Source organism: Drosophila takahashii, chromosome 3R (genome assembly GCF_030179915.1).
Source record: "Drosophila takahashii strain IR98-3 E-12201 chromosome 3R, DtakHiC1v2, whole genome shotgun sequence".
Classification (NCBI taxonomy): domain Eukaryota; kingdom Metazoa; phylum Arthropoda; class Insecta; order Diptera; family Drosophilidae; genus Drosophila; species Drosophila takahashii.
Genome location: NC_091681.1, coordinates 7,779,193 through 7,851,281, shown reverse-complemented (window position 1 = coordinate 7,851,281; position 72,089 = coordinate 7,779,193). Strand labels below are relative to the sequence as shown.

The following is a 72,089-nucleotide window of genomic DNA, read 5'->3' as shown; positions in this document are numbered from 1 at the left end:
ATTAAGTTATTATATTCGAAGATATTTAAGAAAAACAGTTTTTACCGTTATTTTCCATGATCCCGTTATTTGCGCCAACTTTGACTATTTTTCCAATAATCAGGACCCAAAAACACGTCGATATGGAAAGTTTGAACAAAATTGGGGGTAGGAGCTAAACGGAAGTTCACCCATCCCCTTGAATTGAAAACATTCAATGTTTTTTTTTTATCGGCCCTGTTCTAGTTTTCACTTCCGAAAAATTCACACGGATTCGAATTTCCCAGACCTGTTCCAGGACTCACTTCCGAAAGAACTGCATGAAATCGAATTTCCCTCTGTTGTTACTCTGTTAACTTCCGAAAAATTCACACGGAAACTTTCCGCCAAGCATATGACAGGCGGATTAAAATTCGGCAGTATAAAAATTAATTATTTAATTAAACTCTGCGATAGCTTTATAAATCAATAATATTTTTATGCTGTTCCTTGATGTTTTATGTTCCTAATTGCATCATCGAAATCGAAATTATTTGCATATATGACTTATTAATAATTATTTTGTGGTTGCACCTTAAAACCCGGTAAATTCTAGCTATGACAATTAATGCAAATCCGCCGCCCTTGTTCTAAATTCCGCTCGGATTTGGTAAAAATGGCCTAGAGTTGTCACGCTATGGATATAAGTTAGTATTTTCTTGGGACTTATTCTAAACTTATCCGATAAGGTTAATGGTTTTTTTATAAGGAAGATAATTTATCCTAATTAACGAAATAAGTGTTTTGGCTCGGAATACCACATTATTTCATGTGAAATTTAAACGGGGACATTTGATAGGGACTTTGTTTTTCGACTTTGGCATCTCTGTATGCTCTTGCAGTTTGCAAAACTATGATTCCCACACTGATTTTTAATACTATTCTGTCGGGAGCCTTTCAAAACTGCAAAGGGACCAAAGGGAAATATTATAAAATGTCCCTAACAAGTAAGGGAAATTTAGTACTGTTAACGGGAAATCCGATAATGTTAACAAATTCACTTCCGAGTGAAAACTGGAACAGGCCTGACTATATATTAGCGGGCTCACCCCTGAAATTCGCAAAAAAATTATCCTCGATGGACCGTGCAAAAAGAACTTGGCGGTCGGCCATGGTTCGCTTGTAATTGAATTTCAAAGTTCCCGGGTTTGCTATAAAAAACAAGGGTGCTTTTCTCACATTTTCAATCAAAGTAATTACGTTTTAATGAGTTCCTATAAAATTAATATATTGTTTAAATGAGTTCCTATAAAATTATTTAATTGTTTAAATGAGTTCCTATAAAAAAAATGTCGAATTTTTTAATTTAAATAGTTTTAATGAACACTTTTCCGCACCACCATTGAGGTAAAGTTCCAGGTATTTTCTTTAAGAACCTTTTATGGCCTAGAAATCTCTCTGCTGAAGTATTCCCGAATAGGAAGTATAGTAAACGAGGACGGAAGCTAACTTCGGCAAGCCGAAGTTTTAATACCCTTGCAGATTTTACGAATTAAAACTTGACTAGACTAGCAACATGAATTAATAAACAACAAAATATTTTATAATTGAAAAAATAAAATTTTACAATTTTTCACCCTATTGTTCCTATGGGAGCTATGAAGGTACGCACAAAAAAATACGATTTGGAAAGTTTCATGGGAATAGCTAATATTTTGCGCGAAATATCCTGAAAAACGTCAAATTTTGACCGATTTCACCCTATTGTTCCTATGGGAGCTATAAGATATAGACGTCCGATCGGCACGCGCTTTTACCCTGATCAAGGTACGCACAAAAAAATACGATTTAGAAAGATTCATGCCAATAGCTCTTACACTGAGCGAAATATCTTCATTTTTGTGAAAGCTATATCCGATTGTTCCTATGGGAGCTATAGGATATAGACGTCCGATCGGGTCGGCTTTCAAACTTGATCTGCGTACACATGTTTTAGGACGACTGTGAAAGTTTCAAGGCGCTAGCTTTTAAACTGAGCTCGCAAACGGTATTGAAACAGACATACAGACGGACAGACGGACAGACGGACAGACGGTCAGACGGACAGACGGTCAGACGGACAGACGGACATGGCTATATCGACTCCCCTATTGATCCTGATCAAGAATATATATACTTTATGGGGTCGGAAACGTCTCCTTCACTGCGTTACAAACTTCTGACCAAAATTATAATACCCTCTGCAAGGGTATAAAAATCGCGCGATTTTTTCTTAAATTTTTTTCGCTTGCGGCAGTTTTTTCTTGTGCAGTATTAAACAAGTAGTTTTAGCTGAATAAGGGTTGTTGTGTCGCTCAGAAAAACAAATTCAATCTTTATGTTTGGTATTGGGTGGAAAAGACTAAAAGGAAGGTTAAAATATATAATCCTCCTTGGACCGCGATTTCTCCTGATTATCATAATAAAAATACACATGTGGTCATCCATGGTTATGAGAGTTCTTCAGAAATCGCTGTCCATCGAGGATCATTTTTACGCCGTTGCACTATGGGGCATTTGACCACTTTTCTTGGCCGAAATTAATAACTCGGTCAATTCAAAAGATATTGACTTGAAACTTAACCAGTCGAAATTTTTTGTCCCTACGCATATTATATATGAGAATCATCCGGATCGGACAACTATATTAGAGCCCTGCATGGGTATACAAAATGGGTTATTTGGGTACCCAAACGAAATTTCAGGTCAAGTAGGTCAGGCTTTCTTTTAAAAATGTACCTACCCAACCCGACCCCAAAATTTTCGGGTCGTTTGGGTTTGGGTAAAATTTTACCCATTTACCCAAATACCCAAACCCAAACGACCCAAGTCAAATGGGTTTCAAGTAGATCAGTTCAGGTTTAAGGTTACCCAAAGAAAAAAAATTGATTTTTAAATAAGACGATGATGACAATTTTCACAGCTCATCGACCCGTCGCGAATTCTAAAGGTTAAGATTTGTTTCCACTTCTTTTGCCCATGCGAATTCTTTGATCTTCAAATATTACAGATGTATGATCCACAGAAACATATTCTTTTGCTCTAAAGAATTCGCGGTTTTAGAAAAATAAATATGGAATATACATATGGGTTTCTTAGTTAAGTTATGTATGATCCAAACAAATAAATCCTCTTGTTCCTAAGAATTCGCGGTTTTTGAAAAATCGATATAGAATATACCATTAGATTTCTTAGTTAAGTTATGTATAATCCACACAAATATATCCTCTTAATCCTAAGAATTCGCGGTTTTTGAAAAAATCGATTAATTTAAGAACTTCCATAGATTTTATATTAATTCTTCCAACCCGCGAATTCTTAAGAACAGGAGGATCTTCAGATTGGTTGGACCGTGTTCTTCTATGCTAAGGCACTAATGCTTATACTTGGCTCTATAATTATTAATTCTTCACAAACCGCGAATTCTTAGGAACAAGAGGATTTATTTGTGTGGATCATACATAACTTACCTAAGAAACCTAATAATATGTTCTATATTGATTTTTCAAAAACCGCGAATTCTTTAGAGCAAGAGAATTTGTTTTTGTGGATCATACATCTGTAATATTTGAAGACCAAAAGAATTCGCATGGGCGGAGGATGTGGAAACAAATGTCGATATATCGTATCCTTTAATTTTAAATATTATACACAGAGAACCATCTTGACCTTAAGAATTCGCGACGGGTCGATGAACTGTGAAAATTGTGATCATCGTCTTATTTAAAAATCAATTTTTTTTCTTTGGGTAACCTTAAACCTGAACTGTTCTACTTGAAACCCATTTGACTTGGGTCGTTTGGGTTTGGGTCGTTTGGGTTTGGGTAAAAATTGACTCACTTACCCAAATACCCAAACCCAAACGACCCAAGTCAAATGGGTTTCAAGTAGGTCGGTTGGGTTTAAGGTTTGACAAACAAGTCAGGTTACTTGTGCAGGGCTCTAAACTATATCATATAGCTGCCAAAGAAACGATCAAATTTACTTTGCTGTTTTTAGAGATAAATGCACATAACTTTAAAAATAGCAATTATGTCAGTTTTTAAAACAATATTAAAAGTTTCGTACAAATCGGAAGACTATATCCTAAAGGAAAGTATTTAATCTACATTTGTACGACTTTTTTGTTCAAAATTTTTTTTAAAGCCGCTAAAGTCCACTTAAGTTAATCAATTACAAAGCTAAGTATTTCTACTCTATTTTGATAATAATTTAAAGCCAGAAAAGTACTTACTTCCTTAGCGACCAGTGCAAACGATAGGAGTGTGTGAAATTTGAGGTTAAGGTCTTAAAAATTAAATTACAGAAAAAGTGGCAATAAGTGGCGATTCTGACCATATACATTTTAACAGCAATTAAATAATCTACAAATCCCAATAGGTTCCAGAAGTGGACTCCGCTGGACTCACTTAGTTGCTCCATTTGAAATTTAGTTTTCTTCCGAAAATGTACTTGCTAGACCACTTCCTTTAACACTCATTTATAAGAAAAAGCCGTCTGATTTTTGTCGTCTAACCACACAACTACTTAGTACATAGCATAATCCTTTAAATCCAATCCAAAAAGTTTACTTGGATTGCTTAAAAACTCAAATTTACAGCATTTTAAAACTGCAAGCAAAAAGTCGAAATACAACAGCCCGATAATTGAATTACGAACAGCTGATTTAACAGCTTCTAACTTCACAGAGGCGACCTCTATCGGATTTCTGTAAACGTAACATTGTTAAATGGTCTTCTGTTAACACATCCCCAAACAACATTTTTTGTTTTAACGACTTTTAAAAAATGGGTTTTGGCCAACCAAGGTGGTCAAATGCCCATAGTGCGTTGTGAGGACTTTGTGAGATGTTTGGAATTTTAAATTAGTCTTATTCTGACAAAAAAGGAAAAGGGTACATATATACATATATGATTTTTATAGCAAACGTTAGAAAAGCATACTTGTTTTTTATAGCAAACCCGGGAACTTTGAAATTCAATTACAACAGAACCCTGGCCGACCGCCAAGTTCTTTTTGCACGTAAATTCTTAAGAAATCGCGGTCCATCGAGGATAATTTTTTTGCGAATTTCGGGGGTGAGCCCGCTAATATATAGTATTACCAAAAAATTTTTTTTCTTAGGGAAAACTGAAAAATTATTTTTTTTTGAAAAGTCCCAAAAAACGACATTTTGAAAAAGAGGTCTGTAAGTTGAGACACTTTTTAAAGTCAATAATACTCACACAAAAAGTACTCCAAACTATAAGGAACTATTTATTTATGTTAATTTAATCAATTTTAGTTCGTCCTAAATCATTTCCCATCCATTTTTTAAGAACTTAGACCAAATAACAATTAAAATAAAAAGGCTCATTGAACATTCACTTTTCCCTTAATATCAAAGAAAGTTACTAGGTAGAAAGCGACCTCTGTTGGCCTAAGGCCTTTTTTGTATGAAAAACGGGTGTCTCAACTTACACGCTCAAAGTGTCTCAACTTACACAAAATGGGATGTTTCGGGAAAAAACAAGAGAGAACGCTATAGTCGGGTTGTTGTCCCGACTATCTAATACCCGTCACTCAGCTAAAGGGAGTGCGAACGCTGTGTCGGGTTGGTGTCCCGACTAATAATCGTAACTCAGCTAAAGGGAGTGCGAGGGAGATAGATATATAATTTTTGATTGCGTATAACTTTTTAATGAATGGTCCGATTTGAAAAATGTCTTCTACATTTCGATAGGTATAAATATACACAACAAAATTGCATTTATACTTCTCGGAAATCTTTAAAGATGTGGGCGCAGGACCCATTTTAAAATCGTTAGTGGGCGATTGTGGGCGTTAGAGGGGGCGTGGCGCTCGGCTAAAATAAACTTGCGCTGCGTAGGAAGCCAAAGAATATGTGTGGGAAATTTCAACCTTCTAGCTTTTGTAGTTCATACAGACGGACAGACAGACAGACGGACAGACGGACATGGCTGATCAAGAATATATATATTTTATGGGGTCGGAAACGCTTCCTTCTAGCTGTTACATACTTTTGCACGAATCTAGTATACCCTTTTACTCTACGAGTAACGGGTATAATTAATAACTTGAGTTCTGACTGTCACATTAAGCTGATTCTTTTTTTAATTAGTTAACAGTTAATATACTAATGTTTTAAATCTCTTACCAAGTTAATTTAAGGACGTTATTAATTTTAAATGAAATTTTGAAAAAAGTAGACAAAAACTTTTTTGGTGAAAAATGGTACACGACTCTCACAGCTTTAATCTGGCTAGAGCCTGGCTTATAATGTTTTCCCCAAAAGTTTTGTCACTAAAAAGGACTACAAAAAAAAAATAAAAACAATTTTTTTAGTGGATAAATTTTGAGAAAATTGAGTGTCTCAACTTACAGACCGTCTCAACCTACAGACCTCTCCCCTATACTCAAAATTAAAATTCATTCAATTCGTTTAAACTCAAAAGTCAAAATAATTTATCTATATCAATATTTGTCTTGATTAAAAAACGGTCAGTAGCAAATTCCACCCAGAACGGATTGACCTAAAAATTTTAGAAAAATCACAGTAATTACTAAAATAATTAGGAGCCGCGTAAGGGGTACTTTTTAGAACAAAAAAAGACCCCAAAGTGCCCCAAAATTCGTATTGTTTTTGTTTTTAATTCTTTCTTTTGCCATTTCTCTGTTATAAATGTTGTTAAAATCATAATCTTATGGCATACCCGCAAATAACTGCATTTAAATTTCTTGGAGATTCAGCATCCTTAACCAAGTCCCCAATATTTTCAAATTTGGCTAACCTAATGTGACGTCACGCGTCTCCATATGTTTGTATGTATATTCTGCTGGCGCATGTATGTATGTGCATATGTATGTCCTGCTGTCGCAATTTAAGTGTGACCGCGCAAGGGGAAAATGAAAATACCACAGCCCAAAAAAATCGATTATATCGCAAATCTTAAGTAAACGTTAAATTTTTAAGGGGATTCCCTAAACTGTTGAATTGCTGAATTGTTGAATTTTGATCAGCTGTTATTCAGCTCTTCCATACAAAGTCAACTTTCAGAAATTTCAGCAATTCATTAGCCTCGGGGCTGTTGAAAATTTTATGTACGTCAAAATAGCGTCGACCAGTTAGCAACGAAAGTGGAACGGTGGAATGTGGAACACTGGGGCCATTTTTAATTTTTAATTTTCTCGCTATTTGGGGGCTGAATTGAAAAATGTTTGATGCAAAATTGTTTAGAATTAAAATATCTATCGATCTATATAGGTTGGGGCCAAATCCGAGGTCTGCAAGTTTTTCAAAAATGCATTTAAAAAATTGGGTATCCACCATTTGGTTAACTGCTTCCCTCACAGAGGTTGTGCCAATATGCACGCTAAACCAGGTTATTAGGCGTTAATTCAAGCTTCTTGTCTGAAAGTTTCATCAAAATCAAACCCACAGATTTTGAGTAAAACGCCTAACAGTGAACCAACCTCGGATTTTTCCCATACAAAAAAGGGGGCCAAAAATTAATTTGTCTGGGGCTCCACTCATAGAGGTTGTGCCAACATGCACGGTAAATGGGCAGATTGGGGATCCTCCTAAGAACGTTTTGTGAAAATTTCATTAAAATTAAACCCACAGTTTTCGAGAAAATTGATTTACAGTGTGCGGGTTAAATGGTCAAATTTTGAAATTGGCCGCTTCCCGCTGACTGCGCCAGCGAGACCACCTTACAGCCATGACATCAACTATGTTAATATTCATACATTTTCTATGCAAACTTTAAGTAATTAATACAGCTCTCACAGAGGTTGTGCCAACTTGCACGGTATATCAATAGAAGGGGCATCATTATAAGTAATTTCTTTCTTAATTTCAGCGAAATCAAACCCACAGATTTCGAGAAATTCAAGTCATTTCAATTATGGTTTTTTTCCACGCGGTCACACTGAGACAGCGTGCGGAGCCATGACATAAACCATCAATCTATGCAAACTTTAAATAATTAATACAGCTCTCACAGAGGTTGTGCCAACTTGCACGGTATATCAATAGAAGGGGCATCATTATAAGTAATTTCTTTCTTAATTTCAGCGAAATCAAACCCACAGATTTCGAGAAATTCAAGTCATTTCAATTATAGTTTTTTTCCACGCGGTCACACTGAGACAGCGTGCGGAGCCATGACATAAACCATAAATCTATGCAAACTTTAAATAATTAATACAGCTCTCACAGAGGTTGTGCCAACTTGCACGGTATATCAGTAGAAGGGGCATCATTATAAGTAATTTCTTTCTTAATTTCAGCGAAATCAAACCCACAGATTTCGAGAAATTCAAGTAATTCAAACTAGGGTTTTCACACTATCCAGCCAGCGAGCAAGTTTTTTTTCCAGAGTTAAACGCTAATCGATTTGGAATTGAATTACATACTTAACGCGGCGTGATAATTCATATTTTTGCAGTTTTTTGCTTTGTTTTCGATAAAGTACTGCTTTGAAATTCATATTTTTGCACTCTTAATTCATACAAAAAAATGCATAAATTTAGCTGGGTAAGAGCGGGACAGCAATAGTCAAAACTCTCCGAAATTGAAAAAGAGTTTAATATTTTTAACATGTAAATTTAATCAAATTCGTATCCTATCTATTTTTTTCTTAAAGAAATTTTTTTTCAAATAATGTTTCTAGGCTTTAATGGCAATGGATTGGGAATTTAATTACATGCTCAACGCAGTATGACATTCTATATTTAAATAATATGCTTTGTACAAAATACTAATGTTTTGAATGAAATTAGTGTAAGGATTTGTGTCGAAAAAGGAATCTGTTTGTTTCTGTTATGTCCATCTGTTAACTTATGCAAACAATCCATAATTATTTCAAAAAAAGATTTAAAAAAGACACATGTTTTTTTAAGTAGTTTTCAAAGGACAAAATATTTTTGATTTTACGGATATCAAGGGAAAAAGTTCTGATAAAATCTTTTCTCGGTTTATAGAATAAAAATTAGGAATTTTTAAATTTAAAATAAGTACCAAAGATAAAGCAATGCTTAATTTTCCATTTTAATTTCCGCAGGCGAAGCTGCGGGCTACAGACCCTGCTAGTTCACAATAAACATGATAACACAGGCCGTCAAAATGTGACATGGGTCGGTGTCCAGGCATGCCACCATTTTATTTCGATAAACGAGGCTTTTCTAAGCATAAGTTGCCACTACACCTATAGGCCATCAGCTCTGGTATTTGCGGTATCAAAATCACAAATTTTCTTCGTCTTTTGGGATATATCTTCAAGAGTGGTCAACCAATTTGGGTCATGTCTCTTTTATACAGTCGTTTTGGAAAATTCAATCTAACTCAACCACACGAGGAGGTGGGTGGATTCAAAATTTTAAAGTCACAGCAAAGTTTAAAAATCTTCATTTGTGAACAGCGTTTAAAAATTAAATAAAAATATTTTCGGTAATAGTCTAGAAGAGCGGCCTGAGCACCAAAAACCGCGAAAAAATTGCCCTCGATGGACCGCGATTTCTTAGGAATTTACGTGCAGAAGATTATTTGCGGAAATGCATTGTTCTCTTGTAATTGCATTTCAAAGTTGCGTGTTTTGCTATAAAAACAAAGTAGGATTTTCTAGGATTTTGAGGTGTTTTGTGTCATTTTGCTATAAAAAACATATGGGCTTTCCGTTTGTTGTCAAAATAATAAGCGTTCGAAAAAATTCGACAAAAATGTGAAATTGTTTTTATAGCAGGCCAGACCCCACAACCGCGAATTAATATCCTCGATGGACCGTGATTCCTAAGAGCTTGTGCGACCATGGATGACCAACATATACATTTTTAAGATGAATCTTAAGAAATCGCAATCCGAGGAGGATCAACCTTTTAAATACTAACAATTAACTATCTTAAATTTCAGGAAACCACCGATACGGACAATGAAAAGGAATAGGCTTAATCTGTACCACTAACCAGCATTTTTTATAAATAAATATTTACTGTCCAATCATTAACCATAGTTTAATATAGCATTTTATTTACTATTACAAATGAGTTACAAGTATAAGGAGGTACTGAACTAAAAACTCTCGTAATTGGCTTTGATAACATATACATTTTTAAGATGAATCTTAAGAAATCGCAATCCGAGGAGGATCAACCTTTAAAAAGAGATGGGAAATGCTAAAAAAGCGCCGGAGGCAAAAAAATTAAAAAAAAAAATCGCGCGATTTTTTGTTTTTAATTTTTTTGCCTCCGGCGCTTTTTTAGCATTTCCCATCTCTTTTTAAATACTAACAATTAACTATCTTAAATTTCAGGAAACCACCGATACGGACAATGAAAAGGAATAGGCTTAATCTGTACCACTAACCAGCATTTTTTATAAATAAATATTTACTGTCCAATCATTAACCATAGTTTAATATAGCATTTTATTTACTATTACAAATGAGTTACAAGTATAAGGAGGTACTGAACTAAAAACTCTCGTAATTGGCTTTGATAACATATACATTTTTAAGATGAATCTTAAGAAATCGCAATCCGAGGAGGATCAACCTTTAAAAAGAGATGGGAAATGCTAAAAAAGCGCCGGAGGCAAAAAAATTAAAAAAAAAAATCGCGCGATTTTTTGTTTTTAATTTTTTTGCCTCCGGCGCTTTTTTAGCATTTCCCATCTCTTTTTAAATACTAACAATTAACTATCTTAAATTTCAGGAAACCACCGATACGGACAATGAAAAGGAATAGGCTTAATCTGTACCACTAACCAGCATTTTTTATAAATAAATATTTACTGTCCAATCATTAACCATAGTTTAATATAGCATTTTATTTACTATTACAAATGAGTTACAAGTATAAGGAGGTACTGAACTAAAAACTCTCGTAATTGGCTTTGATAAAGACTACGGTTGATCCTCCTCGGATTGCGATTTCTTAAGATTCATCTTAAAAATTTATATGTTGGTCATCCTTGGTCGCACAAGCTCTTAGGAATCACGGTCCATCGAGGATATTAATTCGCGGTTGTGGGGTCTGGCCTGCTATAAAAACAATTTCACATTTTTGTCGAATTTTTTCGAACGCTTATTATTTTGACAACAAACGGAAAGCTCATATGTTTTTTATAGCAAAATGACACAAAACACCTCAAAATCCTAGAAAATCCTACTTTGTTTTTATAGCAAAACACGCAACTTTGAAATGCAATTACAAGAGAACAATGCATTTCCGCAAATAATCTTCTGCACGTAAATTCCTAAGAAATCGCGGTCCATCGAGGGTAATTTTTTCGCGGTTTTTGGTGCTCAGGCCGCTCTTCTAGACTATTACCATATTTTCTTCTGCAATGCATTTTTGATCCAAAGATACCTTATGTCCTTAATTTTTAGGACACTCATCAGGCTTTTGTGAATTGTTTTGGAATTTTTAAAATTGTTTTTCTTACTTTCTTCAAAGTGACGATTCACAAACAGTGCCCAAACCTGTCACAATTTTAAATATCATAATTCTAAACGATCTAAGTAGTTTTGCTTTGAGTATAAGCACATGAGCGTAGCCTACTAGCATGCGTAGCCCTACAGCATTTAACTTACGCCCTTGTATAAATATTTTAAAAGCAAGGGTCTCTTGTGCTCAAAAATAGTTATGAGTTATGTAATACGCTTATATTTTAAAAATTTCAATATTTCGGAAAAGTAAAAATTCAGTTTTTTTGTGTTTATGAATATCCCTCGCACTCCCATTAGCTGAGTAACGGGTATCTGATAGTCGGGGCACCCGACTATAGCGTTCTCTCTTGTTTTATTTAATTTTAAAACGCTTTTCGCAAATGAAGATTTTTAAACTTTGCTGTGACTTTAAAATTTTGAATGCGCCCACCTCCTCGTGTGGTTGAGTTAGATTGAATTTTCCAAAACGACCGTATAAAAGAGACATGTAACTATTTAATTCCGAAAAGATTACCAAAATTGGTTGACCACTCTTGAAGATATATCCCAAAAGACGAAGAAAATTTGTGATTTTCTTAAATTAAAGATACCGCAAGTACCAGAGCTGATGGACTATAGGTGTAGTGGCAACTTATGCTTAGAAAAGCCTCATTTATCGAAATAAAATGATGGCAGGCCTGGACACCGACCCATGTCACATTTTGTCGGCCTGTGTAATTTATTGAAAAATTGCATGCAGGGGTCTACTGAGAATTAAATAAAAGCTGTGACTTACTCTTAACTTACAAGTAAATAGCTTGCCAGATTCGACCAAGAATTGCAAGAATACGAACTAGGTAGACATCTAAGCCCAGCCCTATTCTATTCTCTTCGGTGTTTACCCGAAATGTCAGTATAAAAGGACCTCACCGCTGACATTTCAAGTGGCGAGCGCACGTCCAATCACAGAGCAAAACAATAATTGTTTACAAATTGTTAACACGTTCCGGAATAGTAGATGATTGTCACTTTTGACGCGCCACGCCCCCTGCTAGAACGTCTCGGGCAAACAAAAATCCTCGAATCACGCTTTGGCACAAAGCACTCATACACTGGTAATAGTAATCTTCTGATAACTAGAAGCAAATTCGTACGAAGATTACTATTAGTAATTAGTATTTATAAATGATTAAAAGTTTGATAAAACATTTCCTTTACTTTGATATTGCCATAGCATCAATTCCGAAGCTAATTGCACCCAAGAATGTTAAAATAAAACGTGTTATATGCAAAGTACAAATGCTTGTTATTTAAGTCCTGACGAATTTATTTCACAAACTAGGAAACTTTTTGTTTTTGTGTATCAGGTTTGCATATCATTTGTGGGTATCGTACGTCCAGGTAGCATATAAAACCGCCAATGTCCAGAAGGACCTGATTCAGTCAGTCGCAACTCTCTCTGGCAGCGGTGACCATGTCGAACCTAAGTGCCTGCGCAGTGTGTGGCGATCAGAGTTCCGGGAAGCACTACGGCGTGGCCTGCTGCGATGGGTGCTCGTGCTTTTTCAAGCGGAGCGTAAGGCGTGGAAGTAGCTACGCCTGCATCGCCCTCGCCGGAAACTGTGTAGTGGACAAGGCGCGAAGGAACTGGTGCCCCTCCTGCCGCTTTCAGCGATGTCTGGCTGTGGGAATGAACGCCGCCGCCGTTCAGGAGGAGCGAGGTCCGCGCAACCAGCAGGTGACCCCCTACCGGAACGCCCCAAGACATCCTGGGCAATCTGTGCCAGCGCCATGTCCAACGGCCCGTTCCCAGGCGCTGCACTTCCAGATCCTCGCCCAGATCCTCGTAACATGCTTGCGACAGGCGAAGGCCAATGAACAGTTCGCTCTTCTGGATCGCTGCCAGCAGGACGCCATCCTGCAGGTGGTGTGGAGCGAGATCTTCGTCCTGCGAGCCTCTCATTGGTCCCTGGACATCAGCGCCATGATCGAGGGATGCGGCGATGACCAGCTAAAGCTGCTCATCTTCGAGGCCCATCAGCTGAAGGCCGACGTGCTGGAACTAAATTTCCTGGAATCGCTAATTTTGTGCAGAAAGGGTAAGATTTGCCTACTCTATCCAAAAACCGAAGTCCCGAATTTTTGACTATAGCAGTGTATAGCTAGTGGACTATTGCGGAAAAGAAACCCCACACACAAAAAAATTTGCTTCACCCAAAAAAAAAATGATCATAGAAACTAAACTAATTCTACATTAAAAGTAAACTATTGAGTGTCAAAAATTTCTCGATACTCTGAGTATTAAACTAATGGACTTCGAAAGTATAAAAATGAAACTTTCGAAGTTGTCAAGTTTAAACTAACGAGTGTACAGTTTATACTCACTCAGTGTACTGAAATTTAGGGTGCTAGTTTATTTTGTATACTATTTAGTATAATGCCAGTATAAATATTATACCCCGTATAAAAGAGACAAAATTCAAAAAATGTTGTTCTGTACTTTTCATATATTATTAAAAATATTTTTTACATTTTTATAAATTACTGAAGGTAATTTTTAATTTAACAAATAAACATAAATACAATACATGTACAAAATATGTACGTGTGTATGCATATTTGGGCAAATGCAGTTTTACCGCTTATGTCGCTGATCATCTCCAGAGTGGTCGCCGTCCAGATGAACACCGGAGTTTGGTCGGGGACGCTGATATTGAAGTAAACATTGCGCTGGCCGCGGTCAGAAAAAATGCAAGCCAATAGCAAGATCCTTAGTTTCCCGGCATCTGGAGCGCAATTCAAGGTGGTGTCAGTAAAAAGAAAAGAATTTACTCATTAGTTATGGACTAAGACACAATTTAAATGTACTTACATTTCAAATAAGCAAATATTAAAATTTTCACAAGTAATTTTCACAAACAAACCTTAAACAGACCGCAGCGTTGTTTACAAAATACACTAATGTAAAACCCTTAAAATACTAACGCGTCCGAATAGCATTAAAAAGCGGTAACACTTTTTCTGTTCGAAATGTCCAGGTTCCAAACCAGAGCATCCTGGCTTCACACCAGGAACGAAAACCGAAAACTTCGGTATAGAAATTAAACTCAGGACATAAACTTAAAACTATTTAGTCTTAACTTAACACTATTGAGACTGCTCCTTACATTATTTAGTTTTAAATTAATACTGACAGTTTGATACTAGCTGTAGTATACTTTTAATACAACGCGTATTAACTGTAAACTTTCGGTTTTTTTTTTGGTTGTTGGTAAAATTGACCAATGAAGTTCAATAACTATACAAAATATTACTTTAACAATAAAAATAGTCGTCCGTGTATTTGTTTTTGCTTTGCGTACTATTAAATAGTTAAACTACTATTAAAATAGTTACGCTTAATGGTGTGTGTATTTTATTTTTGTACCTTGAAACTATTTTAAATAGTTGTCTAACTAAGAACAATAGTTACTCAACGTAACTTTTTTAGTATTAAAGTATGCACATACAAATCTTCTGCGATGCCTAATTTATAATTCCGAACTGGGTCTAGCCAAAGACCAATATAATCTCTAAGATGAGTACCGGCCATACATTCGTTTTGCAATATGCAGATGTGCATAAAGTTAGCAATGCAACTTTTGAAAATGCAAATTTTTTTCTATCGACAATTTGCCGTTATTTATCCGTAAATTATTCGTGAAAGAAAAAAACTTGCCGCTCAATTATTTTTAAAATTATGAGATGTTCTGCTAAGTTGATATCAACTTAGCAAAACACCCACACTGAAGTTCAAAATTTTAAAAATCTTTTTTAATGGGAATTTGCCGTTATTTTGCCGTAAATTATTCGTGAAAGAAAAAATTTAGTTGCTCTTGTTTTAACATTAAAAAAAAAACCTAATTGTTCTGCCGTTATTTTGCCGTAAATTATTCGTGAAAGAAAATATTTAGTTGCTCTTGTTTTAACATTTTTATACCCGTTACTCGTAGAGTAAAAGGGTATACTGTATTCGTGCAAAAGTATGTAACAGCTAGAAGGAAGCATTTCCGAAGTATTTATAATCTTGATCAGGGTCACTAGCCAAGTCGATATAGCCATGTCCGTCTGTCCGTCTGTCTGTCTGTCCGTCCGTATGAACGCTGAGATCTCGGAAACTATAAAAGCTAGAAGATTGACGTTTTGCATGCAGATTCTAGGAGTTCCTACGCAGCGCAAGTTTGTTTCAAAAGGGTGCCACGCCCCCTTTAACGCCCACAATCGCTTATAAACGATTTCAAAAATTTCAATATTTCGGAAAAGTAAAAATGCAGTTTTATTGTGTTTATCAATACCTTTAGAAATGTAGAAATAGCAGTATTTTTCATTCGCGTTTGGGGGCGGTCAAACGTCATTTTAGACCATAAGTATGTTCGCCGATATGGCTTAGAATACACTTTAAAGATTACGTTCCCCCTATACGATTTTTGGGGTCCCAAATCGACCCACCCAAGTGCACATGCTTGTGTGAGTAAACACAACTCGTAAGCAAGTGCGTATGTGTTCGTACTTAAGGGGGGAGATACATATAGAACTGCAAATTTGTCAAGTTTTTCATGATTTTTTTTAAACAATAAGGTTTTGTGCTGGAAGTTTGCAACTTGGCATGTTGATTACATAGTTCTTATATAATTTAAACCAATTTTATTTTTTCTTGTATCTTTTAAAATGGCGGCCGTGGGAATTTTTTTGTCAGGCCTTTTTAAAAAAAGTAGGCCAGCTGCGGATCGTCTACAGTTCGCTGTGTAGATCCGATTTTTGTGAAACGAAATTAATTTTGTTGAGAAATAATGTAGAAACTGTCTGAACCTAACTTACATAGAATATCTCAAAAACTCTGGTTGGGGCACTCTTTTAAAGTCAAAAATAAATTTTTTTCTTATTTTTCTTGTTGTTTTTGCTTTAGAAAAAATACTTTAACGTACAAATTTCTACATAAAGTAGGTTCAGATAGTGGGCAATTTCATTGCAAACATTTCCGCAAAAGCACCATGATGATCAAAGCATTACTTTTTGAGATACACGATCCGCAGCTGAGAAAAACATGCTTTCGAGAAAAACGCATTAAAAGTAATGAAACATATCTACTGAACAAGGAATATGGGTGCCGTCATAATGGAATAAGTTCCAAAATAGTTCGAATTTCTTCGTGAAACTTTTATGACACATTCTTAAAGAGTTATATTACCAATTTAAATATTAATAAAAAAATTGAATTTTTTTTGTTGTCTATATCAAATAAAAACACCTCTTAACGAGGTAAAAAACTAGTCACGATCGCACCTTCAACATACAAAAGTTCTGATATCAACATTTGTGACGAAAAATTATTACACTCGTCATTAAATACACTTTCTAATATTTTCTCATTCGGCCCGCCCTAGCATACTATTTTAGCCTTTTTACCTTCATAGGCATTTTCTATTGCAGCGTGCCGAATGAGAAAATCTTAGAAAGTGTATTTAATGACGAGTGTAATAATTTTTCGTCACAAATGTTGATATCAGAACTTTTGTATGTTGAAGGTGCGATCGTCACTACACCCAAAAAAAAATACGAAAGTTTACAGTTAATGAGCGTTGTATTAAAAGTATACTACAGCTAGTCAGTATTAATTTAAAACTAAATAATGTAGGGAGCAGAGTCAATAGTGTTAAGTTAAGACTAAATAGTGTTAAGTTTATGCCCTGAGTTTAATTTCTATACCGAAGTTTCTATTTTCGTTCCTGGTGTGAGGCCAGGATGCTCTGGTTTGGAACCTGGAAATTTCGAACAGAAAAAGTGTTACCGCTTTTTAATTTTTTTCGACGCGTTAGTATTTTAATGGTTTGGCATTAGTGTATTTTGTAAACGACGCTGCGGTCTGTTTAAGGTTTGTTTGTGAAAATTACTTGTGAAAATTTTAATATTTGCTTATTTTAGGCTTATTTGAAATGTAAGTACATTAAAATTGTGTCTTAGTGCATAACTAATGAGTGAATTCTTTTCTTTTTACTGACACCACCTTGAATTGCGCTCCAGATGCCGGGAAACTAAGGATCTTGCAATTGGCTTGCATTTTTTCTGACCGCGGCCAGCGCAATGTTAACTTTAATATCAGCGTCCTCGACCAAGCTTCGGTATTCATCTGGACGGCGTTCATTCTGGAGATGATCAGCGACATGAGCGGAAAAACGGCTGCATTTGCCTAAATATGCATACATACGTAAATATTTTGTACATGTATTGTATTTATGTTTATTTGTTAAATTAAAAATTACCTTCAGTAAATTATAAAAATGTAAAAAATATTTTTAATAATATATGAAAAGTACAAAACAATATTTTTTGAATTTTGTCTTTTTAATACGTGGTATAATATTTATACTGGCATTATACTAAATAGTATACAAAATAAACTAGCAGCCTAAATTTCAGTACACTGAGTGAGTATAAACTGTATACTCGTTAGTTTAAACTTGGCAACTTCGAAAGTTTCATTTTTATACTTTCGAAGTCCATTAGCTTAATACTCAGAGTATCGAGAAATTTTTGACACTCAATAGTTTACTTTTAATGTAGAAATAGTTTACTTTCTATGATCATATTTTTTTGGGTGTAGTTTTTTACCTCGTTAAGAGGTGTTTTTATTTGATATCAGAAGTTTTTGTTTGTTTATATTTGCTCTCATAGGAGCTAGTATATACATTTAAATTTAAATTGGTCAATCATAATTTGTAAACCATCGTATTTAAACAAATTAAGTTAAAAAGGCGTTTAAGTATTTCAAAATACCTTTTAAACGAGGTATAGCACATGTCTGTAGCTTCAGTAGTGTAGAACTTACAAACTAACGAAATTTAGCTATTTCTAGCTTTTTTTTCCGCTAAAGCAGCGGGTTTTTCCAAAAGTCGTAAAACAAAAGTTTCCCATTTGGAACTCCTTAAAACAATTGAAATGATTCTATGAGCCTAAAATACAGTTTGGATACCCACGCACAAAATTAAACACTCAGGAAGCGTTAGTTGTTCTGAGCTGGCAAAAGTGGCTATTTTCGTTTCTAAATAACTTTTAAACGCGATTTTTTACATAAACATGATATATACCAAAATTTAAGGAATCTTAAGGGCTATACAGTTAAAAGTTGTAAGGAAAATCGTTAGACCCGTTTTTGAGAAAATTAAAAAAAAGCTAAAAAAAAAGTTTAAACAAATTTTCTCTTGTTCATATCTATTTAACTATTTTATTTACACAAATTGCATATAGAAGGCGTTTATAGCTTTTAAAAATACCTTTCAAACGAGATGCAGCACAAGTCTGTAGCTTTAGTAGTATAGAAGTTACGGCTTTCCGAATTTTAGCTTTTTATAGCTGTTTTCCCGCTAAACTAGCGGGTTTTTCCAAAAGTGGTACAACAAAAGTTTTTTATATTGATGTGATGAACGTCATATCAAATTTTCAGAACTTAAAAACATATTTTGGACAAACTGACAAACAGAATTAAATTTTCATTTTGGGAAAAAGAAGAAAATCTTATTTTGGCTATAACTTTTAAACGGATCGTCGGATTCAATAGGAATACAAGTAAAACATTGCGAGGGGGCATTTATCCCCACCGGCCCCAACAGCTCCAAATTTCCAGATTTTCACTTTTTCACTTTCACCACTCTCTCTCCCAAACCAATTGATTTCTTGGTATGCAATCCTTTAAGTTTTTGCAATACCTTTCGATTGGTGTATTACTCATTACGATCGGACTATTACAGCAGATTTTCAATTTTGCGGCTATATAATAGTAGTCGCCTTCGCACACTCTCCTGTTGCGCTTCATCACTACATGGACTGCCGTCCATAGTGATGTATCTCCCCCCTTAATTGCCGAGACGATTTTCGGCCAGAAATCATTTCTCGACTAAGAAACTAATTGTGCGTCAAAAGAACTTCTATGATTGAAAAGGATATTTATTAAAATTGAATTTATGTATATACATACACACAAAAAAAAAAACTTGGTAAAATCAACTGTAATAATTGTCAAACAGGCCCCAACCAGCAAAATTGTCAATTCTACTAAGTAAATAGTTATTTCACAACAACAAAATACACACAATTAGCAAAGACACACACCCAAAGCAAAAACAAAATACACGTAACTATTTTAATAGTTGCGTAACTATCTTTGTTGGTCAATTTTATCAAGCAAATTTTTTTGTGTGTATGTGTGGAATGAAGCTTGATGTAAAACCAGGGACCGTAACAGTTATAATTTTTAAAATAAAAATCACATCTTAGGGCTAGTACTCAACCCAACAAAAAGTCGTCCAAAACAAAAACTTCATATGAAACAAAATTTTTTGACGTTGTTTTTCATATGAAGTTTTTTGTTTTTGACGACTTTTTGTTGGGTTGAGTACTAAGCCTTAACAGTTATACTCTGATTTTTATTTTAAAAATCAAAATATAACAGCTCTTCCCAATTTTAATTAAATAAATCAAATGTTACTTTGATTTTTATTTAAAAGTCAAAGCATAACAGTTATTCTGTGATTATACCCGTTACTCGTAGAGTAAAAGGGTATACTAGATTCGTGCAAAAGTAGCTAGAAGGCTAGCTAGCTAGAAGGAAGCGTTTCCGAGCCCATAAAGTATATATATTCTTGATTAGGGTCACTAGCCGAGTCGATCTAGCCATGTCCGTCTGTCCGTCTGTATGAACGCTGAGATCTCAGAAACTACAAAAGTTAGAAGGTTGAGATTTCCCACACATATTCTTTGGCTTCCTACGCAGCGCAAGTTTATTTCAACCGAGCGCCACGCCCCCTTTAACGCCCACAATCGCCCACTAACGATTTTAACATGGGTCCAGCGCCCACATCTTTAAAGATTTCCGAGAAGTATAAATGCAATTTTGTTGTGTATATTTATACCTATCGAAATGTAGAAGACATTTTTCAAATCGGACCATTCATTAAAAAGTTATACGCAATCAAAAATTATATATCTATCTCCCTCGCACTCCCTTTAGCTGAGTTACGATTATTAGTCGGGACACCAACCCGACACAGCGTTCGCACTCCCTTTAGCTGAGTGACGGGTATAAGATAGTCGGGACAACAACCCGACTATAGCGTTCTCTCTTGTTTTTATTTTGGCATAACAGTTATTCAATGATTTTTTTTATAAAAATCAAAACCAAAAACCAAATATCTTTAAAACCACGCGGAATACAAAAAAAACCGAAAACGCAGTTTTATTTTTCGGAGGAATGTGATATATCACATGTCCGTTAAAAGCAAATGTTCAGGCTGTGGGGCTGCCACCTAGTCTCAAATTAGTGCGCCTTTTATTTGTAGTTTTAAATGACGGACCAGAAAACGAAAACCGATTTGCCACCTGGATAAATTTACCCTTCCATTAGCTAAATTTTACTTTGCAGGACGAACGAGAATTTAAATAATGGGCTTTTCTTTTCACTCTTCCCAAACTATATTTTGTGTAAAAACTTGATTCGGTACCACTTTTAGTTCTTAAGACAAAAATTGAAGTAGATTTCGGAGAAGTTCATTCAACACCAGAATTTAGCGAATTCTGATGCAATATTTAAATGCGATTTTTTTAGAATGTTGTCCAAACATTTCGCTGTGAAATGGTTTTGGTTTTACTAAAAAATAGTTTGCCGTTTTTTTTATGCAGTTTCAAACACATGTGAACATGTCGCTCGGGACATTTTTTCTCACCGTTTTGTAAAGTGGATTTCTTTACCTCTATCCCTTAATTGCTGGCTATTTTGCCTTTATCTTAATAGTTAAACGTGTAAATTAAGCATTCAGAACAGAAAAATTGCGTATATCAGCATTAAGGATAACTAACAACATAAAACAGGTCCAAAAAATAACGAAAAAAATGGCTAACTAACTTTTGCGTATATTAATGGGGTTTGTCATATAAATAACCAAACTATACTCCACATTTTTAGTTTAGCTCAGGATCCAAATAATTAGAAACTAATATGGCTGCAAAATCATGTGAAATTTGTATACCCTTGTAGAGGGTATTATAATTTCAGTCACCACATATAGTATATATATTCTTGATCAGCACCAATAGCTGAGTCTATCTAGCCATGTCCGTCTGTCCGTTTCTATGCGTCTAGTCTCTCAGTTTTAAAACTATCGCGATGAAACTTTCCCGAAAGTCTTCTTTCTATTGCAGGTAGTACATATGTCGGAGCGACCGGATCGGACCACTATATCTTAAGGCTCCCATAGGAATATTCAAACAAATATAAGAAAATTCATTGTAACTTTGTAGGGAGTAGGCGTTTTGATTCTTGACTACTTAAAAACAAAATTTAAATAAATAGAAACGCTGAATCTGGAATCCCTGGAACTGCACCGAGTGAGCATTCTTTTATCTGCAAGGGTATATAAGCTTCGGCTGGCCGAAGAAAGCTTCCTTTCTTGTTTTTTTTTAAGTTTAAAGGTTTTTGGCTTGGTGGACTTTTTGGTGGAAGTGCCCATATATAATCCTAGTCTGGATCTCTAGCCGAGTCGATCTTGCCATGTCCGTCCGTCTGTCTTTATAAACGCAGAGATCTCGGGAAAAGCTAGAAAGTTGGGATTAACCACATATGTTTTTTGTCCTTATTAATACTTATCGAAAAGCTATGATCAAATAATGAAATTCTAGCACTGCAAGCAGTCGGTTTACTGCATGCTTGTTTCCATCTCTGTTGAACTTCCTTTGGCTGAGTATCTGAAAGTCGAGGTATTCGACTGTAACGCTCGCTCTAGTTTTACTATTAAATAGTACCCAAAGCAAAAACATAACACACGTTACTATTTTAGTTATTTAACTATCCGTATAGGTACATTTTCCCAATAACCTTTTTGTGTAAACCAGTGGCGGATCTAGGATGATATCAGAAAAAAAATGTTGTTGCATATTTTTTAAATTCCAAAATTCCTCTAATTTTTCACCCGAATGGGGGGTGATATATCACCCATATAACCCTCCGTGGATCCGCGCATGAACTAAACAAATTTTTGGTGGCTACTTTTTTATACCCTTGCAGAGCTCAGAGAAGCTGGGTTGGGTAAAATGAAATTTTTGAAATTTGAATACGGGAATCGTTTGTCCATCATGTGTCCACCCTTTTGTTTTTTTGTCCACGTCCAGTTTCAAAAATATAGAATTTCAAAAATTTTCGAAAATCCAAAATTTTGTTTGGTGGGCTGATATGTTCTTGATGTGTCTACTTGTGTCCACTTTCCAGAATTTTTAAAATGCCAAAACTTTGGAAGATATACTTTTAAGTTTTCACTGAATTTCGAAAAAATTAAACTCGAATTTTTCAAAATTTTTTTGTTGGTGTACCCATATGTCTTAAATGTGTCCAGTGGACACTGTCCACCTTTCAGAATTTTGAAAAAGTCAATACTTTGGAAGATATACCACTTTTTAGTTTTCACTAAATTAAAAAAAAAAAAAACTCAAATTTTTCAAACAAATTTTTTGGTGGACTGATATGTCCTTAATGTGTCCACTTGTGTGCACCTTTCAGAATTTTGAAAAAGTCAAAACTTTGGAAGGTATACGCATTTTTTTTATTCGGAAGATTTGAAACGCGATTCCCAGTCTGCGCCCCCTCAATAAAATCCCATGAAGAAAACACTGGAAAATACTTAAAAGAAATGTTCCAATTGTAAATGTGGAAAGTTTATTAAGGTTTTGAGGAACAAATTTTTTCATTTTGACAAAATGTATAGCCCAAAATCAAATATTTTTTAAATAAAACAGTTTTAATATGCTACATATATACGGAAACTTCTTTGTTATGTTCCAGTAATATTAAAGTAAACAAGAAGGGAAGTTACCTTCGGCCAGCCGAAGCTTACACTCATAAAAAAAAATCGAAGAATTTCCTTAAAATCTAGAAAATTCTTTCTTGAATTTTTGCCAAAGGCGACCTCACCTTTGTTTCAAGAAATGGTTTTTTTGAAAGGCACCATTAAAACAAGAAAAAATATTTCTTGTTTTAAGAAATTAAATTTCTTAAAACAAGAAAGGGTTTTTTAGAAAGCCACCATAAAAACAAGAAAAAATATTTCTTAAAACAAGAAAGGCGATTCTTGTTTCAAAGGTGGTTTGTTTCTTGTTTCAAGAAATTAAAATTCTTAAAACAAGAAAGGGTTTTTTAGAAAGGGACCTTTTAAACAAGAAAAATTCTTTCTTGATTAAATTTCCTTTCAAGAAATTTTATTTCTTGATTTAAGAAATAATATTTCTTGAAAGGAAGTTTTATATTAACACTGAAACCCTAAAAATAAAATGTAACTTGGTTTTTTCTTTTGCATATTATATTTGTTTACATTTAAAACATTTAACACTTAACATTTAAACAATTTTAAATAACACATTTTTGACCTAAGAAAACATTATTATTACCCAAGGTCTGTTGAACTTCATATGACCTAAGGTGATCCATTTTCTTCGCCTTTCCTCATCTATAAAAAAAGAGTTATTGGGATATCAATGATTTGTTTTTAGATAAACAACTTTTTTGAAATAATGTAATGTTAATAATAGCCAAAATACAAACACGTTGGACAGACGACCGAGTGAGAGGAGCAAGACAGGTAGAAAATGAAGGGTTGAAAATCGAATTTCAGAGAGAGAGAGGCACGGGAGAGACACGTACATACATACATATATATTTACATACAGTCCTTTGCGCGAAGGGAGATCGAATGTAAGCAGGGCAGATCGTGTCAGTTTTAAGAAGGAGAAGAGAGAAACGTCGCGACGCGTAGGTCAAGCGAGCGAGAGAGAGGAGCAGAATATGAAAGGGTTGAAAATCGGGTTTCAGATCGGGTGAGCCGCGTACATGCATAGATATTTACATGCATACATAAGTATGTCAAACAAATACAACATATTTTTTAGCTAAACTTAAGTTCGCCTGTAAATTTTACATTATAGTCGAACACTTAATAATAATAATAATAACAACATATTTTTCTTACCTTAGAAGGTTTTAAAACAAAATTACAGCTTCGACAAACAAATTATTTGGCTGATGCAACTGCAGGTATTTTCACTCTGAAAAATAAATAAAATGCGAGTAATAAGATAAAGTTATTATAGAACTGTACACCCACAAATTTATGTACAAATGTATGTATGTACGTAGCTCTTAGCTAAAAAACAATTCAACTTAATTGATATAAGCTTGGTAAAGAGATTTGGAATTTATCCTTTAATTACATACATACAATTGTACGCGCGCTATACAAAAAATTATATACATATTTACATACCTTTGAATATTCGGAAAAAGGCTTCACCTCTTATCCGCTTGAAAATCACGTCCATCACTCACGAATTTTTTTCACAACTGACGCTTGGGGGATCAGAGAAGTCGGGCCGAGTAGGCCCTTCGTTTTTCTTGTCGTTAACATTCGGCAGCCGAAGGAAGTCAATGGCTACTTTCCTATATTCTAGGGTCATTTCATTCATATATTCAAAGGTGATTTTGTCCTTAAATACGTACAAAAATGTTTTGGCTGCGACGGCAAAACAAACATATGAGATTTTCATTTTTCTATTTTTAAGAAAAATTCTTTCTTGAATTTTTTCCATCAAGAAAGGTTTTCTGTATTCAAAGGCCAATTTTCTAATAACAAGAAATTTTTTTTCTATTTTCAAAGGTAGGCCGATTCAATGGCGAGATTTCCAAAATTTAGAAATTAATTTTTATGAGTGTATATACCCTTGTAGATTAAAGAATGCTTACTCGGTGCAGTTCCAGGGATTCCAGATTCAGCGTTTCTATTTATTTAAATTTAGTTTTTAAGTAGTCAAGAATCAAAACGCCTACTTCCTACAAAGTTACAATGAATTTTCTTATATTTGTTTGATCTGATGGTCTGATCCGGCTCGCTCCGACATATGTACTACCTGCAATAGAAAGAAGACTTTCGGGAAAGTTTCATTGCGATAGCTTTAAAACTGAGAGACTAGAAACGGACAGACGGACAGACGGACATGGCTAGATGGACTCGGCTATTGGTGCTGATCAAGAATATATATACTTTATGTGGTCGGAAACGTCTCCTTCACTGCGTTGCAAACATCTGACTGAAATTATAATACCCTCTACAAGGGTATAAAAATCCATTAAGTGGTAGAGTACAAAAAAAATCAGATTGTTAGGAACAGCACAGTCAAAATGCACCTGTTTCTCTGTATCTTTCTGCCTGAAATTAACAACAAATTAAGGCGTCGAATCGGTTATTTCTAACTAAAAAACAAGAGAGAACGCTATAGTCGGGTGCCCCGAATATCAGATACCCGTTACTCAGCTAAAGGGAGTGCGAAAGAGATGGAGAAAAACTTTGATCCGCCGTAACTTTTTAACGAATGGTCCGATTTAAAAAATTTCTTCTACATTTCGATAGGTATTGATAAACACAATAAAACTGCATTTTTACTTTTCCAAAATATTGAAGTTTTTAAAATCGTATATAAGCGATTGTGGGCGTTAGAGGGGGCGTGGCACCCTTTTGAAACAAACTTGCGCTGCGTAGGAACTCCTAGAATCTGCATGCAAAATGTCAATCTTCTAGCTTTTATAGTTTCCGAGATCTCAGCGTTCATACAGACAGACAGACAGACAGACAGACAGACAGACGGACAGACAGACGGACGGACGGACATGGCTAGATCGACTCGGCTAGTGATCCCGATCAAGAATATATATAGTTTATAGGGTCGGAAACGCTTCCTTCTACCTGTTACATACTTTTGCACGAATCTAATATACCCTTTTACTCTACGAGTAACGGGTATAATAATACCTTCTGCAAAATGTCTGTAACCAAATACAACGATTTTTTTCAGGAGTGGTACATTTAAATCCGAATTAAAAACCATTCCAAAAATAAATTAAAAACTTTTGGGCTCTCAAGAAAAAAATAGCACAAATCGACATTAAAAATTAAACACTAGTGAGTGCCAGTGTGTTTAAATGCTAAACATGTGTTATTTATAACCAACTGTAACCTAGAGTTCTCAAAAACCCTTCTATTTATGTTAACAGGTCGACCAAATCACTAATATAAACTTTTAAATATTTTACTATTTATTTATTATTAATTAAAACCTATAAAAATTTTGACTAATTATAAATGAAGTATAAGATGTTTTTTAGGTCAACAATTTATTTAATTATTTAGATTCAAAAATAGCATCTTCTTGATGGCTCCTTCTGATAAGTTGCATCTCAAGTCAGATAGTAGCAATTTTAGTGCGGAAAATGCACGTTCCACGCTGACTTGTGTCGCTGGTACCGAGTGGACTACCTTTGCCAACTGGTACAAATGCGGATAATTGAATCTCTTATCTTCCCAGTACTTCATAATGTCCTCGCACGCTTTGCAACATATTGTATGTTGAGTTCCATCTGGTCGGTACGTCAAAGTATGGTTGCGATAGCCCGCAATTCCAAATTAAAATCCTGAAATATTGAATTAATTATATTAACAAAAAGAAAAAAGGTACAAAATAGAACAGTGGTAAGTTATTTAAGTAACCTGTACGTGGGGGTCCTTAAAGTCTTAATCATAGCTCGTACTTGTCGGATAATTTGGTCCTTATAGCCAACTGTAAGGAATGGGCGGCACATTTAATTGACTCGATGGAATGAATGCGAAGATCGTGATATTACTTTTCATTGCAGATAGGTTCAAGATCATTTTGTTCTTCATTAAGACACTCAACAGCCTTAATCATGTTTTTTCCATTATCAGTGGTTACTGTATAGACTTGATTGGTTGATATTTTGGATTCCTCTAAAATGGATTCAATTTCATCACTAATATATTTTCCGGTATGGCTTTCATGCAGTTCAATTATACCCAAGGTTTATATAATTATGTGATTTTCCCTTTAAAATTGAATATTCAATCCAAGAACTCCGCGGTTATGCCTTGATGCAATATCTACCTTTAAGGATGGTAATTTTTTGTCCAGCATACCCATCAAGTTTTTTTTAACTTGGTCATATTTCTCGGAGACATAAGTAATTACGTTCCTTAACGTAATTGGATTCATATCTAGGCCGGAGAAAATTTGATCAGTTAATATTTTTAATGCCTTTTAGTCCAGAGTGGCAAATAGCATATTTTCTCCAGAAGAAAGACTTATGGAAAGACTTATGTTAAATTTTTTCTTCTTATCCACTGGCGCATCATTTTGGCGTTCGTCCATTTCGGAGACAAAATGTTCGTCATGTTCATCCTTTAGGTGTCTTTTCAGATTGGTGATGTACACGCCTCTAAATTCCTTATTGCAAAATTTGCATTTTGATCCATCGTTAATTGATTGGAAATCAAAAAAGGTTCTAACCAAGGAATTGCGTTTTCTTCCCATATGGACTTTTTAACTGAGGAAAGGTACTATAATATTATAAATGTACACAAGACTTTATTACTTACCGCTTATGATGAAATAGTAAGAAATAGTAAGCAAAGCTTACTATCAACAACAAGGAATTTTCTCGTCAATTTTTTGAAAATTATCTTATCAGTTATAATATAAAATTTTATACCACTTACCTATGCATTGATTCACTAAACATTCTTCTTTCGCAAAACAAAGATTATATGTTATTATACCCGTTACTCGTAGAGTAAAAGGGTATATTGTATTCGTGCAAAAGTATGTAACAGGGAGAAGGAAGCTTTTCCGACCCTATAAAGTAAATATATTCTTGATCAGAGTCACTAGCCGAGTCGATATAGCCATGTCCGTCTGTCTGTCCGTATGAACGCTGAGATCTCACAAACTACAAAAGCTAGAAAGTTGAGATTTTCCACACATATTCTTGGGCTTCCTACGCAGCGCAAGTTTACTTCAGCCGAGCGCCACGACCCCTCTAACGCCCACAATCGCCCACTAACAATTTTAAAATGTATCTGGCGCCCACACCTTTAACGATTTCTGAGAAGTATAAATGCAATTTATTTGTGTATATTTATACATTTCGAAATGTAGAAGAAATTTTTCAAATCGGACCATCAATCAAACAAATTTTATATATCTATCTCCCTCGCACTCCCTTTAGCCGAGTGACGGGTATTAGATAGTCGGGACACCAACCCGACTATAGCGATCTCTCTTGTTTTTTATTTAATAATGTTCAAATGAACACACTAAAAAAGGTTTTTAATATTTATGTAAATAGGCATGTAATATATCATATGAAAGGTATTCATCCGAAAAATAAAACTGCGTTTTCCGTTTTTGTATTCCGCGTAGTTTTAAAGATATTTGGTTTTGATTTTTGATTTTTTTAATAAAAATCATTGAATAACTGTTATCTATATCAATATTTGTATTGATTAAAAAACGGTCAGTAGCAAATTCCACCCAGAACGGATTGACCTAAAAATCTAGAAAAATCACAGTAATTACTAAAATAATTAGGAGCCGCGTAAGGGGTACTTTTTAGAACAAAAAAAGACCCCAAAGTGCCCCAAAATTCGATTTGTTTTTTTTTTTTAAATTCTTTCTTTTGCCATTTCTCTGTTATAAATGTTGTTAAAATGGTTTAAAAATGTGATGTTCATAATCTTATGGCATACCCGCAAATAACTGCATTTAAATTTCTTGGAGATTCAGCATCCTTAATCAAGTCCCCAATATTTTCAAATTTGGCTAACCTAATGTGACGTCACGCGTCCCCATATGTTTGTATGTATATTCTGCTGGCGCATGTATGTATGTGCATACATATGTATGTCCTGCTGTCGCAATTTAAGTGACCGCGCAAGGGGAAAATGAAAATACCACAGCCAAAAAAAATCGATTATATCGCAAATCTTAAGTAAACGTTAAATTTTAATATATCGGAAGACCTTACAGAAATCCCATTAAGCTGAATTTTACAGTCGAAATTTTCCTTAAAATTGCTTTTGTTTTTTAAAATGCAAAAGCCCGATAAGCAAACTATTTATTAGTTTTCAAATGTTGAGTTATCGACAAACTTTGGATTTGTAAAAAACAAAAACAAACAATGATTTGCTCTGCTATGTACACTAGGGCGGTCCAAAAAATGAAATTCTTTTCTCACCCCTTAACATGGTATATTAAAGTATGCAAAACAAGTATGTGAAAACAAAGTAATTTTTTTTCTGAATTTAAACCTTGCGAAACGTCTTTAAAGTTTGCTTTAAAATTACTCATACGACATGTATAACAGCTCGAATTTGGTCGAAAAAAATCGCTCTCCCATTTCTTGTCTTGTCAAATTATGAATTTCGTTGGAATAATTGGTAAAAAAAAGGAGAGCAAAACATCAACTGAATTGTTGATATCTATGCCACCTTGATCAGAAAAACTTTTTGATCGAAGGCAACAGTGCGTATGGGTGATAAACTTTGAAACCAATTCGCAGACCCTAAAACACGATTTTTTAAAAAATTTTCTTTTGCTATACCTTGAATACCACAATGCGCACCGTATAAGCGGGTGAGAGTAGGACCTTAAAAATTTCCATACATATGTGGACCGCCCTAATGTACACACACACGCACAAAATAAATATATAAAAAAAATGCGTATTTTACACACACAGCCATTAGATAGGGGAGTGTATGGTAAGGTGACGAACGATTCGTTTTTTGAATGTAACTTTTGTAAAAATCAATATTTTTCAAAAGTGTAAACGCAGAAAGTTGCTTACATCTACTGAGCATATCACTGTAAAATTCGAAATTCGAAATTCCAATGCAGCTAAATCCCACAGCGTTTGGCGTGAACCCTACTTTTTTTGCACTTTCAAAAGTTGTAGGGTAATGTGAAGAACGATTTGTTCTTTAATGTAACTTCTCCAAAAATCAAAATTTTATAATAGTGTAAAAGCAGAAAGTTGCTCACATTTACTGAGCATATTTCTAAAAAAATTTGGATTCGAAATTTCAACGTAGCCAAATCCCACAGCGTTTGGTGTAAACCATCCTTTTTACAAACAAAAAAATACATTTTTTTATATATTATTTACGGAAAGGTTATTTTCGATACGGAAAAGAAAAAAGTAATAAGATAATACCCAAACTTACAAAAAAAAAATGGTCAAAGTGCAAATTTTTTTTAAAATTAAATTAAATTGACGTCACTATTAAAAACAACGATAAAACTGCAGCAGTAAATGTTATCTGGTATTATTATATTTTTTTTTACAAATAATCAACGATAACAGTTAAAATTCTTGAATAAAAAAAGTTCGTCACAATACCCTACAAAAAGTTCGTCACGATACCCTACAAGGTAGACTTGGAGCAAAAACGGTGTCACTCTCAAACGGCGCAAAAGAAAAAAACGCGATGTACCAAAAACTGTTGATAAAGATCTCATGTATACGTGCATATATTTGCCTGATTTTATTTTCCACTCATCTTTGCTCTGGCACTGCTGAAACACATGTAAATTGAATGGGTTTGCTAGTTTGCGCACCACATTTTTAGCGAAAATTACCTCACGAACAAATTACGGGACTTCTTATTAATATTACTGTAAATACATTGTCGACACGATAAGGGGAGACGACTACATTTATTTGGAATTTTTGTCGTGACGTCATATATGAGATTCGACGAGTTCGTCACATTACCCTACTCGTCAAATTACCCTACACTCCCCTACATAATTGCAGCTGACTGAGGAATTGAGATTCGCTCAAATTTAAATTCAAGGTAATACTGATATCCTTTTGCTTAAAGAATATTTCATTTACATTTCCACAACATACTTACATAAGACATTTTGTAACCGATTTTTGTGAACTAAAATTCAAATCGCATTCTCTTGCTCTTTATTACACGTGCTCATATTGTTTAAACAAATTCAAATGTTTAAACAATTTGATTCACGGCTTCCCCGCCCACCTGCCTTCCCTATTATTAATATAATTCTAATCAAGGTGAAAAATTAATGTGAAAACAAAAATACTGAAACAAAATATCAACGATAAAATGCAGTAATTTGGAATTGCCTTTCTTGATGTCTTTTCTTAAATTAGTCAAATACATAAAGCAAAACATTGCTCCCGCATATTTGTTTCCCTTATTATAGTTGTTGGAGCCCAGTTCCTAACATAATTGAATTTATCGTCTCCAATGTTATTTCTTGGAATGTTAACAGATTTAGTATATTTTTATAATTTTGTACGGTCACTTTGTAAGACCCGCCTGGAAGGAGGCTTTTTCGGTAATTTTTAGTGTGTGTATAAGAGAGAGAAAAAAAGAACGTGAAAATATAACTGAAGCGCAAAAACGTGGACGAAAACGGCTTTTACTTTACAACAACCGGTCACTGTCGGTGTAATCAATTCCAGCCCCGTACCCGAAGAAATTCGGCTGATTTACTCAGAGAAAGGTCTGAACAATAGTTGTCTACTGTGGATACCTTCCAAAAACCCCCCGGTAGCAAATTCGCCAAGAGTATTTGGTTTGTAATAGTTTAAATAAATAGTTTAAAAATTGCATCTTTAAAAAACAAAAAATAGAAAATATATATAGAAAATGTAGAACGAGGAAGCGAGGCCAATATCAACAGGATTTGTTTTAAGGGACCGATGAAATAAAAATAAGCCTAAAATTATCCTATCTCTGGCATTCATTTTTTTTAAATAAGAATTGGAGACATGTAACGAATAACGTTAATTTAGGCAGCTGGAAAACTTTCCGATGCAACGCACGCTTTTAGTCATCGGCTGTGCTCGTCGGCTTGAGGGGTGGTTTAATGGTGTTGCACCGAAAAATGCCTACGCGTTGTCAGCCTATCTTAAAATTAGCGTGCTGCGACAAAATTCATTTCCCAGATACACATAGACATGCACTGTAAAACGTAACTACAACCGGAGATAACAAAACTACGAACTTGACCCCTGACGTTCTCGGACATACACATTTTACATACAACCACTGATCTTGTTGTGGTCGATAGCCCACCCTACCTTGGCCGTTTCTTCCTTTGAAATACTTCCTTCAACGGCCCCTTCACATCTTACCGGCGCTGCCCCAGCTCGAGTTCAACTACTAAATTTCTTTAGAAATACATTATAATTTATTTACTAAAACTACCATTGAACATTAAACATAGAAACATAAAAAAATATAAATTCGAGAGTTTAAAAAAATGGGGACGTAATAATAAAAAAAATACCAACTAACATTTAAACATTAAATTAAAATAAATTCTTAATTGGTTGTGCCCTAGATTGCATTTGCAAATCGTAATCCTCTAATTTCGCTTATGCGACTGCAGGCCGAGCTGCCAAACATATAAAACCAATTAAATCGAAACCAAAACAAAAACATATGTGCATCCGCTAGAACGCAAACTTCGTCAGCAGGCCGAGACAAAACCACCAGGCGCGCATGCGCGATTGCTAGCGAGCGCTGATGCCGCTGCTCATGCGCCCGAGTGGCGGCGAGGGGAAAGGGAGGGATGTTAGCGCGCTATGTTCTTGTCTCTTCTTTGCTTCGCTTTTAGTTGTCGCGATGCATTGCGCCTGTGCGCTTTGCCTAATATTTGACTCGCAAAATTTCTCTGTTTCGCGCTCGCTTATTTAGAGTTAAATTGTTTAGATTTTATAAGTTTGACTCACTTCATTACCAGTGCCGCATCCTACGTTGAAAGCGCTTCCATACGAGGCTACCGCATCTGTGGAGTAAAATATATTTAAAAGCAAATTTCGCCTGCCTCGCTAACAAGCCTCGCGCATATTATGTAATGTTTTTTTTCTTTTACTTTGTTTGTTTTGCTCGCGCTACGTTCGACTTTTGTTCTAGTTTGGTTTTAAGGCTGTTTGTTTATCGATTTGGTTTTGTTTTAAATAAAAGTAATAAAAAAAAGAAAAGTAACTTAATTATTAAAATCTAATGTTATTTTAAAAGGGTTTGGGCGGGAATAAATTCCGCTGGATTGGGAGCTCCGATTCAGGAAGAAAACGAATGGTCGGAAAAAAAATTTGTGTGTTACGCCGAAGAAGCGGCGTCCGGTGGAAAATCCGGAAGCTGCGGCCTTTCCTCTGCGTCTGGCCGATGGATGGCTCGTCTGGCTTCGACGACGCTTTTATACGATTCTCTTTGGGTGGCGCTTAAAAGCGCCGTTGTCCAATAGTGGCGACTCGCGCCTCAGATGCCACGAGTTGAGACGCCCTGTGGTTGTACCGCCTCTCAGTGGATTCTGCCTCGAAGCGCTCGTTGGTCCTGTGCCACAAAGCCTAAATTAGCGGTCTAGCCACCCTCAATTCGCAATCTTTCACTCACCCTTCGCGAGCCACTGCAGTTGCAAGTGGCCAGAAAAACACACAAAAGGTATTTAAGGTGCACGCTAAAGCTATGTTGAAGCTGCAACAAGAGCTCATTAGCATTAGCATTAACATGACAAACTTTTCCTTTACCCACTTTTAATTTCACACACTTGAAAATTCTCTTTGCTTATGGCTTACTGCCGCCAGTGGGCCGCCTTATATACCCCCGCAAGACGCCACCAAGCCGCTATTCCACCACTCCGCCATTCAGCAACGGAGAGGCGCGAAAATCTTTGCAACTCCTTGCTCTCGATCAACCTACACAGCCACAGTTTTCCCGGATCTATTAGGAGCGCAGCATGTTGCTCTACCTCTCCCAAATGTTCCTAAGCCCAAATGTTGCTAAGCACCCGCAAAGAAAATGTTGCTAAGCCTCGCCGGTGCAGGTCTAAGCTAAGTCTATTTCTATTTCCAGATACATTCCTGGTACACGCGCCCTTACAGACATTAATTTTGTTTTTAACTGTCGAAGGATAAACATCCCATCACATTTTGAAGCGGTTGTAACATTTCAAGGCGAACTTAAATTAAAAATATTTCCTCAAATTTTTTAAATCCTAATCAAAATTATTATATTGGTTGTTGGAGAGCTATGTAAAACTTTTAGCAATACAAGTTTTTTTTCCAGAGTTAAACGCTAATCGATTTGGAATTGAATTACATACTTAACGCGGCGTGATAATCCATATTTTGGCAGTTTTTTGCTTTGTTTTCGATAAAGTACTGCTTTGAAATTCATATTTTTGCACTCTTAATTCATACAAAAATTTATCTGGGTAAGAGCGGGACAGCAATAGTCAAAATCTCCGAAATTGAAAAAGAGTTTAATATTTTTAACATGTAAATTTAATCAAATTCGTATCCTATCTATTTTTTTTCTTAAAGACAATTTTTTTCAAATAATGTTTCTAGGCTTTAATGGCAATGGATTGGGAATTTAATTACATGCTCAACGCAGTATGACATTCTATATTTAAATAATATGTTTTGGACAAAATACTAATGTTTTGAATGAAATTAGTGTAAGGATTTGTGTCGAAAAAGGAATCTGTTTGTTTCTGTTTTGTCCATCTGTTAACTTATGCAAACAATCCATAATTATTTCAAAAAAAGATTTAAAAATGACACATGTTTTTTTAAGTAGTTTTCAAAGGACAAAATATTTTTGATTTTACGGATATCAAGGGAAAAAGTTCTGATAAAATATTTTCTCGGTTTATAGAATAAAAACTAGGAATTTTTTAAATTTAAAATAAGTACCAATAAAGCAATGCTTAATTTTCAATTTTAATTTCCGCAGGCGAAGCTGCGGGCTACAGACCCTGCTAGTGCCAAAATAAAAATAACTTTTGAATACAAGTCATCGAATAACTGTTATTTATAAATAAAAATCACACAATAACACTTATTCAACAATTTTATTGAAAAAATTGAAAATAAACGTTTTAGCGTATTTTAGGTTGCTGAACCAAAAAAAAATATTTCCATGTCTACCACTTTTATGTAGATCACGTTTAAGCCCATGATTTTTTTCAACCCCAGAAATGTTATTTGCAGTCCCTGTGTAAAACCTTAAACACCTTAAACACCCCCATATTTCATTTATTGTTTCGTTTTACATATTTAAATTAAAGTTAAAAACATACCTTTTAATAAAAGAAAATATAAAACTGCTTGATAAAAATTACAAATATTTTAATAAAGTTTAATATATTTGAATATATTATGATTGTTAAACAAGAACAAAGCGAACTATATTTAAATTGAATATATTTAAAGGCGATTTCAATTAAATATATTTCGCTTTATTTTTTATCCATGGCTGTTTTTATTAACTTAAAAATGAAAATATTTAATTTAATTTTAAATTTAAATGAAATGTATTAAACGTTTAAATATTTTCATATTTAATCACGCACTTTTATATGTATTGTGATAAAATGTATGTAATTATTTATTTTGTTTTGTAAATTTAATAAATATTTAAAGGTTTTATTCAGTGAATAAAACCAGAACCAGAACCGATAACCGAAATACACCGATTCCTAATAAAGAACCGGAACCGGTACCGAGACCAAAATAAAAATTTAATTTTGAACCGATTATCGTATTGCTGATACCGGTACGGTTTTGGTACTCATTTATTAAATTCGTTAAAAATGCTGAATAAAAAAATATCCATAAGTATTTATCAGCTCCCAATTTCTGGTAATCGACTTCTTCCCGTCCCTTTTTAGCAGATGTACTGCTCATGTAAGAAAATATCGCTGTAGCAGAAACATAAAGAAGTTGAAAATGTCGCATTTTTGGCGCCAATAACCCTAATTCTTCTTAAAAATAAAAAAGTTAAAAATATAATTAAAATCTTGATTTGTATATTTTGTATAAAAAAAAAACAAAAATACAGAACCGGAACCAAAATATCAATACAGAAATATAACCGTTTACCGAATAAGGGCCGCTTTCTCGAGTCCCTGTCAAAGTCCCTGATAGCTATCTGTTCGAAAAACTTTAAGACCAGATAAACTGTTCGTAAAAGCAAATCCGCTTTCTCGACTGCTTCAATTTATCTGAACGAGAAACAATTACAGAGTGCTGTCAACGCACTGTAAAGTGCAAAAAATGGCTTGCTTCGATTATTTCATCAGCTGTTTGGGTATAATTTAAAGGAAAAGTCAGCTGTGATTTCGTTTCTTCTTCATAGTTGGCTTTGGGAAATCAGCTGTCATTCTATCGAGCCGAAAACGCTTAACAGGGACTCCGAGTCCCTGTCAAAGTTAGCTCTCACATTTATGCTCGAGAAAGCCAAAATGCCTTAGCAGGGACTTTATCTGTTCGAGAAATGTTAGCCGGCACTCGAGAAACCGGCCCTTAGCCGAACTGAGTACTAGGCTTCAGATGCAAAAGCCCGATAAGCAAACTATTTATTAGTTTTCAAATGTTGAGTTAACATCAACTAAGAAAGCATATTTGTGGTTTTTTTTACCTTGGTAGCACTTTTAGACAGTAACTAGCAATAATAAATCAAATTTTACATGCTTTAATTTCCGTGAAAATTTTCAACAAATAACAGCTGTTTGAAAATTAAACAGGAACCATTTTGGGTCGTTCCCTTAATTGCTGAAATTTTTTGTTGAATTTTCAACAATTCAGCAATTCAACAGTTTAGGGAATCCCCCTATTATATATCGGAAGACCTTACAGAAATCACATTAAGCTGAATTTTACAGTCGAAATTTTCATTAAAAAAACTTTTGTTTTTTAAAATGCAAAAGCCCGATAAGCAAACTATTTATTAGTTTTCAAATGTTGAGTTATCGACAAACTTTGGATTTGTAAAAACAAAAACAAACAATGATTTGCTCTGCTATGTACACACACACGCACAAAATAAATACATAAAAAAAATGCGTATTTTACACACGCAGCCATTAGATACATATGTATATGCGTGTGTACGTTTGTGTGTGTGCATTGCAGCTGACTGAGGAATTGAGATTCGCTCAAATTTAAATTGCTTAAAGAATATTTCATTTACATTTCCACAACATACTTACATAAGACATTTTGTAACCGATTTTTGTGAACTAAAATTCAAATCGCATTGATAATATTAAAAGAACATTAAATATTCAAACCAATTGATTCTCTTGCTCTTTATTACACGTGCTCATATTGTTTAAACAAATTCAAATGTTTAAACAATTTGATTCACGGCTTCCCCGCCCACCTGCCTTCCCTATTATTAATATAATTCTAATCAAGGTGAAAAATTAATGTGAAAACAAAAATACTGAAACAAAATATCAACGATAAAATGCAGTAATTTGGAATTGCCTTTCTTGATGTCTTTTCTTAAATTAGTCAAATACATAAAGCAAAACATTGCTCCCGCATACTTGTTTCCCTTATAATAGTTGTCTACTATGGATACCTTCCAAAAACCCCCCGATAGCAAATTCGCCAAGAGTATCTGGTTTGTAATAGTTTAAATAAATAGTTTAAAAATTGCATCTTTAAAAAGCAAAAAATAGACTGAAAATCGAACTAGAAAATGTAGAACGAGGTAGCAAGGCCAATATCAACAGGATTTGTTTTAAGGGACCGATGAAATAAAAATAAGCCTAAAATAATCCTATCTCTGGCATTCATTTTTTTTTTAACTGTCGAAGGATAAACATCCCATCACATTTTGAAGCGGTTCTAACATTTCAAGGCGAACTTAAATTAAAAATATTCCCTCAAATTTTTTAAATCTTAATATAAATTATTATATTGGTTGTTGGAGAGCTACGTAAAACTAATGTTTTGAATGAAATTAGTGTAAGGATTTGTGTCGAAAAAGGAATCTGTTTGTTTCTGTTTTGTCCATCTGTTAACTTATACAAACAATCCATAATCATTTTAAAAAGATTTAAAAAAGACATGTTTTTTTAAATAGTTTTCAAAGGACAAAATACACTAGTTTACAAAATAATATTCTTGGTGTGCTCCCCAGCAATTGATGGCAAATTCTGTTAGTGTTGGACCCCTATATTACGAAAATAGCACTAATTTTTTTTTTCGATGGCACAGTTTTTTTTTAAAGATTTTTTAAAGTTCGAAATGTTAAATTTCGGACTTTTTTTGAATTTCTTCTTATATCTCGGCAGATATCCGCTTGATTGGGCCAGTTTTAGTTTTATTTTAAAGTCAATAGATCAGAGCTTAACTTTGCCATACAGATCAATACGATTGGATGAGTAATGGCAGAGCAGAAGCTCGACAAAGATGAAAAATGTGTTTTTTGGTCGTCTGTAAGTCGGCTGTATATATCGTAAAAACTCGAAATAAATCCGTTGAAAAATCATAATGGGTACTAACTTAAAGTTTACATCCTACCGAATAAAACAAGCCGGATTTGGCCCAAATCGATGGAAAATTGGATTTATGGTGGATTTTTAAAGTTCGGATTTTTCCACTTTTTTCGGATGACAGAGTCCAAATTTAAGATTTATCATAGGCGGCGACATGTAAACAAAAATAATTGGTGTTGGCAGCCGGGTCACTAAATAGCTAAATCAGATATTTAAAAGCTAGAAAATTATTAAAGTGAATTTAATTTTTATACCCTTGTAGAGGGTTTTATAATTTCAGTCAGATGTTTGCAACGCAGTGAAGGAGACGTTTCCGACCACATAAAGTATATATATTCTTGATCAGCACCAATAGCCGAGTCTATCTAGCCATGTCCGTCTGTCCGTTTCTATGCGAACTAGCCTCTCAGTTTTAAAGCTATCGCGATGAAACTTTCCCGAAAGTCTTCTTTCTATTGCAGGTAGTACATATGTCGGAGCGAGCCGGATCGGACCACTATATCTTAAGGCTTCCATAGGAATATTCAAACAAATATAAGAAAATTCATTGTAACTTAGGAAGTAGGAAGTAGGCGTTTTGATTCTTGACTACTTAAAAACAAAATTTAAATAGAAACGCTGAATCTGGAATCCCTGAAACTGCACCGAGTGAGCATTACTTTATCTGCAAGGGTATATAAGCTTCGGCTGGCCGAAGGTAGCTTCCTTTCTTGTTATACCCTTGCAGAGGGTATTATGATTTCAGTCAGAAGTTTGCAACGCAGTGAAGGAGACATTTCCGAACCCATAAAGTATATATATTCTTGATCAGCATCACTAGACAAGTCGATCTAGCCATGTCCGTCTGTCCGTCCGTCTGTCCGTCTGTCTGTCCGTTTCTACGCAAACTAGTCTCTCAGTTTTGAAGCTATCGCGATGAAACTTTCCCAAAAGTCTTCTTTCTATTGCAGGTAGTATATAAGTCGGAACCAACTGGATCGGACAACTATATCTTATAGCTCCCATAGGAAAAAAACGTTAAAAAAAATCTAGCTTCGGTGTTTTTTGAAATAAAACCTTCTACTCTTGGAAATATTATTTTTTAAATAATTCCGAATTTTGAATAAAATATTTAAAAAATCGGACGACTATATCATATAGCTGCCATAGGAACGATCGGAAAATGAATGGGAAAGTAATAGGAAATAAATTTTAGCTTTTTTGGTTTTTATTGTATTCTCTTCTACTTTAGGACATGACTCTTTTTAAATATTTCCGAATTTCAATTTTAATTTTATCAAAATTGGACGACTATATCATATAGCTGCCATAGGAACGATTGAAAAATAATGGGAAATTAATTGGAAACAAATTATAGCTCCGTTGGTTTTTATTGTATTCTCTTATACTCTAGGATATGATTTTTTTTTATATTTCAGAGTTTTGAATTAAATTTAACAAAAATCGGACGACTATATTATATAGCTGCAATAGGGAAGGATGGAAAAAATAATATTAAAATAATACGAAATTTAAAATTTTTGCGATTTGTAAGTTAATAGGAATGATCTGGAAGGGTATATAAGCTTCGGCTGCCCGAAGCTAGCTTTCTTTCTTGTTTTTTTTTTCAATTATAGAATATTTTGTTGTTTATTAATTTATGTTGCTATTCTAGTCAAGTTTTGGTTCGTGAAATCTGCAAGGGTATTAAATTAAATATTAGATTCCGTCCTCGTTTAGATTGTTTTTTCAATGCCATTTTTTTCAATTTTTTCAGTAAAAAGTTTTTTATTATTATATTTGCTTTACATTTGCTAACTTTAAATAAATAACTATAAATTATAAAATTATACAGAATATTCTGGCTGCTGCATTTCTGTTTTTTCAATTCAAGGCTGGTAAATAATTGAATCAAACTCTACTGGCAACATAACGTCATCATCGGCGCAAATATGTTTTCAAGGGGATCCTGGTTAACTCGACTAGTTAAAAAGAAAAAATGATCCTTGTGGTCTAAATATACAGCTGTGACCATGAAAATAGTAGTGCACTTACGTTACTTCTTAAAAGTTTCACTGTGGCTATATTTCTATACCGATTGAAACCGTTTCGGATTCTTTTGTTAGATAAGACTACATAGAGTCGAATTCAGAATTACAAAAACCCGATCCAAATTTTGGTTTATACCAAGTTCATACCAATTTTTAAAAATTATGTTAAAAATCGACCGCTCATTAAAATAGTAGTGCCAGCGTTAATACTCTAAAAAAAAATGTTTAAACGCAATGTTTTAAATCGGCAATTTTTTTTAAATTAAACAATGTTTATTAGTATTACAAAAAGTTTTTAGCTGGACGATCTTACACTGTCGTCACCTTTGGGAAACACACAAAAACGATAATAACAAAAAATACTAAAATGTGGTGGTTGAAATGCAAAAACAACTACATTTTAAAATCATTTTGTACCTTTTCGATTAATTTAACACTATTAAGAGTAGAAACTTATCATAAAAGCTAAAATTTACCGACTAAAACCATTATAAGCCAATAATTAAGGATCAGAGGTGTGAGCCTATTTGGGTGGTTCTATCGATTTTTCTGTTGTAAAATTAAAAAATCGATCTAAATGTGTGTATAATTGGATTAAATATTTCATTAACAACTGATTTAATAATGTTCTGCAGTAAAAAGTAAAGTTTTACCGCCAAGGGCAGTACAGCAAGACCAAGCTGCAATACCAAATGCTTTCCCTGTCACAAAATATCTGGGGCAACAACACAAGCAATCCCAGCAACAAAAACAAGACAGAGCGCTATAGTCGGGTTGGTGTCCAGACTATCTAAGACCCGTCACTCAGCTAAAGGGAGTGCGAACGCTGTACTCGGGTTGGTGTCCCGACTATCTAATACCCGTCACTCAGCTAAAGGGAAAGCGAGGGAGATATAGATATAAATTTTGATTGCGTATAACTTTTTAATGAATGGTCCGATTTGAAAAATGTCTTCTACATTTCGATAGGTATAAATATACACAACAAAATTGCATTTATACTTCTCGGAAATCTTTAAAGATGTGGGCGCTGGACCCATGTTAAAATCGTTAGTGGGCGATTGTGGGCGTTAAAGGGGGCGTGGCGCTCGGTTGAAATAATCTTGCGCTGCGTAGGAAGCCAAAGAATATGTGTGGGAAATCTCAACCTTCTAGCTTTTGTAGTTTCTGAGATCTCAGCGTTCATACAGACGGACAGACAGACATGTGTAGATCGACTCGGCTAGTGACCCTGATCATTAATATATATACTTTATGGGGTCGGTAACTCTTCCTTCTGGCTGTTACATACTTTTGCACGAATACAAAATACCCTTTTACTCTACGAGTAACGGGTATAAATATTAATTTCCTTTCAGCAAATGCAAAATTTTTCGAGTTTAAAATTAATAATTATCGATCAAATGTGGAATCTAAAAATAATAAGTTATATTCGTTACTTTTGTATGGTATGCCAATCCTTTCGTGGTTGTACGAATGTTTACGTTTCATGCAAAACAACAATTTTGAAAACAACAAATTCCAATTTACAAACAAGTATACTTATTTGTGCGCAAATTAAAACATTGTAATTGATAGAGAGTATAAAAATGCACTACTTTTACGTAGATCACATTCATCTCTAAAGATTATAAAATGAAAGACCGATTTTAAGGGAATACGACCACAGCCCAAACCGTAAGAGCTAGAGCATCGAAATACTGACTAACTGATTAACATAAATTCCCTTCCGTTGATCAATGTTGCAAATTTCAAAAATCTAAATAAAATCTATTTTACCATAGATTTTGTCCAAACATGGCTTGTTTGGTACCTTTAGACGGCCTCTTTAAAATATTACAGGTTTCGTTTGTTTATAATTCCCCCTATACTATTCGTCACATTTTTGCGGCCACATACATGTTGTTGTTTTAAAATTATGTGTTTAGATTTTACATATAATACGGAAAGTGATCCTTTTTACTCATTAATCATTAATTCGGTATTTAAAAACTACTTATAATCTGATGTTATAGTTTTCTTATATCGCTTATATATTTATTTACAGACCTGGCTATCAGTACGGAGTACGCCGTCATCCTAGGAAGCCACTCAAACGCCGCTCTGGTTTCATTAGCACGGTATACTATGCAGCAATCGAATTATCTCAGGTTTGGACAACTCCTTCTCGGTCTGAGACAGCTCTGCTTAAAACGTTTTGACTGCGCATTATCGTGTATGTTTCAAACGGTGGTTGGGGACATACTGAAATCACTGTAATATTAAGTTAAAAAAGTAATAAATATATACGTTTAAATACAAACTTCCATTTTTTAATTTTTGTAGCAATTTTTGTAAATAAGGAAATAGTTTTGACCTTAAAAAGAGAATGTCTCCACTATCAAATACCAGTCACTTAGCTAAAAAAGTGCGAGAGATCTTTAAATATATAAGCAGCAAGGCGACTGCCTGAAATTGTGTTTTCGATTGCCTGAAATCGGATTTTTAGTTATTTACTCATAACTTTTAAATAAATGGACCGATAGCTTTATTATTTACTCATAACTTTTAAATAAATGGACCGATAGCTTTAACAAATCAAATAAAATCACTGTGGAAGGCAGTGACGTAGTGAAGAAGCGCACCACGAGAGCAAGCGAAGGCGACTACAATCCTCTGCAATGGTAAAAAAATCAAAACGCCTACTTTCTACAAAGTTACAATGTTTATACCCGTTACTCGTAGAGTAAAAGGGTATATTGTATTCGTGCAAAAGTATGTAACAGCTAGAAGGAAGCATTTCCGACCCTATAAAGTATATATATTCTTGATCAGGGTCACTAGCCAAATTGATATAGCCATGTCCGTCTGTCTGTCTGTCCGTATGAACGCTGAGATCTCGGAAACTATAAAAGCCAAAAGATTGCTATTTGGCCTGAAGATTCTTGGAGTTCCTACGCAGCGCAAGTTTGTTTCAAGAAGGTGCCACCCCCCTCTTACGCCCTCAATCCCTTGTATACGATTTTGAAAATTTAAATATTTCGGAAAACCTATCGAAATGTAGAAGACAGTTTTCAAATCGGACCATTCGTTTAAAAGTTATGCGTGATCAAAGTTTTCTATCTCCCTCGCACTCCCTTACCTGAGTAACGGGTATCTGATAGTCGGAGCACCCGACTATAAGGTTCTTTCTTGTTTTATCTATTATTATACCCAAGCATAGGGTACACTCAGAAAAAAATTTTAAAACGCCATTAAATTAAGAAAATTTTTTCTTAAATATAGAAAATTTTTCTTAAGCTTATGGAAATTTGCCATTAACTTTTTTTAAAAATGAATAAGAAGAAGAGTTGTTGAATTTTTTATTGGATTCATGGCTATATTTTCCGGACTATTTTCTTAAGTTAATGGTGAAATCGCCTTTGATTCTAGAAAATAAATACCTATTTTTCAGGAAAGTTGTGTAATTTTTTAGTATTCTAGTTAGGGGCGTCCGGACTATGATTATGATTTCAGACAGAAGTTTGCAACGCAGTGAAGGAGACGTTTCCGACCCCATAAAGTACATATATTATTGATCAGCATCACTAGACGAGTCGATCTAGCGATTGCGAATTGTAAGTTAATAAGAACGATCTGCAAGGGTATACAAGCTTCGGCTGGCCGAAGCTAGCTGTCTTTCCTGTTGTTATTCAGAAATTGTCTTTTAAACTTTTAATCATTAAAAATTGTTAAAGGACTAGTAAACGATGAGAAAACATGAATTCCATAAGGATCCGATAAGATGATGAGAGGGTACTTTTTCAAAATTCACGTTTTTTGGCAAACTAAATAAATTCTTAAAAAAAATTATTTTTTTGGCCAAATCCTGATACACGTGTTTACTAATTTTTGGAATAGTACAAGTAAAAAATGTTTCAGGCATATCAAAAATGTGACCCAAGAAAAGGTGTTCGGTTTGTAAAAGAACCGCCCATATGTACATTAGACTGCGTCGATTTGTATGGGTCAATAAAAATGATAAATCGTAGGGTGGAAACGTATTCTATGGATAATTCTAAGCAACATTGCAAAAGGAACTATGCCTTGAAAATCAAGTTTGACCCTCCGCATTTGCAAAAGAAAAAAAAACAGTATTTTATGAAAAATATCACAGTAGCCCTAAACCTAAACCAGTATTTTATGAAAATTATCACTTTAGCCCTAAATTTGATACACTGGAATGGACGCAAAAAAAGTAATAAATCGTTTGGGCGGAACACAATCTCTGGGCCTTTCTGAGCTATATTGTCTAAGAAATTATGCCCTGAAAATCACGTTTGACCCTCCGCAATTGCAAAAGAAAAATAGTGGTTTTTCGTTTATTTTGAGAAAAATTTCATAGTAGCCGTTACAGATATTTATCAAATTTAATCTCTCCATTTTATTACAAAATGTGCTCTCCCTTTAAATTATCTCTTAAAAAAGGTTTATACCCTTGTAGAGGGTATTATAATTTCAGTCAGATGTTTGCAACGCAGTGAAGGAGACGTTTCCGACCACGTAAAGTATATATATTCTTGATCAGCACCAATAGCCGAGTCTATCTAGCCATGTCCGTCTGTCCGTCTGTCCGTTTCTATGCGAACTAGTCTCTCAGTTTTAAAGCTATCGCGATGAAACTTTCCCGAAAGTCTTCTTTCTATCGCAGGTAGTACATATGTCGGAGCGAGCCGGATCGGACCACTATATCTTAAGGCTCCCATAGGAAAATTCAAACAAGAAAGGAAGCTAGCTTCGGCAAGCCGAAGCTTATATACCCTTGCAGATCATTCTATTAATTTACAAATCACAAAAATGTTAAATTTCTTATTATTTCACATTAATTTTTCGATCGTTTCTATCACAGCTATATGATATAGTAGTTCGATTTTTTAAAAATTAAAATCGAAATTCGGAAATATTTCAAAATAGTCATATCCCAGAGTAGAAGGGAATGTAATAAAAACCAACAAAGATATAATTTTTTTCCCATTAATTTCCATTTAATTTTTCGACCGTTCCTATGGCAGCTATATGATATAGTGATCCGATTTAAAAAACAAAAAAACCGAAATTCAGAAATATATAAAAAAAAATATTCCCAAGAGTAAAAGGTAAAATTTCAAAAAACACCGGAGCTAGAATTTTTTTACGTTTTTTTTTTTGATCCTTCCTATGGGAGCTATAAGATATAGTTGTCCGATCCGGTTGGTTCCGACATATATACTACCTGCAATAGAAATACGACTTTTACGAAAGTTTCATCCCGATAGCTTTAAAACTGAGAGACTAGTTTGCGTAGAAACGGACGGACAGACGGACAGACGGACAGAGGGACGGACAGACGGACAGACGGACATGGCTAGATCGACTCGTCTTGTGATGCTGATCAAGAATATATATACTTTATGGGGTCGGAAATGTCTCCTTCACTGCGTTGCAAACTTCTGACTGAAATCATAATACCCTCTGCAAGGGTATAACAAATATAAGAAAGTTCATTGTAACTTTGTAGGAAGTAGGCGTTTTGATTCTTGACTACTTAAAAACAAAATTGGAATTCCCGGAACTGCACCGAGTAAGCATTACTTTATCTACAAGGGTATATAAGCTTCGGCTGGCCGAAGGTACATAGCTTCCTTTCTTGTTTTTATTTCATACTGTTTCTTTTATTATTTCCCAGACCTAAACATAAACATAAACAAGAGAGAACGCTATAGTCGGGTTCGTGTGCCGACTATCTAATACCCGTCACTCGGCTAGAGGGAGTGCGAGGGAGATAACATTTTTTTGATTGCGTATAACTTTTTAATTAATGAATGGGTCCGATTTGAAAAATGTCTTCTACATTTTGATAGGTATAAATATACACAACAAAATTGCATTTATACTTCTCGGAAATCTTTAAAGGTGTGGCCGCCAGACACATCTTAAAATCGTTAGTGGGCGATTGTGGGCGTTAAAGGGGGCGTGGCGCTCGGCTGAAATAAACTTGCGCTGTGTAGGAAGCCCAAGAATATGTGTGGAAAATCTCAACCTTCTAGCTTTTGTAGTTTCCGAGATCTCAGCGTTCATACGGACAGACAGACAGACAGACAAAAAGACAGACAGACGGACAGACGGACATGGCTAGATCGACTCGGCTAGTGATCCTGATCAAGAATATATATACTTTATGGGGTCGGAAACGCTCCCTTCTGGCTGTTACATACTTTTGCACGAATACAATATACCCTTTTACTCTACGAGTAACGGGTATAAAAATATACTACAAATTCTATTTATATTATTATATTCAGGGGTGTCACAGAAACCGTCAACGGTTTTGGGGACGGTTGGTTTAGAAACCAACCGACCAAAACATTTGGTGTCACAGAAATTCGAGAGATTTCCTTTTTTCGGAAAATTTACCGAAAAACGACCAGGGCTGGACGCATATACTAAATATCAAATATCACTATGGACGGCAGTCCATGTAGTGACGAAGCGCATCAGGAGAGTGTGCGAAGGCGACTACTATATATACACGAAGAAATTAAAATCTACTGTGATGGTCCGATCATAATGAATGATACACCTATCGAAAGGTATTGTGAAAACTAACAGGATTGCATACTAAGACTTTAAGAAAATCAGTTGGCTTGGGAGAGAGAGCGGTGAAAGTGAAAAAGTGAAAATCTGGAAATTTGGAGCTGTTGGGGCCGGTGGGGATAAATGCCCCCTCGTAATGTTTTAGTTGTATTTCTTTTAAAAATACCCGTCAAATGAGGGGTCATATGTCAAAATCCGACGCTCCGTTCAAAAGTTATAGCCAAAATAAGATTTTCTCCTTCTTCCCAAAATGAAAATTTAATTCTGTTTGTCAGTTTGTCCACTTGTCCAAAATATGTTTTTTAAGTTCTGAAAATTTGATATGACGTTCATCTCATCGATATAAAAAACTTTTGTTCTACCACTTTTGGAAAAACCCGCTAGTTTAGCGGGAAAACAGCTATAAATAGCTAAAATTCGTAACTTCTATACTACTAAAGCTACAGACTTGTGTTGCAGGTTGAAAGGTATTTTTAAATGCTATAAACGCCTTCTATATGCAATTTGTGTAAATGTAATAGTTAAAAAGATATGAACAAAAGAAAATTTGTTTAAACTTTTTTTTTAGCTTTTTTTTAATTTTCTCAAAAACGGCTCTAACGATTTTCTTTAAAACTTTAAACTGTATAGTCCTTGAGATTCCTTAAATTTTGGTATATATCATGTTTATGTAAAAAATCGCGTTTAAAAGTTATTCAGAAACGAAAATAGCCACTTTTGCCAGCTCAGAACAACTAACGCTTCCTGAGTGTTTAATTTTGTGCGTGGGTTTCCAAACTGTATTTTAGGCTCATAGAATCATTTCAATTGTTTTAAGGAGTTCCAAATAGGAAACTTTTGTTTTACGACTTTTGGAAAAACCCGCTGCTTTAGCGGAAAAAAAGCTAGAAATAGCTAAATTTCGTTAGTTTGTAAGTTCTACACTACTGAAGCTACAGACATGTGCTATACCTCATTTAAAAGGTATTTTGAAATACTTAAACGCCTTTTTAACTTAATTTGTTTAAATACAATGGTTTACAAATTATGATTGACCAATTTAAATTTAAATGTATATACTAGCTCCTATGAGAGCAGATATAAACAAACAAAAACTTCTGATATCAAATAAAACAAGAGAGAACGTTATAGTCGGGTGCCCCGACTATCAGATACCCGTTACTCAGGTAAAGGGAGTGCGAGGGAGATGGAGATAGAGATAGAAAACGTTGATCACGCATAACTTTTTAACGAATGGACCGATTTGAAAAATTTCTTCTACATTTCGATAGGTATTGATAAACACCATAAAACTGCATTTTTACTTTTCCGAAATATTGAAATTTTTAAAATCGTATATAAGGGATTGTGGGCGTTAGAGGGGGCGTGGCACTCTTTTGAAACAAACTTGCGCTGCGTAGGAACTCCTAGAATCTGCATGCAAAGTGTCAATCTTCTAGCTTTTATAGTTTCCGAGATCTCAGCGTTCATACGGACAGACGGACAGACAGACAGACGGACAGACGGACAGACGGACATGGCTAGATCGACTCGGCTAGTGATCCTGATCAAGAATATATATAGTTTATAGGGTCGGAAACGCTTCCTTCTGCCTGTTACATACTTTTGCACGAATCTAGTATACCCTTTTACTCTACGAGTAACGGGTATAAACACCTCTTAACGAGGTAAAAAACTAGTGACGATCGCACCTTCAACATACAAAAGTTCTGATATCAACATTTGTGACGAAAAATTATTAGAAAATATTAGAAAGTCTATTTAATGACGAGTGTAATAATTTTTCGTCACAAATGTTGATATCAGAACTTTTGTATGTTGAAGGTGCGATCGTCACTAGTTTTTTACCTCGTTAAGAGGTGTTTTTATTTGATATATGTTTAAGGCGCATATTGTACATAATAAAAGAAAAAAATTAAAAATTTGAATTACCCGCCACATTTGAATTTCCCGCTACATATTGCAGCCCTGAACAACGGTTTGACGTGGCTGCGTTGGTTTATTTTCATTTCTAAGTTGGTAAGAATTTTAAAAGCGAACCAAAATGCCGTCTGCTCTAGAGTACTTGCGAAGGCATAAACTGCGAGAGGGTAGGACGCAGAGGAGATCCTTACAAACGGTTTTACATGGTAGTCCATGGGGATTTAAAACATTGGTATTCAAGCAGTAGTCACAAGATTGCGGCCGCCCTGAGTAAATCCTTTGGCAATGTCGATATTATCGCGAATGAATCGGAAGAATATGGTGTCTTGCGCTGGTGACCTATGTTTACCCCTGAAAATTAGCAACGTTTATTAGTTTAAATTAATAATAAACAAAAACGTTGTACTTTTTTACTTACATGTTTTCTTCTTCTTCATAGCCGGCGTTTTATCTGGCAAAAATAGGACATTTTCACGACAGTGATGCCAACTTTTTGCAAAAGGCGTCCTGTTTGTATTAATTTCTCAATAACTACAACTTCTTTTACCATGAAATTTTTACCAGAAATAAGTTTCATTTTTAACTACAATACTAAGTGCTTTTGAATAAATAATTCGTTAAAAGAAACATTTCTATAGATAACTCCGAAATTTGGACAAATTTGGTATTTTAAAGTTCTAGCTAATTGGTAAAACTGCCCGGTAGACGGTTTGCCGACTGATTTTTTGTAGCTAATTTTTTCGAGAGGTTTTATAAAAAAGCATATTTCTAAATATAAACCGAAGTAGGCATAAAAATCGTAGTTTGCAGGTAGTTCATAAAATTCATTAGAGTTGTCTTAAATACAGTTATATTTTTGGGAAACATTTGTAAGTTGGGTAATTTTATCAAAACGTCCGGCAAAATACGGGAGATTTAGAAACCGTCAAAAATGACGTCTGTGACACCGAGGTTTGCTATTCGGGGGAAATTCGGTTGGAATGGTTTTCTGTGACACCCCCGTAGATATTTATGCTAACGCAATTTATATTATGTGTAGTATATAGTAAATAGCTGAATATAAACCTAATTATTTTCAGTTTACCGCTTGCCAACAATAAAAAAGGAATAAAAAACAAGAAAGGAAGCTAGCTTCGGCAAGCCGAAGCTTATATACCCTTGCAGATCATTATATTAATTTACAAATCGCAAAAATGTTAAATTTCCTATTATTTCATATTAATTTTTCGATCGTTTGTATGGCAGCTATATGATAATAATAGTTTGATCTTGTTAAAATTAAAACCAAAATTTGGAAATATTTAAAAATAGTCATATCCCAGAGTAGAAGAGAATGTAATAAAAATCAACAAAGATATAATTTTTTTCCTATCAATTTCCATTTAATTTTTCGATTGTTCCAATGGCAGCTATATGATATAGTGATCCGATTTTTAAAATATTTAATTCGAAATTCAGAAATATATAAAAAATAATATTCCCAAGAGTAGAAGGTAATATTTGAAAAAACACCGAAGCTAGAATTTTTTAAAGTTTTTTTTTCCGATCCTTCCTATGGGAGCTATAAGATATAGTAGTCCGATCCGGTCGGTTCCGACATAAATACTACCTACAATTGAAAGAAGACTTTTGCGAACGTTTCGTACCGATAGCTCAAAAACTGAGAGACTAGTTTGCGTAGAAACAGACAGACGGACATGGCTAGATCGACTCGTCTTGTGATGCTGATCAAGAATATATGTACTTTATGGAGTCGGAAACGTCTCCTTCACTGCGTTGCAAACTTCTGACTGAAATCATAATACCCTCTGCAAGCGTATAAAAAGTAAACAAATAAATAAAAAAAAAAAAAATAATATAAAAAATGAATAAAAAAAAATGTTAAAAAATGTCCGTCTGCGCCACGAGTACAGCCGGCCGGCAGCTGTAAAGTTCTGGCATTGAACATTTTGGTGTGCCAGAGCATGTGAAAACAAATATTTATATTTTTAGAAAAAATTTCTACTTTTTAGAAAATGTTTCTATTATATAGGGTTGGTTTAATTTTCGGGTTAGGGCACTAATTTTTAGAAAAGGTGTTGCCAAAATATTTTTGTTATTTTTGTTTGTCTTTCTATTTTTCAGAAAATAATTTCAATTTTAAGGGCATTTTTTCTAGATTTTAGGGTGATTTTAGTTCATGGTAACCATTTTCTACATTTAAGAAAAACTTCCTAGATTTGAGAAAAACTTTCTTGACTTAAGAAAAATTTCCTTAGATTTAGAAATAACTTTCTTGTACTTAGAAAAAATAAATTTTTAGGGCGATTTTCTAAAATTTAGGGTTAAATTTATGTTGAGTGTATGTGTGTTTTACATGTGACATGTTTAAGTGCGTTTTCCTTGAAACCACGGCTCAACCGATCCACTATGGGGAACTTAACCATTTTTTTTTTGGCCAAAGCCCGTTCTTTAAAAAGTTGTTAAACATAAAATGTGTTTTCTAGAATACTTTAACAAAAGACCAATCATCAACGTTACGTTTCAGGAATTTCAATAGGGGGCGTCTCTGCAAACTTACAGATGTTATATGAGCTCACGCCTCAGAAATTAGAGAGTATTTAATTGCAAAAAATACGATTTTTAAAGCATTCTAAGTGTAGTTTTCGCAATTAATTCAAAGGATAAACATTCTAAATTAATCGCGGTTTTCTTGAATTCGATTATACTATGCAACATCACAAATGTACCTCGATGGATGCTATATTGTTGAATTCATTACGAATTCCCAAGTTAAACTGCTTTATCCAAAAAGTTCCCCGACGCAAAGATTCTTAGCACAAGGACCTTAAATTTCGAAAAATGCTGAAATTGGCCAACTTTCCGGAGGTATCAAAGGCAAACGGATTCATGGTTTGTTTTGATGCTAACGTTTTTTAAAATATACACTCTTTATCTTTCAAAGCCCATACTTAGAATATATTAAGATTTTTTTAAGGCAGAAACAAATTCTAGAAAATATAGTCAAAAACAAGAGAGAACGCTATAGTCGGGTTCGTGTCCCGACTATCAAATACCCGTCACTCGGCTAAAGGGAGTGCGAGGGAGATGGATATATAACATTTTTTTGATTGCTTATAACTTTATAATGAAGGGTCCGATTAAAAAAATGTCTTCTACATTTCGATAGGTATATATAGGTATATATGAGTCAAAATCTGCCAAGTGGGCCACCCCTGTTCCGAAGGTCCGATTTTCATCGAACTTTTTTACTTTTCAGGTTCACAACGAAAATATAAGAACTTCATTTGAACGGTTTTGCGAAATTTTGAGTTTTACCGGAGTTATAGGGGTCAAAACATGGCATTTTTGTCACTTTTTCGAAAAAGTTGCACTCAGTCATTAATTCATAACTTCGGAACGGTTAGAGATATCTTTATGATGTTTTCACTAATCGCTCAAGAATTATTATGGCTTTCCATAAAAAAATGTAAAAAAAAATTAAAAATTTTTGTTCTTAAAAATAAATCAACATTTTTTTTTAGTTTTTATTTTTTTCAGTGTTCTTCACCAGCTATAGAGTTTAAAACCATTTGAAAATAAAGTTTGATTCATTACGAAAAAGATCCAAAAAAAAAAAAGAGTGGCCCGGCCAAAGGTTTTTCGCAATATCGATTTGAAGAAGGGCGCACAGCGGTTTCCCATACAAAAACGGCTTGCTCGTGAAAACTGGCTGGTCAACACATGCCGTAGCGAGCGTAGCGTCAGCTGTCAATGGGGGACTTTTTGCCGTTTTGTATGGGAAACCGCTGTGCGCCCTTCTTCAAATCGATATTGCGAAAAACCTTTGGCCGGGCCACTCTTTTTTTTTTTTGGATCTTTTTCGTAATGAATCAAACTTTATTTTCAAATGGTTTTAAACTCTATAGCTGGTGAAGAACACTGAAAAAAATAAAAACTAAAAAAAAATGTTGATTTATTTTTAAGAACAAAAATTTTTAATTTTTTTTTACATTTTTTTATGGAAAGCCATAATAATTCTTGAGCGATTAGTGAAAACATCATAAAGATATCTCTAACCGTTCCGAAGTTATGAATTAATGACTGAGTGCAACTTTTTCGAAAAAGTGACAAAAATGCCATGTTTTGACCCCTATAACTCCGGTAAAACTCAAAATTTCGCAAAACCGTTCAAATGAAGTTCTTATATTTTCGTTGTGAACCGGAAAAGTAAAAAAGTTCGATGAAAATCGGACCTTCGGAACAGGGGTGGCCCACTTGGCAGATTTTGACTCATATAGGTATATAAATTGCATTTATACTTTTCGGAAATCTTTAAAGGTGTGGCCGCCAGACACATTTTAAAATCGTTAATGGTCGATTGTGGGCGTTAGAGGGGGCATGGCGCTCGGCTGAAATAAACTTGCGCTGCGTAGGAAGCCCAAGAATATGTGTGGAAAATCTCAACTAGCTTTTCTAGCTTTTGTAGTTTCCGAGATCTCAGCGTTCAACGTTCAACGAACAGACAGACAGACAGACACACAGACGGACAGACAGACGGACATGGCTAGAGCGACTCGGCTAGTGACCCTGATCAAGAATATATATACTTTATGGGGTCGGAAACGCTTCCTTCTAGCTGTTACATACTTTTGCACGAATACAATATATCCTTTTACTCTACGAGTAACGGGTATAAACATAAAAGCATACAGCTGCGGCCGCCATGTGTTTCAAAAGTTGGTTGTTGTAACTTATCTTCTCCTGGTATTACTGTATTGACTATAATTGTACTTTAAAAATGTAAAAAAAAAAATATTAAAAATTAGCTTCCCAGAAGGTCGGTTTTTTTTTAATTCTTAAGCAAAATGTAATAACAAATTGGAAATTCGATCATTTTTGGCGGACATACATTGAACACCGCAATATTGTAATAGAGTTCCAGCAATCGCTTTGCCACTGATATATTAGCCGATAGAATTGGCTATAATAAAAGTCAATGTTATTTTAAAGACACTTAATAATATACAAAAAGTTTTAATTAAATCCATCTAACCAGTTTTTTTAAAAAAACCCAAAGTTAAAGTTAAAAAAATATTTTGCGTGGTGTCAATTTTTTTATGTATAAAAAACTTTTTAGCGATTTTTGTCATTGAAGATAGAATGTCCTTTAACTATATACGTTGACTTCCAGTCATTAGTTTTTAAGCTACACCTTGTCAAAGCTTAAAAAGTTGGTAAAAACGCTCTTTAAAATTACTCGCCTAAAAAAAGAAATTAGTTGTATAAGTTAGTTTTATAAAAATACAACGATAAGCAAACTAACAAGACTATCAACGTAATAAACAACCAAAAGTTCGATTTTATGGGTCAAACTCTACCAGGAACTACCATCATCTTTCTTGGGTTATTTTCAAAAATAGTTTTTGTTCTTGTTAAATGTTACTTATTTAGAGTTTAAGCAAGTTATCTTCCAGTTTTAATAAAAAAATTTATTCATTTTTCGGATGTTAGTAAATATCCAGTGTTGGGAAAGGTACTGTGTTTTTTTACCTAGGTAAGGTAAAAGGTATTGGGCAAAAATAAATAGGTAAGGTAAAGGTATTTCAATTTCCCAGTACCTAGGTAAAGGTATAAGGTAAATATATTGTTATACCCTTGTAGAGGGTATTATAATTTCAGTCAGATGTTTGCAACGCAGTGAAGGAGACGTTTCCGACCACATAAAGTATATATATTCTTGATCAGCATCACTAGACGAGTCGATTTAGCCATGTCCGTCTGTCCGTCTGTCCGCCTGTCCGTCGGTCCGTCTGTCCGTCTGTCCGTTTCTATGCGAACTAGTCTCTCAGTTTTAAAGATATCGCGATGAAACTTTCCCGAAAGTCTTCTTTCTATTGCAGGTAGTACATATGTCGGAGCGAGCCGAATCGGACCACTATATCTTAAGGCTCCCATAGGAATATTCAAAGATATATAAGAAAATTCATTGTTACTTTGTAGGAAGTAGGCGTTTTAATTCTTGACTCTTTAAAAACAAAATTCAAAAATAGAAACGCTGAATCTGCAAGGGTATATAAGCTTCGGCTGGCCGAAGGTAGCTTCCTTTCTTGTTTTTTTTTATTTTTTATAATTTCTTGTTTTGTTCAATGTAATCATTTAAACTTAAAATAAGACTAGTTTTCAGTTTTTAGTCGTCTTAATCAAACAATATCTTTTCACTTCATTTAAATTTAAATGTTATAATTTTGTGCATATATTTTTAAAACACGCGGGATGAATAATTGTATGCACGTATCACTTCATTAATGTATTTATGATACCCTCATGTACATATTTGGCGCGCAAAAATTCCGTATGTAGAAACATTGACTATATATTGTGCCGTTAGTTTACGTACATATGGCATTTTTGCGCGCCAAATACACTTCGGTTTCATAAATAAATTGATGTAGTGATGGGAACATACATACGTGCACAAAATTATATAAAATAAAACTGCGATTAGTTTTAACTTCACGAAACAAACAATAGAACGGCTGAATCCCAATGACTTTTAATGCTGCGCTCCGACTATTACAATAATTCCAAAGGTATATAAAAATCTGTAGCTAGGTAAGGTAAAAGGTACTCAATTATTTTTATACCTAGGTAAGTTAAAAGGTACTCAATTATTTTTATACCTAGGTAAGGTAAAAGGTACCACTAAATTGTACCTAGGTAAAAGTATCTAGGTATGTCCTAACACTGTAAATATCTGGTCTGGGAGATTACAATTTGTCCAGCATTTTGACCTTAAACTGCAGGCTCCGCCGCACAGTGGTTGGGCTTGTATGGAGCTGCGGTCAAAAATACTTTTGTCTAAAATTTTATAAAAATGTTTTAAACATAAACTACAAAAATGGTGTACATCGGCCCACTATATCTTATAGCTACCATACAAACGGATGGATAAACTTCCGTTTAGCTCCTACCCCCAATTTTTTCCAACTTTCCATATTGACGTGTTTTTAGGTCCTGATTACGGGAAAAATAGCCAAAGTTGGCGCAAATAACGGGATCTTGAAAAATAACGGTAAAAATCGTAAAATTTTCGTTTTTTTTTCAGTTTTTTTTCGGAAAATATAAGGAAAATGAAAAAATGTTTTAGACAAAAACAGAAGATATTTATAAAACGGATCTTTTGTGTATTAATCATTTTTTCGTAAACATAAAGGTTTTCGAGGAAAAACTTAAAGAAGTATTTTAAATTGGGTGTAAACATTTTAAAATACTGCAATATCCCGCCATAAAAATGGCGACAGATAGTCGATAACAGCATTTTACCTTCTACTCTAGTGATGGACCTATTTTGCCTTTTTATAGGATGTATCGTGTTCATGTTCCTCGAAAAAAGGAAATGGAACGGATGACCTGAATGAAAGCTGGATAAGTTTTTAGAGAAAGTAGTAAGGTACGGGCGAGGAAAGCGCCGCAGGCAAACATTTTTTTAAACAAAAATCGCGGCCAGATGCCATGCATTGCAATAATGTTGCAATGTTGTAAACGTTACAATTCTTTTGCATATGTAGCCAATTCGCATTGAGAGTTCCCGCGAATCAACACTATATCCATGTTTTATGACTTTCTCTTCAATATCCTTAATGAGCTTTTTTTGCCTTTCTGCGTTGGCTCCATCTTCATTGCATCATAAATCAAAAACATAAGAACGTGCGAAAACGCACTTATAAGAAACACCTATCAAAATTAAAAGCAAGGAAATAAAAAAAAAAATATAATCTATTAGAAATTCAATATTTAGTGTTGGAAAATTATTCACAATAACGAAAGACGAAGACAAAGCAACAGCACAACAAGAAAAAGCGAAAAAAATTAGTTTTTCGGCCAGTTTTTCCCTTGAAAAATTTATGAAGGTGTTAGTTTTATTGCAAATTTCTGCAGCCAATTTTAACACACTTATTTCCTGAAAGCCAGACGAACAAATTGGCATTCCAACAAATTGTGGAATTTTGTGGGATCATCACTAAAACCTTAGCTAAACATAAAAAAGACGTTCACAAAATAGACACAAAACATGTATTATTTCGAATTGATGTAACGAGAACAATTTAACAAGTACGATTATTATACACATCTCGATTTATAGATAATACCTTCAACTTTAAAATCCATATCACAGAATATTAATTTGGGCACGAAATATGAGAAATACACGCTTTCAAAGTTTAATGTTGCTGCGAAAAATTAGTGATGCGCGTAGTTTTGCTTTGCAACTTAACACGTGCTCACGACTTTAGGTCGATTTTTAGAAAGTACCGATATTTTCCAGAAAAGTCTGGTATGCCACGACGAAGCTTGGGCATTTAAGAGAAAAGTTGCATACCCTTTGCCCATTTTAGGTTCCGTCGATTTTTTGATTTTTGGCCTATGGGCGCCACCACTGTGCGCCGCCGAGCACCGATTATAATTCACCGCACGTGAGCCGAAGCTGTAGCGTGGGCCCACACATCCTGGGACAGGACTAAGAATAAAGGCAGCTGGCCAACTTTAGTGGTGCGAGGGAGATCGAAAAAGTTTTAAGCTTACTCCTGCGGCTCTTGTTTATTTGGGTGTAGTTTACTGTTTAGTTCGAGGTCCGGACTCGGTCCCAATCCGCTCCTTCTGGTGCCGTATTATTTTAATGTGAAAAGTTTAATGAGCATGTAAATATTTATTGGTGAGCCATTGGTCGAAATCCTGCTCGTGGCAAGTGGCAACTTTTGTGATATCCGTGTTTGGACTCCTGTTTGCTTGGTTCCCTTATTAACATTTTATTAGGCCGTGGTAAAGAAAAATATTTGCCAATTTGTGCATTTGTTAATTGATTTCACAAAAACTGCTTACCAGTCAGAAAATTCCAGTTGGCATTTTAATTTTTGGACAATTTACCCAACACAATTACAAGGAAACCCGCTCCCGACGGTAAAGAAACAAAGGCTAAACAATGACGACAAAAGTAGAGCCTTTTTTGGAGTTTTTGGGATTCGGAGCACATATCCTAGCATTCAACTGCTAGTCATTCAACAGCAGTTACCTTTTTGGCAAACATACATTTGCATTTGACGGAGATTAGTTTGCCAGAGATACAGAGGATAAGTCGGTGGCAGCACAAATTGAGGTGGGGCTTCTTTTTATAACCGTTACTTGGATAGTAAAAAGGGTATACTATACTTATGAAAAATGTAAGCTTTGTGTTTGAATGCGTGAGTATGGCTTCGCGTGAGTATTGCGTCAACCCCTAGCAGATACTTAAATACCTACTTTAATATGCTTTACAATAAGCTTCCATTCTTAATAGTTTTTAATTTTAAGAGCTTTTTCTGTTTTTACAATATATATTTATTGATTTATGACTAAATTAGAAATTTGATGGGTGCTTTTCGACCTGACTTCCCTTCGGAAAAACTTTCCCCCAACTGTCCGGGGAACAAACAAGTGCGAACTTTCTGGTAAGTTGCACGTAGCAAAATGTACTTACTCTTTCACACTTTTAAGAGCCCACACACACCCAAGGTTGGACCACAGCTTGCCACAATAAACATTGACATGCACTTAAAAACTTGGTCGACAACTGCGTAAATAAACAACCGCGCAAAGGACTGCCTCTTGTTCTTAGGAAAATGACATGCAGGCATTAGCCGCAAGATTTACGCCACATTCCGAGCGAATGTGTGTGGGTAATGCAATTTAGCAGTTCTTCGGAGAAGTGCTTGCAAATTACAAATTACGAGTCTTAGCACTGGCAGGAAGGATTTTTGCGAACGGGGCACGCACCTGCGGGGAATTGGAGACCACAAAGTTTATTAGCTACTCTACTGGGTGTTGCGATGTGCAGGTACAGAAAGAAAACGAGTTACAGATAAAGAACTGAAAAGAAACGGATATTTATAAACAAATATTTTATTTGGTCAATTATTACATTCCTCGTATAAAGTAACAATACTTTGATCATTGTAACTGTAAATCACACTAGTTTACAGCTAGCCAGCAATTGATGGCAAATTCTGTTAGTGTTGGACCCCTAGATCACGAAAATAGCACTAAATTTTTTTTTCGATGGCACAGTTTTTTTTTTAAGATTTTTTAAAGTTTGAAATGTTAAATTTCTGACTTTTTTCGAATTTCTTCTTATATCTCGGCAGATATCCACCCGATTGGGCCAGTTTTAGTTTTATTTTAAAGTCAATAGATCAGATCTTAACTTTGCCATACAGATCAATATGATTGGATAAGTAATGGCAGCTTAGAAACTTGACAAAGATGAAAAATGTGTTTTTTGGTCGACTGTAAGTCGGCTGTATATATCGTAAAAATTCGAAATAAATCCGTTGAAAAATCATAATGGTTACAAACTTAAAGTTTACATCCTACCGAATAAAACAAGCCGGATATGGCCCAAATCCTTGGAAAACTGGATTTATGGTGGATTTTTAAAGTTCGGATTTTTCCACTTTTTTCGGTTGACAAAGTCCAAATTTAAGATTTATCATAGGCGGCGACATGTAAACAAAAATAATTGGTGTTGGCAGCCGGGTCACTAAATAGCTAAATCAGATATTTAAAAGCTAGAAAATTATTAAAGTGAATTTAATTTTTATACCCTTGTAGAGGGTTTTATAATTTCAGTCAGATGTTTGCAACGCAGTGAAGGAGACGTTTCCGACCACATAAAGTATATATATTCTTGATCAGCACCAATAGCCGAGTCTATCTAGCCATGTCCGTCTGTCCGTCTGTCCATCTGTCCATCTGACCGTTTCTATGCGAACTACACTCATAAAAAAAAATCGAAGAATTTCCTTAAAATCTAGAAAATTCTTTCTTGAATTTTTGCCAAAGGCGACCTCACCTTTGTTACAAGAAATGGTTTTTTTGAAAGGCACCATTAAAACAAGAAAAAATATTTCTTGTTTTAAGAAATTAAATTTCTTAAAACAAGAAAGGGTTTTTTAGAAAGCCACCATAAAAACAAGAAAAAATATTTCTTAAAACAAGAAAGGCGATTCTTGTTTCAAAGGTGGTTTGTTTCTTGTTTCAAGAAATTAAATTTCTTAAAACAAGAAAGGGTTTTTTAGAAAGGCACCTTTAAAACAAGAAAAATTTTTTCTTGTTTAAATTTCCTTTAAATTTCAAGAAATTTTATTTCTTGATTTAAGAAATAATATTTCTTGAAAGGAAGTTTTATATTAACACTGAAACCCTAAAAATAAAATGTAGCTTGGTTTTTTCTTTTGCATATTATATTTATTTACATTTAAAACATTTAACTTAACATTTAAACATTTTTAAATAACACATTTTTGACTCAAGAAAACATTATTATTACCCAAGGTCTGTTGAACTTCATATGACCTAAGGTGATCCATTTTCTTCGCCTTTCCTCATCTATAAAAAAAGAGTTATTGGGATATCAATGATTTGTTTTTAGATAAACAACTTTTTTGAAATAATGTAATGTTAATAATAGCCAAAATACAAACACGTTGGACAGACGACCGAGAGAGAGGAGCAAGACAGGTAGAAAATGAAGGGTTGAAAATCGAATTTCAGAGAGAGAGAGAGGCACGGGAGAGACACGTACATACATACATATATATTTACATACAGTCCCTTGCGCGAAGGGAGACCGAATGTAAGCAGGGGAGATCGTGTCAGTTTTAAGAAGGTGAAGAGAGAAACGTCGCGACGCGTAGGTCAAGCGAGCGAGAGAGAGGAGCAGAATATGAAAGGGTTGAAAATCGGGTTTCAGATCGGGTGAGCCGCGTACATGCATAGATATTTACATGCATACATAAGTATGTCAAACAAATACAACATATTTTTCTTACCTTAGAAGGTTTTAAAACAAAATTACAGCTTCGACAAACAAATTATTTGGCTGATGCAACTGCAGGTATTTTCACTCTGAAAAATAAATAAAATGCGAGTAATAAGATAAAGTTATTATAGAACTGTACACCCACAAATTTATGTACAAATGTATGTATGTACGTAGCTCTTAGCTAAAAAACAATTCACCTAAATTGGTATACGCTTGGTAAAGAGATTTGAAATGTATCCTTTAATTACATACATACAATTGTACGCCCGCTATACAAAAAATTATATACATATTTACATACCTTTGAATATTCGGAAAAAGGCTTCACCTCTTATCCGCTTGAAAATCACGTCCATCACTCACGAATTTTTTTCACAACTGACGCTTGGGGGATCAGAGAAGTCGGGCCGAGTAGGCCCTTCGTTTTTCTTGTCGTTAACATTCGGCAGCCGAAGGAAGTCAATGGCTACTTTCCTATATTCTAGGGTCATTTCATTCATATATTCAAAGGTGATTTTGTCCTTAAATACGTACAAAAATGTTTTGGCTGCGACGGCAAAACAAACATATGAGATTTTCATTTTTCTATTTTTAAGAAAAATTCTTTCTTGAATTTTTTCCATCAAGAAAGGTTTTCTGTATTCAAAGGACAATTTTCTAATAACAAGAAATTTTTTTTCTATTTTCAAAAGTAGGCCGATTCAATGGCGAGATTTCCAAAATTTAGAAATTAATTTTTATGAGTGTAGTCTCTCAGTTTTAAAGCTATCGCGATTAAACTTTCCCGAAGGTCTTCTTTCTATTGCAGGTGGTACATATGTCGGGGGGAGCCGGATCGGACCACTATATCTTAAGGCTCCCATAGAAATATTAAAACAAATATAAGAAAATTCATTGTAACTTTGTAGGAAGTAGGCGTCTTGATTCTTGACTACTTATGTATAAACAAAATTAAAATAGAAACGCTGAATCTGTAATCCCTGGAACTGCACCGAGTGAGCATTACTTTATCTACAAGGGTATATAAGCTTCGGCTGGCCGAAGGTAGCTTCCTTTCTTGTTGAAATTAAGGTTACTTTTTTCATAAGAATGAATTATCCAAATGGATAGTACTTAATTAAAAATACTCACAGTCGTAACGCAAGCAATTTTATATTTTAAAGGAATTTTCAGAACTTAAATTTATTTTATAATTTTCTAGCTTTTAAATTTAGTTTTTTTTTGACCCGGCTGTCGTCACCACTCATTTTTGTTTACATGTCGCCGCCTATGATAAATCTTAAATTTGGACTCTGTCAACCAAAAAAGTGGTTATTCGGTAGGATGTAAACTTTAAGTTTGTAACCATTATGATTTTTCAACGGATTTATTTCGAGTTTTTACGATATATACAGCCGACTTACAGTCGACCAAAAAACACATTTTTCATCTTTGTCAAGTTTCTGAGCTGCCATTACTTATCCAATCATATTGATCTGTATGGCAAAGTTAAGCTCTGATCTATTAACTTTAAAATAAAACTAAAACTGGCCCAATCAAGCGGATATCTGCCGAGATATAAGAAGAAATTCAAAAAAAGTCCGAAATTTAACATTTCGAACTTTAAAAAATCTTTAAAAAAAAACTGTGCCATCAAAAAAAAAATTAGTTCTATTTTCGTGATCTAGGGGTCCAACACTAACAGAATTTGCCATCAATTGCTGGGAAGCACACCAAGAATATTATTTTGTAAAAAATTAGTTCTATTTTCGTGATCTAGGGGTCCAACACTAACAGAATTTGCCATCAATTGCTGGGGAGCACACCAAGAATATTATTTTGTAAACTAGTGTCATCAGCTTTACCATCCATTTTTTTCTGTCTTTCTAAGCAATGAACAAATTATTACAAATTTTTAAACAAATAAGACAAATACAATATGAGAGGTTGTGAAGTTATTATTAATATGAAAGTTTTAAATTACAGCCTTACAGTATTATTAAAATACTTAATACAAATTTCTATGAGTGTATGAGAAAAATGGCCAATTTTTGTTTCCCCCAAATAATTTACAGGAGACTACAGCAAGGGAAAGAAAGATTGAAAACCTCGATATATCGCTGAAACCATCGAAAATTTGTTTAATTTTTTAAAAATTTCCATAAATTGATTCCATTGCTAATAAAATTATTGTTTTGCTGATCCTTAATACTAACTTATATTTATTTAACGAAAAATTGAGATCCATGAAGAATAAAACAAAAATAAAAAAAAAAAATAAATGAAAAAAAATCAGTCCATTTCTTAAAAAACTACACTTCATCCACAGCGAGGAACCGCCCTAAGGGGTTTCAACTGAAAGAAACTGTAGCAAAACTTAAAATATTGGAAAAATTTACTCATTTATTTTGTTTACTTACGGCTGCGTCTCTTTTTCTTAGTGATACATCGATGGTTGCTACATCGATGTATCGCCGTTTTTGAAAACATCGATAATTTCGAAAGTTACATCGATGGTTTTGTATCTCTAGGCCGAGGGCCAAGTGCTTTTGCCGCCTACTCCTCATGCCGACGTACACACTGCGGATACGTAATAACTGGCTGTTTAGCCTGCGGCTACTGCTTTCTATTTTCCTGCCGTAACAAGGCTGTTAGAGGCTGATAATACGGCTTATTACGCACACGCAACGTGCAACGTCAGGCCATCAAGGCAATTAAATAAAGCCCCGCCGTACACAAAGGCCTTGCAATTCGGCCAGTAATTGAATCGCTGTCAAACAAGCGCCAAACAATGGCATCGTCAACAATAATGGCGTCTACTTGTTGCCCCGGAGACAGGACATTGTATTGGAATCAGAAATCTGTTTATTATGTACAACGATTTGTAACGCTGGTCGGCTGGCGGCACTTAGTAATCGTTGGTCTTGCAATATTTTTAATGCCCTCTTACCATGCGCGAATCCACGGGGGGTGATATGGGTGATATATCACCCCCCACTCGGCTTAAAAAGTAAAAAAAAATATATTCATTAGGTATTGCAATTAAGAAATTAGCATATTTATTTAAACAGATATCATTTTTCGGAGCTTCTTAAAGAATTCTTTTAAAATTTCATCTTCGCTAAGTTCAACGTTAGGATGAATATGCAAAGAAGCCAGACCATTTAATCTTTCTTGACCCATTGTGTTTCTAAGGTAAGTTTTTATCCTCCTTAAAGTGGAAAACGATCGCTCTGGTGTGGCTGTAGATACGGGTAAAACAGCCAAAACCCTCAAAAGGGCATAAATATTTTTAAATGTTTCGTTGTTGATAATCTGCGAAAGAAAATAATTGAATTTAGTTGATAAATCTTTTATACAACAAGTTTTAAGTACTTACTAATAGAGTATCCTGAGCGTTTTCAATATTGCGACCTAAAATACGTTGACGCCACATTTGAACTTCGGCGATAAAAATAGTTTCGGAACTGTCTAACAAGTCTTCGTAAAATTGATAGAGATCGGCACACTTCTGTTCATCAAAAGGTTGTTTGAGGAATAATTGGCCAAAGCTTTGAAAAACGGATTTATGCTTCTGAAATCGGCTTTTAAGGTGACTTAAGAAGTTATCCAAGAAAGGTATATAAAAGGCTGCCCGATAATAATCCCCGATATTTTCTGCAGTACTGCGACGAGGTAGTTTTATAGCGTATTCGGTGCAAAATGAAACGACTGTTTCATAAATATTATGAAAATTAATGCCGGCGTTTTCTCTTTTTTGACAATAATCATTGAAAGCATCATCAGCTAGCTTAACAGCTTCAGCTAGATCCAAGTTCTTTAATTGCAGTTCTCGACTTAAAGGCAGCTCAATAATGTGGCAAGCGATTTGGAACTCAAATGAATGAATAGCTGTTGAGAGTTGCAATGCCTTTTGAGAAGTATCTCGGTCTTTCCAAGTTTTTATCTCTTCCAAAGCCTCGATGACAGCAGGTTGTAGCTCCGTATATGTTGCAACTGCTTGATGGCACTGAGCCCACCTCGTAGGGCAAATTGACTTTAACTTATCTTTTTTTCTCTCACTTGTGTTAGACATTTTGGAAATTTCTTGTTTTAAGATGGCTTGTCTTTTAGGCCAGTGGAAAAAAGCTTGAACCGCTCCAATTGTTCCCAACGCGTTCTTTATCCCAGAAACATCACAGGCTGAGTCGTAAGATAGCACGAAAATTTCCATTATTTCCTTTGTCACCAGTTTCATCTTGAAATTGTAAGGAACTTTCTTCGGCTGGGGTAGACTCAGTCTGCCCAGGATCCTCTACAGATAAATTTGTAGATATCAGAAAGACGAGGTGGGGTCACTGGCCTGTGCCGGCCGTGAAGGGTTGCTACGCGGACGCCAAACAGGAGTGCTTATTCGGAGCTATCACCAACCAAATCCTTTGGCTCTCCGCTGGTTCCGTGGGTTACGGGCGTCGGCGGCGAAAGGGAACTTACAGACTGGGGTCACCTGTACCCCGCCTGCGTATACTGGGTGCACTTACTCTCGTGCCAACTAGCGTCAGGGACGCGCGCTGGTTCCGGCGGGAAACTCTACGTTTATTTGCAGAATATGACCAGACAAATAAGCGGCCAGTTCCGGGCGCTGGTTTCGGCGGGAAACGGTACGCTTATTTGCAGAATATGACCAGACAAATAAGCGGCCGGTTACCGGCGCTGGTACCGACGGAAAAGAACAGGGCACTTATTCGGAGATATTACCAGTCAAATAAGTACACTGCCTTCGCTGGTACTGTGGGGCAAATTAGTAGGCGACACGGGACGGGTAGGTTTTCTGATTTTCACTTTATTCTCGGTATTGGGTCTTTACCCGCACTGTAGGTTGGTTTACTCTTTGCTTAACTTACTTCGCTAGTCCCTGATCTGGGTCCGGAGCCGGTGTCCTGGCGGTGATCTCGCTGGGTGACGGAGTCGTGCATCCGATGCGTTCGGGCGTAGAAAACGTAAGACCGCGTTCCGCCAGGTCCGCGTGTCTCGGTAGTGATCGCACTTATCGTAAAAATATTTACACGAGTATTCTTAAGAATATTTAAGAATATTTATCGATCGGCCTTCCTGGCACTAAAATACTAACTAGACAACACTTAAATACTAGACTTGACTATCGATATATTCCTCCAGGGCTACGAATCTTTTGTTTACTAAACCTAATAATGCCTCCGTGGCTGATTATCTTAATAGAGTGAAAAAATGTGGGGGGTCAGTTCGGTGACTCCTCACAAAATATACTTTCATCATCTCTATGTCCACGAAGTGCAATTCCTTGCCTTCCACATAAAAGAATAATACGAACTATTGGTTTTAACTTTTCATAATAAGCCTTTTTTTCATTCTCTTTGTGCTGATCGAGTTGCAAATCAATTGATGTGATTCAATATCGCGCAGTCTTTCAATACCCAAAATGGAATTTTTATGGTATTCGTGGTTCTGATGGGTGCGGAAGGTTTCCTTTGATTTAATCCAATGGCGGAATGGTTTTTTGACAAACGTTCCCAATTCTACAGCCATATTTCCACCAGTTCTAATCCCAGCAGCTACTCAGTACTTGCAAAAAGCACCATCTTCTTTTGCAGAGTAAGATAACCAAGCAAACTCATCTAGCCATGATCGTTGAAAAGACAATTTTCGAATGGATTTCGGGAACTTAAATGTTGGCGGAGGAACCCATGTTCCATTTATCACTTTCAATGATTCTGCTGCGTTTTTTGTTCCGTGGAATTTCTCAACTATTATTCCTATATCATTATGTGGGAAACTATGAATCTTATGCCCTTTTCTCACCAGAGCTGAATGTAGCATTTTGACATTTTTTGGTATATGTTACATTTTTCCCATATATTTTTAAGTGGTTCTAGAGGTGGGAGAAAAGAGCATTCGACAATAAATGCTACTACATTTTGATATTCTCGTGCCTAAAATACCAAATAACTGAGTATTTTTTGACTATCGACAAAACGGCCATCGCAAAATTTTTGAAATTATCAAGGCCCACTATAGATGATTTCTCTGCAGGAAAAAAATACGAATAACTGCAGTTAACAAAACCTGACCAATCTTTTGCCGCTCAGGTTTGTCACAGGAAGTAAGAGGCAACAAACCACCATATCGATAAGACCACCGAAGGGTTGCAAAATCAACAATAGAATGATCCCAAAAAAAGATCGAATGTGCATTGCATAGCAATATCTAATGCAAACAAAAGCTTAATAAAACATTCAAATCTTTATTGTCCATGGTCAATAAATTTGATTGTTTAAATCTCCTGTTTGCGGATTGATATTTGAGAAATTATGCCCATATCTCAGGTTTTGAAAAATGTCTTTCTCATGAAAAGCTTTCAACGCTTTCCTTTGTATTTCCGTGCCTGCACTGTTTCTCTAGCTGTTTCTGAATTTTCAGCAGAAAACACATGACAAAAATAAGATAATTTTTGTTAGCATTGAATACTTTAAATTTAAAAGCAAAGCACATCTGTTTTCGAAATAATATATTATCTATAAATGCTAAATGCTAAATGCGGTCCCGTGCGGACAGGAAATAGCATTTTTTTGAATACCGAAAAAATATTACAGTATGTACATCAGTGAGGAAATGGCATTATTTGTTGTTGTGATGTTGTTTTCTGAGGTCGTTGATGTAGCACCTTCTGACGCGTGCTGTTCTGCTGGCGAATCTGCAATGGATAGCTTTCGCTATGTGATACAGGAGTAGAATTTATATCAGGAATACCATATTAAACGTACCGATTTCACTTGACATCCATTGTCTGCTTGGGAGTCAGGATCAGTTCGATGAAAATAAGAATATAATGTTCTTTTCATAATTGTTTGTTTCATCCAATCAAAGGGGATTTACGTTCACTTTCAGCTGGCATTTTGCCACTAATAAACACTGTTCGATAGCAACAGAGATGCATTATAGCACAATCAATAACACTATTTTGCATTGAAAATGATCGTTCAAATATTCCGCCAAGAATTCAAAATTTAAATTTAAATAAAGATAAAGCAATACCTATTTTTGCGGAACGTGAATGATTTAAAAATGAATTTGTTCAACATTCTTTATATTTAACGCAATTAAAAATATTTTTCATATATTATTTAAAATTTTTCCTTGTCATTAAAGTTAGTAAAATGATTTAGCCGTCCAACATATGGAAAATATATTTTTTATTAAAAAACTTTAACACACAATGTTTAAGATGTTTAGGGCTATATCCAAATTTACTTAACTACGTCCATTAATTTCAAGAAATAAAAAAATCATATCTGGTTAATTAATTTATAATTAAGCATTCTTGTAGCACTTGTTAATAGTTAAATATAATTTAAATTGAAATAAATTTGCTAAAGAATTTAAATTCTTTTAAATTCTATATACAGCAGCAGCAGTATGTTACATATGGGCATTTCCAGGAAAAAGTCAACCAAACCCCAAATATTAAATGTTGGCGGAAAATTTTCTTTTTTGGTTTAAAAATAGCATTGGTATCTATATTTTGTAAATCAATAACATTTCCTTCCAAATTAATTTTTTACACGAAGATATGCGGCTTTCAAACACGAGCAACACATACTGTATATCTCAGCAACATTTTGTTGCGTTTTTGTAATATTGCTACGCCTTCTGTGGAAGTCTAAAGATCAAGCAACCAATACTATAAATTAGTTTAAGGCAAATGCTATCAGGAAAAAATTAAGACTTCTTTAATATTAATGGATTATATGTCTTAATTGAAGTTTGTTTTTTAACATTTTTAATGTCGCGTCCGTAATCAAAAAACCAAATTTTTTCTTTTCACTCGATCAATTTGCGACACCTATAAACCAGCTCTTATGCCTAAAGCAAGGATAGTTGGAACAAATTATTTATAATTTTTTGAAAAAAAAATTAGCGCGTTGATATTTTTAAAGAAATTTTAAAGTCTGTCGCGTCCGTAATTTATATTTTGTATTTCCAAAAAACAATTGATCATAATTTTTGTGTAGCTAATTGTTTTATTTGCTGCTATGAAAAACGTCGATGGCCTTGCTTTTCCTTGTCATTTACTTTATATAATAATATTTGTATTATTCACAACAAATTTTGCTATCGAAGAGAAAGCACTTCTTTTAGATACTTTTAAGATTTTTAAGATGGAAAAAAAAGAAAAAAATAGAGCTAGCGCGAGAAAGTACAGGGAGAAATTGTCTTTAAATCCCGATCGTTTGGAAAAATTCAAAGAAAAAGATAAATCCCGGAAGAGAGAATACCGACTGAAACTAAAGAAAATGATGGAGACGGACCCTGAGTTGCACTTAAAAAAAAAGGAAAAGGATAAACTCCGCCAAAGAAAACTTCGTGAGAAGAAAAAAAATATGGCAATCGACTTTCATACAGCGTATAGGAGTAAGCAGTCCTTGGGAAAGGCAGTAAAGAAAATGGAAAAATCGTTGCCAAACGACATGGAAAAGAAGAAGGCTGTTTTAGAAGCGGTAGGGAAAAAGTATTTAAGTTGCAACAGGATTGAAGATCGAGCTCAGACGTCTGCTGATTTTCAGAAATTTTCAATGCTTAGAGACTTTTACCTGAAAGACGACATTAGTGTTCAAGCTGCGGGCAGAAAGCATACCTTAAACCTTAATGGGAAATTTGTCGCAAAACGTTTCATGATTTTGACCGTGTCGGAAGCATACGAAATTTATAAAAAAGAATCGAAGTCCCCAGATTTAGTGAGTAAATCAACATTTTTCCAGCACAGACCACCGGAAGTTCAACTAATATCAAAGCTGCCTCATAATATGTGCGTGTGTATGTATCATGCTAACATTGGATTTTTGTTGGAGGGATGTACTAAAGTTATACCTTCCTTCCCTCGTGTCTTTGAATCGTTACTGGAATCTATTTGCTGTAACATAAAGAATGAAGAATGCATGCTCAACAAATGCCTGAGATGTGTAAAAGATATTGTCGAGGAACTTATTCCGATTAGCTATCTCAAAAAAATAGATGAAGATATAGTGTGGAAAAAGTGGCGTAAAGTAGACGACAGGTTAGCATTAACAATGACAACTGCTCCTTTTTCGGTTCTGTTGGATGAGTTTCAAGCGCTTCTACCTCAGTTTAAAACCCACTTTTATATAAAACGATCTCAGCAAAGCTATTTTGAGGCTAAGAAAGCGAATATAGATTCAAGGGAAGTAGTCATCCAAATTGATTTTGCCGAAAATTACAGGCTGATCTCTCAAAACGAAGTCCAAAGCGCACATTTTAACTATAAACAGGTTACGATATTTACTTGCGTAGCTTGGCTTTGCGATAAAACTTTATCATTTGGAATAATTAGTGAAAATTTAAGCCACAATAAATTTGACGTTGTCTGCTTCTTAAGCAAACTTTTAAAAGTGATCAAGGAGAAAGCCGGCACATTCGAAAATATATTTATATTTTCTGATGGTAGCAGCTCGCAATTTAAAAATAAATTTATAGTCCGTAGTTTGGTAGATTTTGTTTACTATTTTGGATGCGTCAAAATTGAATGGAACTATTTTGCCACGTCCCATGGAAAAGGAGCAGTGGATGGCGTAGGAGCAGTCATTAAAAGAAAAGTTTGGCAAGTAACTAAGTCCCAAAATAAAATATTATCAAGTCCCTTTGAATTTTTTCAATGCGCTCAGGAAAATTTACACGGAATAAACCTTATCTACATTGGCGCCAAGGAAGTCGAGGAATTTTCACTACCACTACAAGAAAAATGGAAAAATGTTGCACAGATTCCAGGAATAAGAAAAATACACTATGCATCCAGTAACAGAGAATTAGACATTTTTGTGGGTGTCACAGCCTTTTCAACAAAAAACAAAATTTAATATAATATACTAAACGTGCAACATAATTCGTAAATAAACTTATTATTTAAAGATAGGTATATATTCTTTAGCAGGTGTATTTTGATTAAATTTCTGCGTTTACTAGAAAAATTTAATTTAATTCTAACCACTTAGTCACATAGCTTTCATAGAACGAGCTATATAAAAACTATGTTTCAATTAAAAAGAGGTGGATAACGCTAAAATATTTTAACCAAACTTTAAAGTAGGGACTTTAGTAACACGTAAAATAGCTCTGCAACATTTTGACAAAATAAAAAGTTGCAATATTTTGTTAAGTAGCAACATGTCGCGTCCGTAATTGTCGCGTCCGTATTCTTGCACTAGTTTTAGAAAAAAAAACCGCTGAATGTTTTGCCACCGAACTTGCTTTGATGTGCGTGGTTACTCAGCAGGTATACTGGAAAAAAAATTCAAAAAAATTCGCCCTCTAGTTTCGCAGAATTTATGGTTTTTCGAAAGTTTTCAAAATTGCAGTTCTATTTTTGTCGCGTCCGTATTTCACTTATTTAATTTTATTTCTAAGAACTGGCTGGACAGATAATCTTAATTTTTTTAGCATAAATACAAGAGCGTCTAAGCTATCCAACAAAAAATTAAAAAGTAATAAATGTACACTGCGTCACTCTTATTTTTAGAGTTTAAGTTGAAAAAATGTCGCGTCCGTCACCCTGGAAATGCCCATATACATTTTTTTTTTTTTAATATCACCCCCCACAACCAAATCCTGGATCCGCCACTGCCTCTTACCGTGACGCAACTAGCCAATTGGCGTTAATAAAGTGGGCCTCATTAACGAGAAAAAGCTAATGTATTTCTTTAAATTGCTATAAAAATACTACCAGGTCTAAGCTTATATGGTAGTTAAAGACGCATTTTAGTCATTCATTCGTTGCATCATCGGACACCTTGCAATTCAAGTTATTTTAATTCCTTTTGGCTTCCTAACACTATAGTGTGACAAGACAAAGATATTCACTTTAAACATCTACTACTGCTGTAGTTTATTTGATAATTGAATTTTGAATCAATTAATGAACAAAAATATGCACTTAGCTTCAGTGCAACAGGATTACGTGTTTGCAGTAAATCAGAGATAACGCCTAGTTTTCAATGACGTTTACACTCTGTCTCAATTCAGGTA

At 34.7% G+C, this 72,089-nt stretch overlaps 1 protein-coding gene and 3 long non-coding RNA genes across 5 annotated transcripts; 2 read left to right on the top strand and 2 right to left on the bottom strand.

Annotated features, from left to right (window-relative positions):
* Positions 1-12,897: 12,897 nt before the first annotated feature.
* Hr83 (Hormone receptor 83) lies at positions 12,898-42,964 on the top strand. 2 transcript variants are annotated; one of them, XM_044394740.1, is made up of 2 exons: positions 12,898-13,522; positions 42,753-42,964. In XM_044394740.1, the coding sequence occupies exons 1-2, from the start codon at positions 12,898-12,900 to the stop codon at positions 42,962-42,964; spliced, it is 837 nt and encodes a 278-aa protein (XP_044250675.1). The 2 variants fall into 2 exon arrangements, 1 of the variants encoding a protein (XP_044250675.1); XR_011419179.1 differs by lacking the exon at positions 12,898-13,522 and adding an exon at positions 31,734-31,924 and having other exon boundaries at positions 42,753-42,862.
* On the top strand, positions 17,314-17,783 carry LOC138913249 (uncharacterized). Its single transcript, XR_011418895.1, has 2 exons — positions 17,314-17,397; positions 17,484-17,783. It is a non-coding gene; the product is annotated as an uncharacterized lncRNA (long non-coding RNA).
* LOC138913253 (uncharacterized) lies at positions 23,869-24,832 on the bottom strand. Its single transcript, XR_011418901.1, has 3 exons — positions 24,761-24,832; positions 24,467-24,542; positions 23,869-23,947 (listed from the first exon to the last, which is right to left on the bottom strand). It is a non-coding gene; the product is annotated as an uncharacterized lncRNA (long non-coding RNA).
* Positions 42,965-60,499: 17,535 nt separating the features above from the next.
* On the bottom strand, positions 60,500-61,438 carry LOC138913518 (uncharacterized). The gene is made up of 3 exons (XR_011419288.1): positions 61,360-61,438; positions 61,066-61,141; positions 60,500-60,622 (listed from the first exon to the last, which is right to left on the bottom strand). It is a non-coding gene; the product is annotated as an uncharacterized lncRNA (long non-coding RNA).
* Positions 61,439-72,089: the final 10,651 nt, after the last annotated feature.

Coding starts and splice junctions, on each gene's coding strand:
- Hr83 (XM_044394740.1), top strand. CDS start 12,898: ATGTCGAACCTAAGTGCCTGCGCAGTGTGTGGCGATCAGAGTTCCGGG. Junction 13,523..42,752: donor GCTAATTTTGTGCAGAAAGG/GTAAGATTTGCC, acceptor ATTTATTTACAG/ACCTGGCTATCAGTACGGAG.